We start from the raw sequence: 52,732 nt of genomic DNA, 5'->3' as shown, positions 1-52,732 counted from the left end.
GGGTAGAAGGGGCATGGAACAGCCTGCCTGCAACAGTACTAGACTCGCTGGCATTAAGGGCATTTAAATGGGCATTGGACATAGATATGGATAATAATGGAACGGTTAGATGGGCATCAGATTATTTTCACAGGTCGGCGCAACATCGAGGGCCGAAAAGCCTGTACTGTTTCTATGTCCTATTCAGTACTTAAAAAAAAGACAGCAAGGTTACACTTAAAAACCATGCACTTATCTGCTGTCTCTCACACAGGTTCCTCCAAGGTCAGCTGTGAATTTCACTGTTTGTTAATTTTTCTTAGATGCACTCCGAAGTCTAGAAATACTATCTGTGGTCAAAACTACCCTGCACACACATACCCTTGCACAATGTGTATAGCTTCTCACCCACTGTTCAAATAAAGTAATACCTGCAGATAAATCATCTTCAGGCTGCAAATAACCTCTTTCAGTCTCTTGGTTTAAAGCAGTATCTTTCACCACATTTTTAATCCACAATCCGAAAAAAATTGGTCTTTACAATGTACAGCAACTTATATTTCATATTGAAATTTATTTTCTAAAATATTAGGACATTTTAAATTTCAATTAGCAATGAAGCATTTGCACAAACATTAAAAGTTTATGGAAGTGTTTACATGCTTAGGTTTGAACAATTAAGTATCCCTAAAACACTTGATTTTTTAAATGATAAATTTCTGCAATGATGGAGAGAAAACAACAAAAAAGGAATTAAAATGGACATTTTTAAGGCAATCACCAATATAATGACAAAACAAAGCTATGCATTAGCTTATCAGTAACATACATGACAAAATTGTTTTGTTGCTTCCTCATTGTCACGTTCCTATAATGTTAACTGTATACTTTTGAACAGGATATTTTGCATTGTTCTTAATTGCAACACATTCATCAACTATTGCAACTTGGGAAATTATTAGTTAATGCATAAAGTATTCCCAGTTGGATCCATAAGTACGCAATTAGATTGCGTTATTAAACATTTTTAATAATCAGTTCTCTGTTATAATTAAGTATCAAATAGATCTAGGTAACAAAAATATTCCACAATTGAAACAATTTAAGTTCATTATAAAGAATATATTTACAGTATGAAACAGTTATCATGAAATAAAGCGTAGTTATTCACATATTATCATCAAATGTCTAATAAATCATATTTAGAAAGCAAATCATTTTACAGAAAGGATATGGCGCCAAAGCTAATAATATATAGTGAAGTGAAATATCCACGCTTCATTCACCCCAGTTGAGAATGAAATAAACTAAATTGTAATCTATTCCTATTTTTCATATCATTAGCATCTAGAATATTGTTCTACAGTTATATAGTAAAATAATGAGATCAGAAGGAAAATTATTTCAATCTTCAAGTGGGTCCATTCACAGTAAAAATGGAATTTATTATTTATGTAATATTAGTAAAAGTTTCATGACTTGCTTATGATGAATCACAGAATTCATAAGAACACAACAAGTTAGACAGAGCTGCTAGTGATTAACAGTCCCTGAGGGATAGTCCTGGGATGTGACACTGGTTTCTGGCTCTAGCAGGGTTCCCAGACAAGGAGTGATGTCCCACAGATGTTGAAGTCCCACAGATGTTGAAGTCCCACAGATGTTGAAGTCCCACAGATGTTCTAGAAATGCTGAACAGAATCCTCAATGTAAATGGGGATGCAGACAGTGAGGGGGTGCAAGGGTTTTGATGGGCCAAAGCCCCAAACAGTATTTTGGATCAGGAACCAGCATCATCCAACGTTTTCACCCAGAGGGTGGTGCATGCATGGAACAAGCTGTCAGAGGAAATGGTGGAGGCTGGTACGCTTACAACATTTAAAAGGCATCTGGATGGGTACAAGAATAGGAAGGGTTTAGAGGGATATGGGCCAAATGCTGGCAAATGGAACTAGATTAATTTAGGATATCTGGTTGGTGTGGCCGCGTTGGACTGAAGGGCCTGTTTCCATTGTTATACATCTCTATGACTCTATGATTCTATTATCTGTCTGACTAACAAATTTGATGCTGTTAAGTGAGAAATTAAAATAATCAAGGAGGCAGTTAACAGAGTATCTCACCCAGCGTTCTGGCTTTCTGGGTTATGTAGAAATCAGGATCAACTAAGTGAGAGCACAGTGTGAAGTTGTTGAGCAAAGGAAAATGATATACTGTAAAATCTTTGGAAAGGTGTAATTGAAAAACGTGTGGCTAAATCTCTGAGAAAGACTTTATGTGTCAACAGGATTTGTTCAGAGAGCCTCACTAATTTGAGGGTCATTCCCAATTTTTTGGAAATGTTTTCATTTACTTTGGAGTTTACAGAGGGGCAGAGTCTAAAACCTATGTTGGGGGGAGATGAATGCTCAGGGAATGGGACCCAAATTATCACTAAGTCCCTTTGAACCACCCCTCCCAACTTACTATGTGTTCCAATAGAACAAAAAACAGTATGGCATAGGAACAGGCCCGTCAAAGCAAGACTGTGCCACACATGATGCCTTTCTACACTAAAAGCCTTTTGCCTCTACGTGTTCCATATCCGTCTATTCCCTACTTATTTACGTAACTCACAAGATGCCTCTTCAATGTTGTTGTTGTATCAGCCTCCACTACTTCCTCTGGAATCACAGTCCAGGCCCATGTGTGAAAAAACTTTCCTCTCACATCGTCCTCAAATTTACTCCCTTTTACCGTAAATCTATATCCCTTAGAAACTGACATTTCTATCCTTGAGAAAGGACTCTGACTATCCATTATATCCATGCCTGTCATCATTTTTTTAAACCTCCATCAGGTCACACACCTCAGCCTTCGATGTTTGCGTGAAAACAAACCAAGTTTGTCCAATCTCTCCTGATAGCTAATACCCTCCAAACTAGGCAACATCCTGGTAAACCATTTCTGTATCCTCTCCAAAGGCGCTACATCATTTCTGGTAATGTGGCGATCAAAACTGTGCACAATATTCCATATGTGGCCTAACTAAAGTTCTATACAGTTACAACATGACCTGCCAATGTTTATACTTTATGCCTTGACCAATGAAGGCAAACATGCCACATGCCTTCTTGACTACCTTATCCACTTATGCTACCACTTTGAGGGAACTATGGACCTATACGCCTAGATCCCTCTGTATGTTGCAGTTATTGAGGGTTTTGTCATTTACTGTACACTTCCTTCCTGCATTAGATCTTTCAAGATCCATCACCTCGCATTTGCCTGAATTAATGTCCATTTGCCATTTGTCTGCCCAAGTCTCCAGCTATCTATATCCTGCTGTATCCTCTGGCAATCCTCCTCACCATCCGCAGCTCCCCCTATCTTTCTATCAACAACCTTACTAATCAGGAGGAGACAGTGAGGACTGCAGATGCTGGAGATCAGAGTCGAGAGTGTGGTGCTAGAAAAGCACAGCAGGTCAGGCAGCATCTGAGGAGCAGGAGAATCGATGTTTCGGGCATAAGCCCTTCATCAGCCCCGGTGAAAGGCTTATGCCCGAAAGCACCTGCTGTGCTTTTCCATTACCACACTCTTGAAACTTACTAATCACGCAAGCCATATTCTATGCAAAGTCGTTTATATATAATACAAACAACATGGGTCCCAGCACTGATCCCTGTATAACACCACTGGTCACAGATCTCAAGTCTGAAAAACACCCTTCCACTGCTACTCTCTGGTTTCTGTGATTAAGCCAGTTCTATATCCATCTCACTGCAGATCCCACATGACACCACCTTTTGTATCAGCCTGCCATGGGGGATCTTGTCAAAGGTCTTGCTAAAAGACAAAAAAAAATTACAGACACTGGAATTCAAGGTAGACAAACAGGAGGCTGGAAGAACACAGCAAGCCAGGCAGCATCAGGAGGTGGAGAAGTCAATGTTTTGGGTGTAACCCTTCTTCAGGACTGGGGGTGGGGGTAAGGGGAGCTGCAGATAAAAGGGTTGGAGGGGGCAGGATGGCGAGGTGGGATAGGTGAAGACAGATTAAGGGTACACCTGGTTGGTCAATGGGAGGGATGAATCCGGTAGGTGGCTGTGAGGAATGGAAGGCGGGGAGGGACTGGGCAGGGAGTTGGGAATGGGAAGGGAGGGTATTTGAAATGAGAGAACTCAATGTTGAGTCCTCCGGGCTGTAGGCTACCTAGGTGGAAGATGAGGTGTTGTTCCTCCAATTTGCGGTTTGATTCATTGCGGCAATGCAGGAGGCCAAGGATGGTCATATTGAAAAAGGAGTGGGAAGGGGAATTAAAGTGGGCGGTGACTGGGAGGTCCAGTCCTGAAGAAGGCTTACACCCAAAGCTTTGACTTTTCCACCTCCCGATGCTGCCTGGCTTGCTGTTGTTCTCCCAGCCGCCTGCTTGTTGACCAAAGGCCTTGCTGAAGTCCATGTAGATAACGTAGAGTCATAGTCATAGAGGTGTACAGCATGGAAGCAGACCCTTCAGTCGAACTTGTCCATGCCAACCAGATACCCCAACATGATCTAGTCCTAGTTGCCAGCACTTGGCCCGTAACCCTCCAAACCCTTCCTATTCATATACCCATCCAGGTGCCTTTTAAATGTTGTAATTGTACCAGCTTCCACCACTTCCTCTAGCAGCTCATTCCATAAACGCACCACTCTCTGTGTGAAAACATAGCCCCTTAGGTCCCTTGTATATCATTTCCCCTCTCACCCTAAGTCTATGCCTTCTATTTCTGGACTCCCCCACCCCAGTTAAATGACTTTGTCTATTTATCATATCCATGTCCCCATGAATTTATAAACCTCTATAAGGTCACCCCTCAGCCTTCATGGCTCCAGGGAAAACAGCCCCAGCCTGTTCAGCCTCTCCCTATAGCTCAAATCCTCGAATGCTGGCAACATCCTTGTAAATCTTTTCTGAACTCTTTTAAGTTTCACAACATCTTTCCAATAGGAAAATCGGAATTGCGCGCAATATTCCAAAAGTAGCCTAATCAATGTCCTCTACAGCCGCAACATGACCTCCCAACTCCAAACACTTTCTTCACTATCCTATCTACCTGCGACTCCACTTTCAAGGAATTATGAACCGACACTCCAAGGTCTCTTTGTTCAGCAGAACCCCCTAGGACCTTACCATTAAGTTTTATTGCCCTGTCCTCATGAATCATCTTTGTTACTTCCTCAAAAAACTCAATGAAGTTTGTGAGACACGACCTTCCCTGCACAAAGCCATGCTGCCTATCACTAAGAAGTCCATCAGGTCCTTCACTATATTAATGCTTTTCAAAACACCAACACCACCGTTTTTACATTGGTATACCCCAGAACGTCAACATACCCCTCCCAAGACTCACCAACCATCGCGTCCTTCTCTGTTGATGTATAGGATTTGTTAATGACTCCATCCACTTCCTCCAGCTCCATGCATACATTCCCCCTTTGTCCTTGAATGGACCTATCCTTTCCTGAGCTACTCTCTTGCTCCTGATATGTGCATAAAAAGCTTTGGGACAATCCTTAATCCTGTTTGTGAAAAACTATTGCCCCCCAATCTACATTCCTCAGTTCCTGTCCAATATTGCGATAATTAGCCTTGCTCCAATTCAGTACTTGCACCTGAGGACTAACCTTATCCTTATCCATAAATAGCTTTAAACTTAAAGAATTATGGTCACTGTTCCCGAAACAGTCCCCCTCTGATACTTTGATCACCTGGCCAAGCTCATTCCCCAATACCAGGTCTCGTAAGGCCCCTTCCCTAGTTAGACTATTTACATACTGTTTCAAAGAACCACTCTGGACACACCCATCAAATTCTCCCCCATTTAAGTCCCTGGTACTGAATGAATCATAGTCAATACAGGGGAAGTTAAAATTAGTTACCAGAACAATCCTTTTGTTTTCACATTTTTCCATAATCTGTCTACACATCTGTTCTTCCACCACCCATTGGCTGTTGGGAGGCCTGAAGAACAATCCTGATGAAGGGCTTTTGCCTGAAACGTCGATTATCCTGCTCTTCGGATGCTGCCTGACCTGCTGTGCTTTTCCAGCACCACTCTAAACTTGACTCTAATCTCCAGCATCTGCCCTGAAGTATAATCCTATCAAAGTGATTTCACCCTCCCTATTCCTGAGCTCTACCCATATGGCCTCACTGAATGAACCCTCAAATGTGTCTTCCCTCAATACAGCTGTGATATTCTCCCTGGTCAGCAATGAAATTCCTCCACCTCTTTTACATCCCTCTCTATCTCACCTGCAACAATTAAATCCTGGAATGTTAAGCTGCCAGTCTTGTCCCTCTTTCAACCAAGTCTCTGTAATAGCTACAACATCATAGCTATATGTATTAATCAAAACTCTAAGTTCATCTGCCATACCTGTCATACTCCTCGTATAACAAATGCACTTCTGACCACCCATCTTGCTGTGTTAAATAACGTCCCCCATCTGTTCTTCCTCTTAACTTTGTTGACCTTAGTCTCTAACCCTTCCTTGGTCATTTTACTTGCTGATCTACTGCTCTGGTTACTGCTTCCTGAACCATATTAGTTCAAAATCTCCTGAGTGACACGAGCAAATCTCCCTGCCAGGATATTGGTGCCCCTCCAGTTCAGGTACAACCTGTCCTTCTTGTAGAGGTCCCACCTCCCCAGAGGACATCTCAATGATCCACTTATCTGAAGCCCTTCCTTCTACACCAGCTCTTTAGCCATGTATTTAACTGCACTATCTATTCAAGTCTTCTTGACATGTAATACAGGAAGTAATCCCAAGATTACAACTCCTGAGGTCTTGCTTTTCAACTTGCTACCTAACTTCCTGAACTCCCTTTGCATGACCTCATCTCTCTTTCTGCCTGTGTTGTCAATACCAATACCTCAAGCTGATCCCCCTCCCTCTTCAGACTATTCGGTGCTCACTCAGAGACATGAATAGTACCTTCACTACAATCTAGTCCCATTGTTAAACACAGACTAGCCAATGTGATTTCCATAGGACGTAAATGTTAGCATTTTCTGTTGCCTAGATTTAAGGGATGGAAAATCTTGGGCTCAAAATGGTCAAAATTCATAATTTATGCAGTTTTAAGCTGTAAATAAGAAAAACAATATTGTTGAGAAGAGATTTATTAGTTCAATATATGCAGCCAAAAACAATGATTGACTAAAAAGTTTGCCATCTATCCTCATTCTCTTATTATCAATAAAAAACTTAACATTAATATCTATTATTATTTCTAACTACTTGTTTTGGGAGTTAATAACAGCACAATTGTAATATATTTATATGCATTAATTGTATGTTTGAAATAAAAGTTTTGGGAATTCAATAGAAAAAACAAATTTCTGAAATCTTTGTGGGGTGAGGGGCATAATCTATGCAGTTGACGTATGGCTCAAATTTAACAGTTAGAAAATTAAACTCTATGAAACTGAACAAGCAGAAAGTTGTGGGAAAGTATGTGACATTGTTTATTTTACATTATAGCATGAAAACAGGTTGGACTGATAGAATTAAAGCACTGTTTATAATTGGTGATTTGTATGTTCACTGTACTACAAAATAAAGCAGCAAGTTGTTTTGTGAGGTTTGTGGGGTACTGTTGTTGCATTCTTGCCTTGAGCTTGAAGATGCAGGTCCAATGCCCACCCCAGGACTTGATAGTCAGGGAAGATGTGTTCATAATTCAGTTAAGTTGGTTGAGAATCAATCTGCAAATCTTTCCATGATTCGCCCAAAGCAGGCAGTAAGGGTAGAAGAGATTCCTGGTCAGCCATGAAATGGAAAGAAATTTGGAGCTTCCACCATCGCTGTGGGTAGTTTCGGACTAGAATAGGCATGGAAAAGTGCATGACAACATGGCACCTCAGACTTCTTGGGAGCCAATTGGCTGGACGGCCACTATGGATCAGACTGGTGCCAATAGTGTAGAATTCGATCCCCCTTCTGACTGGAGTAGACTTGGCACCTACCTCCTTGCCCTTTCCATGATGGAAGTTACAGCACTGTGATTGATCCTGCCTTTGGACAGAGAAAAGAAATGAAATGATTCATGTCCAGTCGTATTTCCCTAAATGTTTGCTTAATCTGCAAGTAGAAAGATAAAATATACAAATATTTGGTTAAGGAACCACTAATTACTATTAATACCAAGTTGTATTTTGTGCAGATTTGGGGTAGTTTATTCCTTCTCAAGATAGTAAGAAATTCAGACAATTCTCGGGAGTGACTAACATGTAACAAGCCCCTGGGAGGCCATGACCATAGACTGGGTCCATATGGAAGGAACCCAGCATCTTGAAATCCAATGGTGACAAAGTGAAGAAGGAAAGCAAGAGCAGTGAAAATAATAAGCAATGACCCCAGCTAATTATCCACAACCTGACAAGAAATGCCCTATCTGCCATAGAGCCTACAGATCCCAAATCAGCCTCACCAGTTATCTTCAGACTCACGGAAGACAATCATCCTAGCCTGCACTGAGTAGGAGGGCTAATGCCACCGAACCCAATCAGTAATAGGGATTTCAAAATAGTATTTTATTAACATTAGCAAAACCTTAACTGATATATGTGTCACTTACAAGTGGGTTTTGCTCCCAGGAAATCACATCACATGCACTGAAAAGAAGAAAAAAAGATGTTATTTCTAAAAGTCAATGATATGTGTCAGCCTACTTTCTTAATTCAGCGTTTGTTATGATGTTCTTAAAAATCAGAGCATTTTGAAGTTTTAAAAATCTGTCTTTAAAACTGGGTCTATGAATTTTAAAAAGAAGTATTTTCTTTTAATACAGATTTTTTTAAAAATCAGAAGGTACATGCCCTCATAATTTAATCCTTTAGCCCCAGTCTATGATGTTCTGCGATGTTTCTGTGATGTTCCCACTCTAAGATCAATACCCCACTTCCTGATTTCTAATTAACATCACTTGCATTTCTGTTTAAAGGGTGGCTTACAGTAAACAACTGTCTTTATCTTATTACATCTGAAAGAATTCAGGAATGTTAGAAATGGGGAAAAGTGTTGTTTTTACAGATATAGAAAAAGCAAACAGAAAAGGGGTACAGCAAGAGAACTATTAACTCTGCAGGTATTTAGGGAAGAGTATCTCTACTTTTCAGTGCATAATTATGGATAATTAAGTACTAACTTTAATGTAGATTTATTAAAGAAAATAATTCCTTTTACCATAATGTTTAAAACAACAGTTTCAGCAAAAAGCTAAGATTACTGAAACATATAAGCGAAGCATGAAAAAGATACGTTGTTAAGATGTATGTACAAGAATGGAATGTAGCTATGGACAATGAAAGAAGTTACAAAGGGAACATCGAGATAAGAGTTTAGCCTTATGACAGCACGTGCAAGGGGGAAAATTGCCAACTTGGAAAGAAGGGGGCAATGGGCGTGGAGCATATATGGGCAGAGGCGAAATAGTAAGAAAGATTGGGTAATGTAGGGATCGAAAATGTGTTGCTGGAAAAGCGCAGCAGGTCAGGCAGCATCCAGGGAACAGGAGAATCAACGTTTCGGGCATAAGCCCTGATCTCCAGCATCTGCAGACCTCACTTTCTCCTTACTGATCTCCAGCATCTGCAGACCTCACTTTCTCCTAATGTAGGGATCGGAAGAGGTGACCTCACGTAGCTCAAAAGTATAACTGTGTAATAGTTTGAATAATCATCGCTTCAATTGCTTTCTGCAGTTGGGGTCCTTTCTTGCAAGATCGTAGAATAAATTGTCTTGTTTCCAGCTTTGGTGGTCTCGTCTAAATTTTATTGAATTTTGTTTCTAACAGGAATAGCAGACATTCCTTATTTTGTTATTTCCTTGGTATTAATTTTCTACTTTAAAACAGTTACACAAACATTAACAGTGTCAGTGGAATGTTATGGAGAAGTGTTCAGCCTCTTTATGCTGATAAACAGGCAACAACATATTTTTAGCCTAAAATTTATGTAATAAATTTATTTTAATTTACCTCTAATCTGTGAATAGAATTATCATGATGGTAATGTGTAAGAAGAAAAATTTAGATGTTGGCAGACCAAAGGAAATAAAATTTTCCTTTTAGTTTTTGAACATTATGTGTCTGAAGAATTCTAAACAGTTCACATTCTATACACATTTTAAATAATGACTAGAAGCTAACAACCCAACGTCTCTGGCCAGCCAAGTTCCAAATGAACGCTCTTAATAATGTCTGAACTCACTGGAAAAATGTTGAAAGGTGTGGGTGAACAATAGATCCTGGATTTCGAACGCTTGATTTCTTAAAGTGTGAATACAGGCCAACAAATCCAATATAAAAAAACTCTTAAGTTTCATGAATTGAGGGGGGGGGGGTAGTTTCCTCATTGTTTCTGAATCTTTCACTGTGCTAGAGTGACATGAGAATTTTCTTATGCAAGGAAAATCAAATGTGTATTTCTGTCCAACATCCTCATCGAAACGTTTTTCAATTCTCATTCATGTAGTGGTGCTGCAGCTCATCCATAATCTGCCTGGCAAGTTATCATTGGTCATATTGAAATATTGAGTGACAGCCAGTGACAAGAGTATCCACATTTCCTGATGCAGTCAGGGGAGGATTGGATAGAGTTCAGTGAGATTCAGCTGCTTTCAGGATACACTTTTCTCAGCAAAACTGGAAAGCCCTTCCAAACGAATCTCTCCGAACTTTTGAAATTCTGCTTTGTGCAGATAATAAACAATCTTTGAGACAGTATTGCTTTTTCTATTCTCCCTACAGACATCTGTGCTCGTTTTGAAGTGCATTTCACTGAATTGGGCATCTCAAAGAGTTTTTTTGCCCTGCCTTCATCGATGTCCAAGAAGGCATCTGAATTACTGATGCTTGTATTTTTCTCCACAGGCTTGTTGGTGCTTGATTTGATGCGATTGTATGCAAGTGTTACAAATATCACCAAGACATGTAATGGTGATATCAGAGTTGTAGTATAATTAGAATATAAATATTAATGACATGATGTAACATTGACATCAGCAGTCACGTGCTAACAAGACTCTGAGAAAAGAGTAACTTATACTGGATAACTGTTTTGCAGAAATCAGTATTGTTCATTATAGTGTGCAAATAAGAGATTGATGGAACTTCTGAGAGTCAGACAACAGCCAGGTAAGGCAGAGTCTTAGATGCAGCACACTAATAGTGAAGACAATACAAATTAGCAGTCTGCCAGCAGTGCAGGACAGAACGCCCAGTCCCAAACTGCAAGGCAGCATAACCCATGAGAACTGATCAACTTGTATCAGTAAAACTGCATAAATCAAGTGTGAAAGCCAAAACATCAGCACTGATCCTCTTTCACCCCTATTTTTCCATGATTCCTGTTGGTTTTATACAAGTTTGATACCAAAAATTAAAATGCAAATAAGCAGATGGAGAAAACTTGTATCAAACAGTTGGTACAGTTGTTTTAAAGGGTGCAGCAGCATTACAAAATGTTCTCAAAGTTCCACACCAATGAATACAAGGGTGAAGACATAATGATGATTTTTTATAATCCATTGGTTAGAAGACAATGTATGACCATTAAAGTTGTTTTTCAAAGCAACTGCAGCCAGGAAGGGGAGCGTGCACAGTGACATGAGTATAGCTGTAAAGGTTCTGACGGGGTAAGGAACAGGCATGGACGGTTGGCTGTAGACACAAGAACGTTTGGTGCTTTTCTGGATGTACAACATGGTTGCCACTGATCACATGATGCTAGTTGACCACAATTTCTGAATGTTCTGATCAGCAGTAACCAGGGGATGGAAGCTTCACAAATGTCACACTCCTTGCATTGGGGAAGAATAAACCAGCATATTAACGAAATGGTGAGAGATTGCAGAGTTCTGAGAAGCAGAGGACCCTGTGTATGGTAGTTCATGAATAACAATATTTGCAATTGATTGGTGTGCAGGTATAGCAAGTAATCAGGAATGCTAATAACATGTAATCTTTTATTATGTGGTGAATTTTATACAAAAATATGGAAGTTATGCTTCTGTTACATGAGGTGATGGTGAGACTGCATCTAATTACTGTGAACAAACAGTATTGGTCACCTTATTTAAGGACTGATGTAAATCTATTGGAGGCAGTTCAGAGAAAGTTTACTGGATTGACAACTGGATTAAATGGATTGTCTTTCAAGGAAAAGTTCGACACACTAGGCTATATCGCTAGAGTTTAGGTATGAATAAAGTCATGGAGTGATACAGCATGGAATCAAATCCTTCGGTCCAACCAATCCATGCCAATCATAATCCCAAATTAAACTAGTCCCATCTGCCAGTGCTTGGCCCATATCCCTCCAAACAATTCTTATTCAGGTCTTTTAAATGTTGTAACTGTACTCGCATCCATCACTATCTCTGGAAGTTTATTCTGCACATGGACCACTCCCTGTGTAAAAACATTGCCCTACATATCTTTTTAAAATTTTTCACCTCTCACCTTAAAATCCCTCACCCTAGGGAAAAGGCTTTTGCTATTCACCTTATCTATGCCCCTCATGATTTTATAAACCTCTATAAGGTCACCCCTCAACCTCCTATGCTGACAGAAGTCTCAGCCTATCCAGCCTCTCCTTATAATTCAAACCCTTCATTCCTGGCAATATACTGGTAAATCTTTTCTGAACCCTCTCCAGCTTAACAATATCCTTCCAATAATGGAAGACCAGAGTGGACACAGTCTAGAAGAGGCCTCACCAACATCCTGTACAACCTCAACAACGACATGCCAACCCATATATTCAATGGTCTGAGCAATGAAAGCAAACGTGCTAAATGCCCTCTTAACTACCCTGTCTACCTACAATACAAATTTCAAAGAATTATGAACCTGAACCTCTAGGTCTGGCTGTGACTTGGTTTAAACATATAAAATCCATAGGGGCCGTGAGAGGACGTTTTGTCTTGTGGAAGAATCTAGAAAAAGGGCCACTGTTTAAAAATCAGGGATCATCTGTTTTAAACAGAGATTAGACAAAATTATTTCTCTCTGGTAGTAATGAGTCTTCCTGAGAATATGGTGAAAGCAGAGTCCTTTAGTATTTGTAAGGCAGAGGTAGATAAGTTCTTTCGAAGCAAAGGAGGAAAGGTTATCAGGAATGAGTGGGAATCTGGATTGATGCGACAATCAGATCAGCCAAGATCTTATTGGATGGTGAAGCAGACTCAAGAGGTTGAATGATCTCCTTCATATCTCCTCAGTTACACTTTCCTAGACTATTTCCATATCTCGTTATCTTCTTAAGAATCTAAAAAGTCTCTTGATCTTTATCATATACTTAGCAGCTGAATTTCTGTCTCTCGGAGAGGTGACAGAATTCCAGGGATTTATTACCTTTTATATGAAGACATTTCTCCTCATCCCAGGTGAGCTGCATTGGTTGGAGTTCAAACAAGCACCTCGTCCAACATGTGAAGGCATTGTACACACTGTGCTTCACTGAGGCTGAGATTCTCCCCCCCACCCCAGACCCTGGAGGATGTGGCTTTCTGATGGGAGCCCTCCTCCCATGCCTCATCCTCCGTGTCCCATCTGCTCATCCCTGTCATGGTATAGGTCCAGGGAGATAGAAACCACTGCAGTAGGAACAAGTAGTCTGAGCAGAATCCTTGAAGTCAGAACCAAGCCCTTCCTTACGTGCCTCACACACCCTATCTATTTCAGCAATATTAAACTGTACAAACCACCAAACCTTTCTATTGTCTCGGCAGCAGCCTTTGAATTCATATTTTTTTTAAGATTAGATTAGATTACTTACAGTGTGGAAACAGGCCCTTCGGCCCAACAAGTCCACACCGACCCGCCACCCACCCAGACCCATTCCCCTACATTTATCCCTGCACCTACTACTACGGGCAATTTAGCATGGCCAATTCATCTGACCTGCATATTTTTGGACTATGGGAGGAAACCAGAGCACCCGGAGGAAACCCACGCAGACACGGGGAGAACGTGCAAACTCCACACAGTCAGTTGCCTGAGGCGGGAATTGGACCCAGGGTCTCTGGCGCTGTGAGGCAGCAATGCTAACCACTGTGCCACCGTGCCGCCCCCAGCCTTTGAATTCAATCAGCATCTCACCTGAAAGTGATTGGTGATTCTTTTAAGAGCATCCACAGGAGGCCTCTTGTGGTGCAGTGGTGGAATCACTATCCCTGGACCTGGAAGCCCGGATTCAAGTCCCAACTGCTCCAGAGATGTGTTATAACATCCCAAACAGGTTGATTAGAAAATATCTACAACGGAGCTTCTAGCCTGGCTATAGAATCCTGGCCGGTGAATTGGTAGGAACTGAAGGCCAAAGTCTCGGCTTGCTTAGGCCACTGGACAGGCCACTGGACAGGCCAATTCTGAGTGCTGTCTTACAGGAGCTGAGGTCTAGTTATAAACCAACTGGTGGCCTCCATTCTATTGTACCAGCTAGTCCCCATGACCCCTCCTCTTGGCTTTGTCACAAAAATCCAGAGAACATTGGTTCACTTCTTAGGAGACAAAGCAATGTACTGGGTCACGGCAGAGATTCTGAGTCTGAGCAGGACCGTCAGTCGCTGGTGTGCCTTCACACGCGAGTGGTGTCTTCCCGCCTTCAGGCCCTGCAGCGATACCTTTACATTGACCCTCCTTCCAACGGGTACGTGACCTCAGTTATGACACGCAGCCCCTGTTCATCCTCAGGACACTTGTGTAACCAATCATGCTGGCTTGCTTTATCTTTCTAAACTAATCAATGTCTGCCACACTGGTTCCCTACATTATACTTAACCCTATCACATTACAGCACCATCATCTTCAGCATTAACTCATCTAGCAGTGATTCAGCTAACCTATCACAATGCACTACCATTATCTGTTACTGGGGCCCTGTAATATGATCCTGGGCATGCATTACAACACTAAGCTGCCAAAGTAACTTCCATATCAGGATCTGATCAATGTCTGGAACATGGTTGACTCGTGCTGGGCCTACCCTCCGTCACGGGTAGCGGCTATTGTCAGATAGCAGTTGGTCAGGAATCCACACCTCCACAATCGTGGGTTCGAGTGACTGATGGAAGGGAGGGCAGTGGCCGGTCGTGTGACTAGAGTCAGGGACACGCGGAGTGGTGATGTTCTGGGCACTGAGTGACGGAGTTCTGGGCATTGAGCGACGGAGGTCTGGGCACAGATTGACGGAGGCCTGGGCACTGAGTGACGGAGGTCTGGGCACTGAGTGATGGAGGTCAGAGCACTGAGTGACGGAGGTCTGGGCACTGATTGACGGATGTCTGGGCACTGAGTGACAGAGTACTGGGCACTGAGTGACGGAGGTCTGGGCACTGAGTGGTGGGGTTCTGGGGACTGAGTGGTGGAGGTCTGGGCCCTGAGTGACAGAGGTCTGGGCACTGAGTGACAGAGGTCAGAGCACTGAGTGACGGAGGTCTGGGAACTGAGTGGTGGAGTTCTGGGCACTGAGTGGTGGAGTTCTGGGCACTGAGTGGTGGTGGTCTGGGCACTGAGTGGTGGAGGTCTGGGCACTGAGTGGTGGAGTTCTGGGCACTGAGTGGTGGTGTTCGGGGCACTGAGTGATAGAGGTCTGGGCACTGAGTGACGGAGGTCTGGGCACTGAGTGGCAGAGGTCTGGGCACTGAGTGGTGGGGTTCTGGGCACTGAGTGGTGGTGTTCTGAGCACTGAGTGACGGAGGTCTGGGCACTGAGTGACGGAGGTCTGGGCACTGAGTGGTGGAGGTCTGGGCACTGAGTGACGGAGGTCTGGGCACTGAGTGGTGGAGGTCTGGGCATTGAGTGGTGGAGTTCTGGGCACTGAGTGATAGAGGTCTGGGCACTAAGTGGTGGAGGTCTGGGCACTGAGTGACGTAGGTCTGGGCACTGAGTGGTGGAGTTCTGGGCACTGAGTGACGTAGGTCTGGGCACTGAGTGGTGGAGTTCTGGCGACTGAGTGGCAGAGGTCTGGGCACTAAGTGACGTAGGTCTGGGCACTGAGTGGTGGAGTTCTGGGCACTGAGTGACGGAGGTCTGGGCACTGAGTGACGGAGTTCTGGGCACTGAGTGGTGGAGGTCTGGGCACTGAGTGACGGAGTTCTGGGCACTGAGTGGTGGAGGTCTGGGCACTGAGTGACGGAGGTCTGGGCACTGAGTGGTGGAGGTCTGGGCACTGAGTGACGTAGGTCTGGGCACTGAGTGGTGGAGTTCTGGGCACTGAGTGACGTAGGTCTGGGCACTGAGTGGTGGAGTTCTGGCGACTGAGTGGCAGAGGTCTGGGCACTGAGTGACGTAGGTCTGGGCACTGAGTGGTGGAGTTCTGGGCACTGAGTGACGTAGGTCTGGGCACTGAGTGACGTAGGTCTGGGCACTGAGTGGCGGAGGTCTGGGCACTGAGTGACGGAAGTCTGGGCACTGAGTGGTGGAGTTCTGGGCACTGAGTGGTGGAGGTCTGGGCACTGATTGACGGAGGTCTGGGCACTGAGTGGTGGAGTTCTGGGCACTGAGTGATGGAGTTCTGGGCACTGAGTGACGGAGGTCTGGACACTGGTGGTGGAGTTCTGGGCACTGAGTGGTGGAAATCTGGGCAGTGAGTGATGGAGTTCTGGGCACTGAGTGACGGAGTTCTGGGCACTGAGTGGTGGAGGTCTGGGCACTGAGTGGTGGAGTTCTGGGCACTGAGTGGTGGAGGTCTGGGCACTGAGTGACGTAGGTCTGGGCACTGAGTGGTGGAGTTCTGGGCCCTGAGTGGTGGAGGTCTGGGCACTGAGTGACGTAGGTCTAGGCACTGAGTGGTGGAGTTCTGGGCACTGAGTGACGGAGGTCTGGGCACTGAGTGTTGGTGGTCTGGGCACTGAGTGGTGGAGTTCTGGGCACTGAGTGGTGGAGTTCTGGGCACTGAGTGACGGAGGTCTGGGCACTGAGTGGTGGAGTTCTGGGCACTGAGTGACGGAGGTCTGGGCACTGAGTGGTAGAGTTCTGGGCACTGAGTGGCGGAGGTCTGGGCACTGAGTGTTGGTGGTCTGGGCACTGAGTATTGGTGGTCTGGGCACTGAGTGGTGGAGTTCTGGGCACTGAGTGGCGGAGGTCTGGGCACTGAGTGGTGGTGTTCTGGGCACTGAGTGGTGGAGTTCTGGGCACTGAGTGACGGAGGTCTGGGCACTGAGTGACGGAGGTCTGGACACTGAATGGTGGTGGTCTGGGCACTGAGTGGTGGAGTTCTGAGCACTGAGTGGCGGAGGTCTGGGCACTGAGTGGCGGAGGTCTGGGCACTGAGTGATGGAGTTCTGAACACTGAGTGGCGGAGGTCTGGGCACTGAGTGGCGGAGGTCTGGGCACTGAGTGGTGGAGTTCTGGGCACTGAGTGGCGGAGGTCTGGGCACTGAGTGATGGAGTTCTGAACACTGAGTGGCGGAGGTCTGGGCACTGAGTGATGGAGTTCTGGGCTGGGCGTTGCTGTGGCAATGGACATTTAGCTCGCAGTCGATGCCATCCAACACCTGAAAATGGCAGTGCTCAGACTCGACGTTGCGCATCATTTGGAGGATGAGCCAGTGCATGATGGGATCCTATCTGCTTGTACCCCTGCTGGGAAGGAATTTCCCATTGGCCCCAAAGTCCCAAATGTCCCTCAGAAGCCTTCACCCTGAGCTGCCTCCTGAATATGTGTTGTGTGTCTCTCAGGAAGGAAAAATAGTGGTTCCTGTATAGATTGCTGCTGCACACCATCCACCTCGACTCTTCTGTCCATTGCCTGGACATGCCTTGGCATGCCTACTTACTGCCAGGCTGTCTACACAGGAGGCCTCCCCCTTTCCCTCAGGGCCCTGGGGTGGAGGGTGTTCTGCATAGTAGTAACCTATAACCGCAGATTGCGGTGGTTCACTGACTCCTAGTCCAACTGTTTACTTTGCAACACTATGGAGTCAATGGACCTTGTAAATGATCAGTTGTAAGCATTTCCGCTCCCTTTTTAGTTATTTAGAAAAATCTTCTGTCGTGTTTTTGGTTGCACTTCAGCCCCAAGCACCTGATCTTTTGGCCCCCGGTGCGGAGGGGTTTGGGCTGATTGGAGGCCCTCCTTGTGGATGTGTTCCTGGGCCTGGCCAGGCTAGCAAGAAACTCAAAACGTCAATTCTCCTGCTCCTCAGATGCTGCCTGACCTGTTGTGCTTTTCCAGCAACACACTCTCAACTCTGATCTCTAGTATCTGCAGTCCTCACTTGCTATTGGCTATAAACTGGTCCAGGCAGTGGGCTGTGCAGATGGTCGTCTGTGCTGACTGCCCACCCATCTTCCGCCGTTAGATTTGAACCTGGGTGTCATTGAAGATGGGTCACACAGCATCCACCAATGTTTTAACACCTTTAGGAAGAGGTGGGCACCATGGGGGAATGGAGTATTTTATTTCCAACTCCATTTTGATTGAGTTCCCTCCCTAAAGCCCAGTTCACACTGTAATGGCAGCATTACCCTTAACAGGATTTGCTTGTGAATGTTCAATTGGCCACATAGATGTTTTCCTGGTGGTGGAGAAATGAATAATAAAGTACATACACAATGGTGTCTTTTTATGGTGTCACTGTGAATAAAAATATTATAAACAGCCATGGGTGATTCATGGTAGCGTAAAGGGTTAAATATAAGCATTACTGTTGGGCCCTCTTGGGTGCAATGGTAGGGCAAGGGGTTAAAAAAAGTGAAAAGAAAGACCTTGGCTGGGGTCCTCTTGTGGCACAGCGGTTGCATCCTTATCTAACCTAGGTCCCTCACGCTGTGAGGCTGCAGTGCTAACCACTGTGCCACCCTATGTCACTACTGACAACTCATCATATGCTCAGTGATGTGACAATTTTCCTACTAGGCATTCCCAACTCTTGAGCAGCCTCTCCAACTGTGGCCCATATGCACTCTGCTCTGAAAAGGCAGCTACACTGCTCCAAAATACTACTACACAGCTGACTTTGTGACACAAAAGTTAGACCTTGCTTTTTATTTTAATCCGTACCCGAGCTGCCATCTGCCTTTGTATAAGTTAGAGAATCACAATTACGACTAATTCTGGATGTTTGAGAAAGTCGGCCGAGAAGGTTTGAGCAATAAACAAAAGAGGCATTCTTGATTTCAAATTCATGGGGATGGGCAACTAACTGGGTGCTCCCAACAATGAGAAAGCTCATCAGATCAAGCACCAATTTGGCTTCAAATACTGGCCACACCCTCCTTGAGGCTGTTAGCCAATGAGCAATAAAGGCTTGAAAGAACAATTCGCTTAATTATTTGCCCCTCCTTGCCACTTCCAGGGCAGGAATGTGGAAGGCTAAGTTGCGACTTGAGTCCCAATGGTCCAATCCTTGGAAAAGTCCTTTCCTCAGCTTATAACCACAGAGTGATTGCTAAGAGCATAATTCAGGGTGGAGATGATAAGACAATACCTTAGACGGTTGTAGAAATTGAAAAAAAACCCTGCAGATGCTGTAAATCAGAAACAAAAACAGAAATTGCTTGGAAGAGCTCAGCAGGTCTGGCAGGATCTGTGGAGAGAAGTCAGAGTTAACATTTCGGGTCGAGTGACTCTTCTTCAGAGATTGTAGTATAACTCATTGCCCCTTCTCTTCTACCTTGAAGAAGTTCTGCTCCTCTTATCACATAATCTGTTACTACAACACAGCCCATTGCTAGTCACTAACAGCCCCCATTGATAGCAATTCACCCTCTAGTCAGATTGTTATCCACCCCTTTGTCGTCCAACTGTTCTTGTCTCTCACTTTGGGATCTATCCCCACTTTGTGGAGTTTGCACATTGTCCCGTGTCTGCATGGGTTTCCTCCGGATGCTCCGGTTTCCTCCCACAGTCCAAAGATGTGTAGGTCAGGTGAATTGGCCATGCTAAATTGCCCGTAATGTTAGGTGAAGGGGTTAATGTAGGGGTATGGGTGTGTTGCTCTTCGGCAGGTCGGTGTGGACTTGTTGGGCCGAAGGGCCTGTTTCCACACTGTAAGTTATCTAATCTAATCAGTTACTCCTCTTCACGCCCTATCCTCTGCATAGAAACCAACATTTTCTGAGCTGCCTTCTGAGGAAGGTCATTCCACCTGAAATATTAACTTGGATTTCTCTCCGCAGCTGCTGTAAGACCTGCTGAGCTTTTTCAGCAATCTCTATTTTCATTTCTTACAGGGTTGTGTTTGGCAGGGTTACAGAGCCATCTATATTTCATCTCTAACCAAATTAATGTTTGTGTCATAAGAATTTCAGGTTTGGTGTATTGGGAGGTTGCTCGAACCCATTAAAAACGTGGAAAGGAAACATTTTCTTCAGTCTGGCATTGAATATACGGCTCAGTGGTTAGCACTGCAGCCTCACAGTACCAGGGACCTGGGTTCAATTTCTGCCTCGGGTGATTGTGTGGAGTTTGCACATTCTCCATATATCTGTGTGGGTTTGCTTTGGTTTCCTCCCACAATCCAAAAATGCGCAGGTCAGGTTGATTGGCCACACTAAATTGTCCATAGTATTAGGTGCATTAGTCAGAGGGAGATGGGTCTGGGTGGGTTGCTCTCCGGAGGGTCGGTGTGGACTGTTTCCACACTGTAGGGAATCTTATCAGTGTACCTGTTGAAATTCAGGTATCGGAGTTTGTGTCTCCCTATTATCAGAAACCCTGATCAAACAGTGAACAGATTATTATTTTGTGACTTCTGAACAGCTGACGTCCTTTACAAAAAAGAATGACAGATTAATGTTCTTCTAAAAAGATCTCCTGAATCCTAATTTTACAGGGATAAGAGGTTCTGCCATTTTGTCTTAGTTTCACAGAATGGCTTTTATTTGTGTTCGTTCACTGCTGATACCAGGCTTAGAATAACATGAAGATTGCTGTCATCAACTCTGAAATTAAAGCAGTAACTTTGAATGAAATTAACTGTGCTTCATCTAATACGTCGGAGAATATTGGCATTAAGGTTGGTGACATAGAGCTCCCCATGTCAAAAGAAAGACAAATAAAAATACGCAACAAGCACAGTCAATGTCAACGCAGGAAGGATAATATGATAAGTTGAAGTTATGTTAACAGTGCTATTTATGTGTGATTGAACGATTATGTCAAAATGGGTGGAAAATGTAAATAGAGATTACTTTTCTCTCATGAAGCCTTGCGACAACACAATCACTTGTGTTTACTGAGTCTATTTATCTGACAAAACATCTGAAGGTGGCTCGTGCGAATATTCTTGAACAAAATGTGACACCAAACTATTACGTCTGGATATTAGCACTCGTAAACAAAATTTTGAAAGGTAAGCTCATTTTGGGAACTATATTTAAGGAAAAGAAAGGTAGTGACAATGGGGACTAGGGAAGGAGTTTCAGAACTTAAGGCCTAGGCAGCTGAAGAAAAGACATTGTGATAGGGCATCTAGAATTGTGGGTGTGCAAAAGGCCAGAATTCAAGGAGCACAAAGAACTTGGGGTGGGTCAGGTCAGGTTAGGTTGGGGTGGGGGAGCTGGAATATATTAGAGATAGAGAGGTAAGGTCATGTAAGGATTTGAAACTAGAATAAGTATTTTAGAATGAGTTCCTAGACTGAGAACCTTTATAAATCTGTGAACAGGACTGATGGTTAGATAGGATTTGTTACAAATTAGGATATGGGCAGCAAATAATCACACAACACCAGGTTATAGTCATCAGGAGCGGTGCTCTGAAAGCTAATGCTTCCAATTAAACCTGCTGGACTATAACCTGGTGTTGTGGTGATTTTTAACTTTGTACATCCAACACTGACAACTCCAAATCATAGTAAAGGAAGTGGTAGAGCAATAACTCTTGCTAAGAAGTGGTGTAGCAGCAGAGATACAGTGGGTGTGAGGTAGCAGAGAGAAGGGTGTGAACTTATCCTGGTGAGTAAAGACCTTTGACCTTGCTGTTGCACTGCCAGCCACTCCTCTGGACCATGGAGTCCACTCTGACATGGATGGTGAAATCAGACCAGACTGCAGAGGTCTGATGGTGTGGTCTTCTCTTCTGGTTCTCTGAGAATGAGCTAAAAGTTTGTGGATCCAGTATACTGGGAAAATGATGGGGAGAGTATTGGAGTGCAGTGATGATGTGGCAGATGTGCCATTGCACAGTTGGAGATGGACAATATTTTGAAGGTAGTGATGGGATTGTTGGAGATTTCAACTCATGTCCCGAGAAGTGGGCTGGGTCTCTGCATTAATAAATCAGTGAGACTGCCACAAAACCATCATCTCCCTGTAAATAATTTAAAATTAGCATCCCCTTTGTGTCGTTGCTAATAATGCATTTACTACTACAGTTAATAATGGACTGTTGTGAAGTTTCACCAGCAGTTTGTCTTTCAAGAATTAGAAATGTTCATAATTATTTTGACTGCAAATTTAACTTAATATTTACTTAAACTGAGGCACATAATGAGCCATTTAGAGCTAACACTATATATTTGTAAGGTACAATGAGGTTTAATTGCTTTCAAAAGTTGCCAGTTATTGTGATAATTAAAATTGGCTCATAACTCAAAGCCGGTCAATATGCCACCAGGAAAGCAGAGAGAGCAAACGAGATCCAAGTAAATCCAATCCATTGGATGAAAAGCAATAAAATGGTCATCAGACGCTTAAATAAACAGAGAAAAAAAATTCAAAATCTGTTGAAAACAAAATAGCTATAGGTTTGAGTTACCATGGCACACCAATGGTAGGCAGCCTGTAACTACACCATAACACGCTGATTAAAATGTTGAAATGCATTCAATTTTTCTCACAGCAATGATTTTACATCATAAATGTATTATCAAAAACATCACTACTTTTATTGTTCTCTATTTTGGTTTGGAACTGGAAGCTGAAGTTGAGGATTGAACTTTAAGCAGTAGTTTGTGTTTAAAAACGGGAGGGAATTAAAGACAAATGTTTCTTGTTAGGAACTGGCCTGGAAAGATAATGCAGTGTCTAGATTAGAGAGTTGCTGAGAAAACACAGTAGGTCAGGCAGTATCCGAGGAGAAGGAAAATCGACGTTTCGGGCAAAAGCCCTTCATCAGGAATGAAACATTCAATTTTCCTGCTCCTCGGATGCTGCCTGATCTGCTGTGTTTTTCCAGCACCACTCTAATCTAAACTCTGATCTCCTGCATCTTCTGTCCTCACCTTTGCCCTGGAAAGATAATGCAGGTTAATTACTGCTCCAAGGACAGTGCAGATAAATTGGCACTGAGCTCAGGACTGGCAGTTGGCTGGATGATGAATTGTTAATCAAGGGAGGTTGGGGCTGGCTAGTCAACCACAGAGAATGGTGAAAAAGTAAGCAAAGCTTGTTAAGGAAGCTTCTGGATTGCTTTTTTTTTGGTTTTGCTCTCTTTGACTTACCTCTAATTGTTAACATGTATGTTCAAAGGAAAGAACTTTAGTCGATAACAAATAAGTCAAAGTTTCCAGAGGACTACTGTAGGTGTTTGCATTACTGATTATTTCCAAATTCAAGCAAGATATTCAACTCTATTCAGCTGTAATACTACCTGTCATCTAAAGATTTCACGAAGGCCTGATACTTATCATTGAAATGGTTATCGAACTAGCAAATGGCAACTCCTTCATTTTTAAAAAGGTATCCCTTAACTGTTGCTGCATGAGAGGTTTATGATCAAAGAAGATTGGGCTCACATCGTAGATATTAATTAGATTGCCTTGTTGTTTATCTGTGTTGTCTGAAAGTTACATTATTTACAATAAATGGTTAATTTTTGTTTAAATTCTTAACTTATGTGCAAGATCTTATAGAGTCTTATTAGGAACAATTGGGCAATTTTGAGGGGTGTTGAATATCTTAATTGCATTGTGTTTCAAATCCAGTGTTAATGAGGCTAATTTGGTTTGGCTTGCCATCCCTGAGTCGTAACAGTATGCAATTCTGATAGAAATGTTGACAGTAAAAGTCTTGCGACAACTAGGAATAATATTTCTGAAAAGAGTGCACACCCAACACAGGACTACAGGGGAACATCGATTATCCAAACGAGATGGGCAGGCACTATTTCATTCGGATAATTGATTATTCAGTTAATCAATTCAATACCTTTCCTCTGGGTGTTGGAGTTTTCTATTACGTCTGCTCCCTGTTCAGATTAGGCCGCAGCACACCGCGCGTGAGCCTCCACCCGCCCCCCCCAGCCCTGTCCAACACAACCCCCCAACCCCGTACAACACCCCCCCAGCCCACCCACCCAGCCGATCCCCCCCAACCCCGTACAACAACCCCAAGCCTACCCCTCAAGCCCCCCAACCCCATCCAACACCACCTCAGCCCACCCCCCAACCCCGTCCAACAGCCCACTACAGCCCACACCCCCAACCTCGTCCAACACCCCCCCAGCCCACCCAACCCTGTCCAACACCCCACTCCAGCCCAACCCCCCCAACCCCGTCCAACACTCCCCCCAGCCCACCCCCAAACCCGTCCAATACCCCCCCAGCACAAACCCCTAATCCTGTCCAACACCCCCCCAGCCCACCCCCAACTCTGTCCAACAACCCCCAGCCCACACCCCCAATCCCATCCAACACTCCCCAGCCCATCCCCAACCATGTCTAACATCCCCAGCCCACCCCCCAACCCCATCTAACACCCCCCAGCTCACCCCCCCAACACCGTTCAACACCGCCCCCAGCCTGCCCAGCCCCCTGCCCAAACACTGCCCCCCAACTCTGTCCAACACCACCCCCAGCCCGCCCCCAACACCACCCCCAGCCCGCCCCCAACACCACACCAATCCCATCCAACACCACTCCCCAAACACCATCCAACACTGCCTCTTGCGTGCTCCCCGGCCGCACCCCGCCCACCCACACCCCACCCCACCGCACGACCCCCATCCTCCCTCTGGGGCAGCCGGACTGGACACCAACAACAAGACTTCTGCTGCTGCTCTTGCCTTTTGGAGGGGGGGGGGGGGTGAATCTCCAATTAGTGCGTGCGCACACACAACACACACACACACACACACACACAAACATACACACAGCCTTTTACTGCAACGTTTTGATGGTTCCACCTCTGCCCTGTATAGGACAATACTGGACAGATTATCTGGGGAAGGGGGGCTTAGGGTACACTCCTGTGCAGAACTTCAGGGAAAATGTGGGGGTGGGTGGGAGATCAGTCATTTAGAGACGGTGCCTATGCTCCCATCTGTCCAGGACTGTTCTCGGCAGCACTTTTAATGACTGTAAACAAAAAAAACGTGATCAGCGTTGGACACACTTCTTTGATGTAATGCTTCTGTACCTTGAGATCTTTGGATAATCCAATTTTCGGATAATTGAGGTTCCTCTGTATACATGTGTGTGTCTATATCTAATATATATGTTTATATGTAGTTGGATGACACATTTTATGATAAACTGCCACTGTTTTAATTTTTAGCTTAAATAAAAGCTCTAAGTTAAAATGTAATATTTCTTCAATTAAATCAAAGTTGATGTGCTATCATTATAAGCTGCTGTTTATCTCCAGTAAATCGCTATCAACACAAGAAGATTTTCACACTTAACTGTTCCCTCTGAAGCTGTATTAAATGCAAATGATTAGATGGGTTTCCATCACCATTATCCGTGAAATTACTTTGAATAGCAAACGCAAATACTTTTAGCTGCAGCCAAGTACCACTTTGAAAAACAATGATAGTCTTCTGAACATTCCTGGAGCCATTGCAATACGTGTCAGCTAGGTTTCATTTGTTCCAGGGAGATGAACTCCTGGTGAATTATTGTTCCTCTTTTGCCAGGTCACTGCTATCAGAACAACAGGCAACAATATTTTCATTCACCTATCTTCAAGCTCTATTATTGATTCAAGCCTGGGAAATCAGGTCATGAATTTTGGATTTATATTGTAAAAGTTCAGTAAATTTGTGTAAGTGGTTTTGTGAAGATTTGCCTTTAATTCTTATTTATTAACAGAAGGCAATTCGATAATATGAATATAGCAAAATTATTTTGCCATGTGCAGCACACTTTGCAAGGATTAATTTCTTTTTTTGAGTCATTGACAAAATGGTGATGGAAGTTCTGCATATTTGCATAAAGCAATGAAACTTGATTTGCTGCTTTTTTATTACAGCTGAATCATACCTCTGATCCCTGAAGCATCTTAAGACAGTAATTGAACTCTTCATCTGGAGTTATAAAAACAAGTGCTTGTAGTCAATGGGATAGATGGTAACACTGCTGGAGGGCTAGTCTGTTATTTAATCTCCTTGCACAACAAAGGAAAAAGCTTGATTGAGCAGGCATTTATTGTTAAATCCATTTTAAAGCCCAGAAACAGGGGGCCGAATCTTACTACATTTTTTGGCCAAGGTTCAGTTTCATGAGTTTCTCTCTATGAGGCCTCACATGATCACTTGACATGTCTTACCAAACTTGACTGATTAATGACCTACCCCACTCCTATGGTACTCCTCCCACCTCTAGCCCCATTCTACCACCCACTGTTCTTGAAACAACTCTCCACTTACTACAGAAATCTACCAGCATCCCGGGTGCTTTGAAAAGCAGCTATGCGCTCAGATGAGGGCTGGCATTCCAAAGATTCCCTGCTCACCAATCATGTGTCTGGGAAGGGGAAAATGGTGCCACATTTCTGTGAAAGGGTCTTGGAGATGTCAATGAACAGAGTGATGTACATCTTCTCAGAGAACCAGCAGAGGAAACCATGCCATCAAACCTCTGCAGTCTGGTCTGATTTCACCATCCACGTTAGTGTGGCCTCCATGGTCCAGAGGAGTGGCTGGCAGTGCAACAGCAAGGTCAAAGGTCTTTACTCACCAGGATAAGTGTCACACCCTTCTCTCTGCTACCCCACACCCACTGTATATCTGCTGCTACACCACTTCTTAGCAAGAGTTATAGCTCTACCACTTCCTTTACTATGATTTGGAGTTGCCGGTGATGGGCTGGGGTGTACAAAGTTAAAAATCACACAACACCAGGTTATAGTCCAACAGGTTTAATTGGAAGCACTAGCTTTCAGAGCGCTGCTCCTTATGATTATAACCTGGTGTGTGTGATTTTTAACTTTCTTTACTGCCATGCAACATCTTCCCTCACTCAGTCTCGTTCCCATTCAGCTTCCCACACCACTAACCCTGCAATGTCTTTGTGCTCTCTACTCACTCATCCAGGATACCTTCCCATGTTTTCAATAGAACAGAATTTAATTTATTGTCAAGTGTAAATTTCCAAACATATACGGTGAAAAGATTTTTATAAGGTTTATAAAATCATGAGGGGCATGGCTTGGGTAAATAGACAAAGTCTTTCCCTGCTGAAAATGTGTTGCTGGTAAAGCACAGCAGGTCAGGCAGCATCCAAGGAACAGGAGAATCGACGTTTCGGGCATAAGCCCTTCATCAGGAGCTTATGCCCGAAATGTCGATTCTCCTGTTCCTTGGATGCTGCCTGACCTGCTGTGCTTTACCAGCAACACATTTTTAGCTCTGATCTCCAGCATCTGCAGACCTCACTTTCTCCTCAAAGTCTTTCCCTGGTATAGGGAATTCAGAACTAGAGGGCATAGGTTTAGGGTGAGAGGGGAAAGATTTAAAAGGGACCAGAGGGGCAACTTTTTCATGCAGAGGGTGATGCGTGTATGGAATGAGCTGTGAGAGGAAGTGGTGGAGGCTGGTACAATTACAACATTTAAAAGGAATCTGGATGGATATATGAATAGGAAGGGTTTGGAGGGATATGGACCAAGTGCTGGCAAATGGGACTAGATTTATTTAGGATATCTGGTTGGCATTAACAGGTTGGACCTAAGGGTGTGTTTCCTTGCTGTACATCTCTATGACTCTACATCACCATACCATGGCACCTAAATTAATGACAGAAATCATAAATAAGAAGAGAAAGAAGTAAAAATTCATCACAGGTCAATTAACGACTCCAGGGAAATTGGGAAATTGGGAAATTGGGCCAAATCCGCCATGCAGGGCCAGGCTAAGGCCTCCATGCCGGGACTAGACCTCCATGCTGGGACTGGACCTACATGCCGGGACTAGACCTCCATGCTGGGACTGGACCTCCATGCCGGGACTAGAGCACTATGCCGGGACTAGACCTCCATGCCGGGACTAGACCTCCATGCTGGGACTCGACCTCCATGCCAGCAGTGGACCTTCATGCCGGGACTAGACCTCCATGCTGGGACTAGACCTCCATGCTGGGACTGGACCTCCATGCTGGGACTGGACCTCCATGCTGGGACTAGACCTCCATGCTGGGACTGGACCTCCATGCTGGGACTAGACCTCCATGCTGGGACTGGACCTCCATGCCGGGACTAGACCTCCATGCCGGGACTCGACCTCCATGCCGGCAGTGGACCTCCATGCCGGGACTAGACCTCCATGCTGGGACTAAACCTCCATGCTGGTACTGGATCTCCATGCTGGTACTGGACCTCCATGCTGGGACTAGACCTCCATGCTGGGACTAGACCTCCATGCAGGGACTAGACCTCCAAGCTGGGACTGGACCTCCATGCCGGGATTAGACCTCCATGCCGGGACTAGACCTCCATGCTGGGACTAGACCTCTATGCTGGGACTAGACCTCCATGCTGGGACTAGACCTCCATGCCGGCAGTGGACCTCCATGCCGGGACTAGACCTCCATGCTGGGACTAGACCTCCATGCTGGGACTAGACCTCCACGCCGGGATTAGACCTCCACGCCGGGATTAGACCTCCATGCCGGGACTAGACCTCCATGCCGGGACTAGACCTCCATGCTGGGACTGGACCTCCATGCCGGGACTGAACCTCCATGCCGGGACTGGACCTCCATGCCGGGACTAGACCTCCATGCTGGGACTAGACCTCCATGCTAGGACTAGACCTCCATGCTGGGACCAGACCTCCACACAACAAGTAGACCTCCACGCTGGGCTGCTGGAATATCCAGAAGCCACCTTCTTTTAATGACTTGGTGGAAGGAGTCTTCTTCCTGTCCAGGCCTAGTGACGGGGTGGCTTCCAATGATTCAGAATGGCAATGTAGGCCTGGTATGACCTCCCGGTGTGGTGGTCTTGTCCAGGAGGGGCAGTCTCGGCCTAGTGGAGCATTCTTGTCCTATCACGGGAGTTCCAGTCCCATCCCCTGCCTGAAGCAGACATTCAGCCCATCAAGTCCACACCAGCCCTCCAAAGAGTATCCAACCCAGACCTACCCCTTTACCCTATCCCTGTAACTCAGCATTTGCCATAGCTAATCCATGCAGCCTTCATATCGTGGGACACTACAGGGAAATTTAGCATGGCCAATCCACTTAACCTGCACATGTTTGGTCTGTGAGAGGAAACCACGACACCCGGAGGAAATTCATGCAGACACGGGGAGAAATTGCAAACTGCATACAGCCACCCAAGGTTGGAACCAAACCTGACATCCTGCTGCTGTGAGGAAGCTGTGCTAACTGCTGAGCCATCATGCCTCCCAGAAATGGAGTTAATGCATTGTCATCAATGAGGGATGTATCCTGTACAGTTTATACTCGACATGCAATGGTTTTGCCTTCTAACGGACCTGACATGAGTAGGCTGTGCAGCCCTCTCCCACATAGGTCAAGGCACTTACCCTGCTCACTCCAGGGCTGGTCACAGCTATTTTCTTTCACGTTGTATGGTTTCGATTTCCAGCATAATGGAAGGTGACAGCGAATGCTCTTAAGAGTGGATTCAAGCCTCCACCTCTATGTGCAAATGAGGTGTCAAACATCCAGATCCCTCTCTAGTTTGCTCTACTCATGAGCCCCATCTGCTTCATACCTCTACATATCCACACCAAACTGCTTTCACAAGCTTATCTGCCTTTTAGAATTATAGAATCCCTACAGTGTGGAAACAGGCTCTTCGGCCCAACAAGTCCACACCGACCCTCCGAAGAGTAACTCACCCAAACCCCGTTTCCCTCTGACTAATGCACTTTACACGATGGGCAATTTAGCATGGCCAATTCACCTAACCTGCACATCTTTGGACTGTGGGAGGAAACCGGAGCACCCGGACGAAATCCACGCAGACACGGGGAGAACGTGCAAATTCCACACAGACAGTTGCCCGAGGTCCCTGGCGCTTTGAGTCAACAGTGTTAATCACTGAGCAACCATGCTACCCCTGCATATAAGGTAGGTATGGTGGCCCACCTTTACAACTATCACCCATGCCCCACCCCCCATCCAAGCCTGCAGGCCCAAATCCCCACACTAGTTCCCATTAACCACAGGACTGACCACCTCCCAGACGACAGAGTCTCACTGCTGGACCACCTGACTGGATGGCTGAGCATGGCCAATCCCCTGGACTGATATTGGAGACTGACCTGACTTACGGCACGGTGGCACAGTGGTTAGCACTGCTGCCTCACAGCACCAGAACCCGGGTTGAATTCCCACCTCAGGTGACTGACTGTGTGGAGTTTGCACATTCTCCCCGTGTCTGCATGGGTTTCCTCCGGGTGCTCCGGGTTTCCTCCCACAGTCTAAAGATGTGCAGGGTAGGTGAATTGCCCATAGTGTTAGGTGAAGGGATAAATGTAGGGATATGGGTGGGTTGCGCTTCGGCGGGTCGGTGTGGACTCGTTGGGCCGAAGGGCCTGTTTCCATACTGTAAGTAATCTAATCTAATCTACTGTGCAGGACCCCCTGACTGATGAGTGCCTCGTGGATGTCAGTGGTAAAGGATCCCCTTGTACTATGAAATATGGCACCGACCTGCTGTACATGCAGTGTGATTGTCACCTAAGCTGCTGGCACATGGTGCAGGTATGACATAGATATAGTACACTGCCATACAGAAAACTAGATGCATCCTTGAGTAAAGAGTGCTGCCTGGCAAGGCAAGCTGCCTAGCTGTGTGACAGTGTGGCAGAGCTAGGCAAGGCAGTGATGCAATGTGTATCCAGATATGTACCTAGAGAGCAAGTGAACAGCCTTTTTCAGACTATGAGCTGGATGCCTATCCCTGCATGCAAAGTAACCTTGCAGTAACCTTCCAGCACTGGTCAAACTCTAGAGCCCAGCGTGGCAGAGATTGACCTCTCATGGGAAAGCCCAGCGTGGAGTCACTGCAGGCCCATAGTTAAAGAAAGACTTATTTGGCTGTTAACTTTATTTCTTATTCACTACTTTATACTGAGAAGAATTGTAATGTTAAACTTTTAACTTATTTCTTCATTTTTCTATTTTTTAACCTAAGATTTTATACCTAGGCATGTTGTAACTAAGATGGCACCGTAAATGGTGGGCATTGTAAACTTTTCACTGTACTCCTGTAACCCTGTACTTGAGTACAATAGAACCTAATGCTAATCATAAACAAGAACAGAAATTGCTAGAAAAGCTCAGCAGGTCTGGCAGCATCTGTGGAGAGAAATCAGAGTTAACGTTTCGGGTCGAGTGACCTTTCCTCAGAACTTCAGTTTTTGTTTCTGACTTGCAATATCCGCAATTCTTTCAGTTTCTAATTTTATTTCTCGTTGCCAGTGTACTCTGTAATGGGAGGTCTCAACTTCCTAAGCATCCTGCAAGTGGATCAGAGAGCTGCTATGAGGATTTTCAACGGTTGGCAATTATAGGATGCCAATGTCCAGGGAAGAGAATTGCAGAAGGTAGCGCCAAGGGATTTTGCCCTGTGATGCTGTGGTGTAGTAACCAACATGGAGGGTCTTTGCAGCCATTGCAGAGCTGAAGTTGTCAGAGACCTGTTCTGACTTCCCCATCAAAGATTCTCGGCATCACCTTTGGTCGATTGATGCTGCCTGACCTGCTGTGCTTTTCCAGCACCACGGGGAGAAAGTGAGGTTCCTGAAGAAGGGCCTGTGCCCGAAACGTCGAATCTCCTGTTCCCTGGATGCTGCCTGACCTGCTGTGCTGTTCCAGCAATAAAGTTTCAACTTTTCCAGCACCACGCTAATCTAAACTCTGGTTTCCAGCATCTGCAGTCCTCACTTTTGCCCTATCACATTTGGTCGGGCTTTTATCAGTCTGACAGAATGCTACATATTAACAAACAAACCAAGGTCATTAACAACCATCCTCCTTAATGTACAACTGATTACTGCCTAGCAAGAATCACACCTCAACATGCCTTTTATGGATGGCACAGTGGCTCAGTGATTCGCACTGGAGCCTCACAGTATCAGGGACCAGGGTTCAATTCCAGCCTTGGGTGACTGTCTATGTGGAATTTATACATTCTTCCCGTGTCTGCCTGGATTTCCTCCCACAATCCAAAGATGTGCTGATCAGTTGAATTGGCCATGCTAAATTGCCCATAGTGTTAGATGCATTAGTAAATATAGGGGAGGGAAATGGGTCTGGGTGGGTTAGTCTTCGGAGGACTTGCTGGGCCGAATGGCCTGTTTCCATACTATAGGGAATCTAATCTAAACAACCTGAACCTAGGTAAAATAGTTGTCCTCAATGTTGTGATAGATCTTGCTGGAAGTTTTACACAATTCTGTCACATTTCCTATTAAAGTCACATCATTCAATCTCTGAATAAGATGCCACCCATGGTCCCAAATTTACTTGCAGCTGGTCCCACCTTTCTAGTGAAAACCATGATGGTACCTTATTTATACCAAAACAATCCAACTTATACACAAAAAAGATTTCCAACATCTTTTATCATCTGGTTTGATGGTATACATGATGATTAGTGGGTGACACGGTGGCACAGTGGTTAGCACTGCTGCCTCACAGCGCCAGAGACCCGGGTTCAATTCCTGCCTGAGGCGACTGACTGTGTGGAGTTTGCACATTCTCCCCGTGTCCGCGTGGGTTTCCTCCGGGTGCTCCGGTTTCCTCCCACAATCCAAAAAGATGTGCAGGTCAGGTGAATTGGTCATGCTAAATTGCCCGTAGTGTTAGGTAAGGGGTAAAATGTAGGGGTATGGGTGGGTTGCACTTCGGCGGGTCGGTGTGGACTTGTTGGGCCGAAGGGCCTGTTTCCACACTGTAAGTAATCTAATCTAATCTAATTTTGTGTTTAAGAAGCATTGGACAAGGAGAAGGCAAAGTCAAGAACATCAGACCTAGGAGCAGGAGGTTTCAGCTACTCAGGACTGCTTCACCATCCTATAAAATCATGGCTGATCTGTCCTTGGCCTTAATTCCTCTTTCGTGCCAACTCCTCATAGCCCTCAACTCCTTGATATATCAAAAATGTATCTTTCTGTCTTATTTTACATTTCTTATCAATGTACTTCTTAATCAATTTTGTTCTTTTTTTTGTTAGAGCTTTATTCATCCACTGGCGGTTCCTATAATAATCCTAATCCTCTGGCCTACCACTAGTTTTTGCTACTTTGTATGCCATAGTTTTTGATTTGACACTCTCCTTGACCATCTTTGTTAACCACAAAGAGATATCCCTTCTCATTAAGTGCTTCTTTTTGACCAGAATAAGTATTTGCTGAGCATTGTGAAATATCTGCTCAAATGCCTGCCATTGCTCACCTGCTGACTTTCCCGTAAGTCCACTTTTCCAGCTTACTTAACAGCGCTTTCTTAACATCTCTGTAATTTCCCTTATTTAAGTTGAGGGCATTGGTTTAAAAGCTCTCTCTCAAATGGAATTTCTAACATGTTGTGAACGTGCTCCCACCTACCTGCAATAACTTGCCTGTCCAGCCATCCCTATTTTATTTAATCAATCTAGATGTTACGTATTTTGATATTGAGTTTCCTAATTACTCTCTTCCACTGCAATATTATTCCTGAATTATACCATTTGGCCAATCAAAAGAGACACAGATGAAATACCCATAGATCACCTATTTCTGTGAGGTAGCATTTTGGCTTTAGCTGGTAGAGACAGGTAGAAGGTACTCTCTTGCTGCTGGATTTTACCTTCTACTGCTGTTGTCTTTCTCACACATGTCTGCTTTCAGTGTCACTGACTTGCTTACATTCCTCCCAGTCCTTGAAGACTATCTTCAGGATTAAATTTCGAAGTAACACTATTAATTATACATTAAATCTAAACAGTTCTATACACATACAAGCTTGTATCTTATAGTTATACAGGTAAGGTCAGAAGTCAGACAACATCAGGTGATAATCCAACAGGTTTATTTGAAATAATAAGCTTTCTGAGTGTTGCCCCTTCATCAGGTGAAGTCACAGTGATGTTACACTGTTATCTCCGAGACAAGCACAGATGCTGAAGGACCTTTTTCTGCACCACATCTTTGTGACCATGACTCATCACGAGGTTGCCCCAGGATCTCGAAGCCCTTGCACAACACACTATGCATCCCGTGGTGCACTGGGAGAAATTCAGAGGGATTCTGAGCCATTCCTATATCCCCATACCTGTTATGCCCATTTTTCAATGAACAACAGACCCTGCTGTGGGCTGCTTGAAATCAATTATTGCAGTTTTCATGAGAAAACCTATTGTCCATAATCACTTACAAACTCTTAAAATACAAAAAAATCCTGCTGTCATGTCAAAATTCCACAGTAAAACACACAATGCTTATGTATCCATGTTATTAATAATTAGAACATTTTTGTCGTTACATGGAGATTGTTGAGTGAATCATAACCAGAGCATTATTTGTTGCATGCAAGAGCAGAACTGCTTAGATTTTCTGTAGGGGTATCAATTGTTAGTTCTTTCTGTTGTGACTCTCACCTGTTTTCATTACCATCTGACACCATCAGTTTGACACAGTATTTTAGGTTTTCAGTGAGAAGGAGGGGCCATATACCATAACAAACATTAGATACATTCAATATGGTGTATATTCACAAAGTTTATATCAATGTACTCAATTTGACTTACTACTACAGATGAAATTATTCCAAATGACTTCCAGACTTTCTTTAATGTATTTTACTCTTCCAAACAAGGAAGCAAATTACCACTTTGTTTTTATGCTTCTCAATCTCCAATTATTTCTTTCCTGAGAGCAATGAGTCCTGTCCGGGCTGAGTATGACAGTATGGATACACACATACTTGCACATACACAAAAACACAGACGCACACACACCGTAATAATGCAGATTATAACAATGGTAGTGAAAATGGACTGTCAATATTCAAAGAACAAAGAACAGTATAGCACAGGACCAGGTCCTCCAACCCACCAAGCCTGCGCTGACATATAATGCCTTTCTAAACTACAAACCTTTCGCCTCTATGCGGTATGTATCCCTCTATTCCCTGCCTATTTATGTCTCTGTCAAGATGCATCTTAAACGTTGATATTGTATCTGCTTCTACCACCTCCCTTGGCAGTGCATTCCAGGCATTTACCACCCTCTGGAAAACAAATAAACTTGTCTCTCATATTTCCTTTTAAACACCCCCCCCCCCCTTTTACCTTAAACCTACGTCCCCTAATAATTGACATTTCTACTCTTGGAAAAAGGCTCTGACTATCCATTCTATCTATGTCTCTCATAATTTTGTAAACTTCTATCAGATCGCGCCCCCCCCCAAGCCTCTCACATGAAAACAAATCAGGTTTGTCCAATCTCTCCTCATAGCTAATTCTCTAAACTAGGCAACAATGTGGTAAACTATTTCTGTACCTTTTCCAAAGCCTCCACATACCTTTCTAGTAGTGTGGTGGCCAGAACTATACCCAATATTCCAAATGTGGCCTCATTAAAGTTCCATGCAGTTGCTACATGACATGCCAACTTTTATCTTCAATGTCCTAACTGATGAAGGCAAGCATACTATATGCCTTCTTCGTCAGCTATCCACGTGTGTTGCTACTTTCAGGGAACTGTGGACCTGTAAGCCTAGATCCCTCAGTATGTTGATGTTTCTAAGGGTTCGGTCATTTACAGTAAGCTTTCCTCCTGCATTAAACCTTCCAAAATACATCACCTCACATTTTTCCGATTAAATTCCATCTCCTATTTCTCCACTCAAGTCAGCAACCCATCCATATCTTACTGTATTCTCTGGCAATCCTCCTCACTGTCTACAGTTCCCCACTTTTTGTGTTGCCTGAGAACATACTAATCAGACCACTTACATTCTCCTCCAAATCATTTCCATATATTTCAAACACCAGGGGTCCCAGCACTTGATCCCTGTGGAACACATTGTCACAGATCTCTGGTCAGAAAAACATCCTTCCACCACATCATCATTAATTTCAGCTTTTACTTTAAAACCAGATATTTTTGTGGACTAACATAGTTTTTAAAAAGATAGTATTGACCTAAATGACTGCTGTGAGCATCTAACAAACCCAGATGACCCACATGCATGAAGCTGGCTGCTTCAGATATACTATTTTAATCAAGAGACACTGAAACTCAGTGCGGTATGAAGAAACGTATACCTCTTGTTCTACTCAAACTTGTATGATAACTGCACATACTCAGAGGTGGAAGCCTGAAATGAAATAATGACACCGATGTCACAATCCACAAAGGGGACAGCAGCCTTTGGGCAAAATGAGAGAGAAAGCAATACGGATTGATAACAGCAAGGATATTGCAAACTGCTATCTCTCTCTTTCTTCTCTTTCTGTCTAACTCTTAATAAGTGGGATCGAGTTGGCATGGAGAGGGGGGCATGAATACTAGTTGTGGGGCACATGGAAGACTCATTAAACATACCTTTAATAAGATCCCCGAATTCAGACTATGGTTCACAACTCCTCTGAGGGGCCACAATACATGAGGGCATGGTTCTACCTCATGGAAATTATGAAGAGCCAGGAGATATCAAGCCCACCAATGAAATTGGCCAGGTTGGAAGTGCTGGGTGCCCTATCTTGTGCCAGCAAAAATGCTGGTGCCACAAACAGGGGCAGGAATCCTGGAATCAGGTCCTGCCTGCCATTTTAAAATGGCTCTGGAGTCATCCTGACTCCCCAGAAACCTGGCCCAATATCTCCTCATGTGGCCCAGTATTGTACTTTGTTCCATATAGTTTCTGGAAAGCAACACGGGAAGTTTTACTACATTAATGATTCTACATTATTAAAAGTTTAGGTTAGATTTCTTACAGTGTGGAAACAGGCCCTTTGGCCCAACAAGTCCACACCGACTCTCCGAAGAGCAACCCACTCCCCTACATTTACCTCTTCACCTAACACTACGGGCAATTTAGCGTGGCCAATTCACCTGACCTGCACATTTTTGGACTGTGGGAGGAAACCGGAGCACCCGGAGGAAACCCACGCAGACACTGGGAGAATGTGCAAACTCCACACAGAGAGTTGTCTGAGGCGGGAATTGAACCCGGGTCTCTGGCTCTGTGAGGCAGCAGTGCTCACCACTGTGCCACCATGCCGTGATATAGATGCTGCTGTAAACACGGTTTCCATCATATTTCTGGAGTAGCTGTCTGGAAATTTCAGTGCAACTAGTTGCTGAATAGTTATTTGGTCATACAGATCTTGGAGTATTGCTGAAAAAGTCAAGCTTCAACAACATGTGTCTTTTTTAACCATGTTGCTAAATACCAGTTACAGAGGAACCTCAATTATCTGAACGACACAGGTGGGGAGTATTTTGTTTGGATAATTGAATGCCAGATAATGCAGTTTAGCCAAGCATCGGGACCTTGTGATCTTGTTCTGATAATCCGAAATTCGGATTATCGAATACTGGATAATCGAGGTTCCTCTGTATATCACATATTTACATGCAATATGGATATCAGAATATCTTATAACAAATAAATAAAATCTAGAAAATCTATTTTCAATGCACTATGGCTACACTTGATGACAATCCAAGTCTTAAATGTCCTTTTGCTTCCAACTAAATAATTGCTAAAATGATGAACTAGTTGATTGTTTTTTGGGTAACATGATCACAGTGTCTGCGTCACAACCGAAGGATTGCTAGAAGAATAAAAGAAATGTGTTCTTTAGTTATGTTTTAGCTTCATGACATTTTGATGACTTTTGTTAGATCAGGGCTCATAATTTTATGTGTAGTATTGTGTCACTTTTCATTCTCTTTGTAGTACTGTTTTCAATACCCATGGCAGCAGTATAGTCTAAGATTTAAAACACAACGATCTTGTGAACAATTCTTACTGTTCTTCAGCTTCTTTAAATTTAAACCATTAAAATTATATACAGGCTCCCATCAGAGACAGAAAGATCTAATGCATGCAATGTTTTCATCACTTTAATAATCTGCTGGTGACTTGCTGTCAGAATTAAGTAAATTTACCTTCTGCAGTGTTCACACACGTGTAATACAATATTATTGTAAGAACCTGATGTACAGCCATTCTGTATAACACAGTGACTCTGGAGAACATAGAAAAAATAAATTTGTTTATCATTCACATTACCTGTCACTGCTGGAAAACCTGTGGATAACGGTGGTAGATAATTCAGCTTGTTTCTAGACAGCCTGCTCTCTGTTTGCACTCCAGGGTTCTCTAACAGACCGATTAGGCTGCCACACAACAGCTGCTACTGAATTCTTCAGCTGCTTGATGACCACAAAAAGAAATAAAGCCAGCAAAAGCAACAAAAAGAAGAAGAGAGCCAGGTATATTACTAGGTTGTATCCCCAATCCTTACTGTCTTCTTTTGCTGGTGTGAGTGGAGACTTCAAAGAGACGGTGCTGAATGTGCCATGAGAGGACTTGTAATCTGAAGTATAATCCTTCAATAGATAAATCATTTCTGTTGTTATCGATACATTAATTTCTACTCCATTACTCATCTTGGCATCCAGACGTGTGAAGATTGTAATATGAAATTCACATTCCTGGATTTCTGTTGACTTCTTTGATCATAACATGATGGAAAGTTGAATGTACAAATACTAATAGGGTTTGTTTAGCTATAACATAGTTTGCAGTCAGATGCTTAACTGGTTTCACATTCTCAACCAGTGAAAGGGGTCTTCTTTATCTGGTCCTGTATCATTTAATTTCCCTTCATCTCTCTTCACTATTCTTAGAAATCTCCTATAAATATATTATTCATCAAGAACAGCCCCTTCAATTGGATTGGCTGACGATCACAAGTGCTTACTTCCACACTGCCAACATCTAAAACATGACACATTGTGAAAGCTAGAATCCACACTATATTTATAACTAAACAAAAGAAAGCAACTTTCCACACTATTATTTCACACCATACTTCTTTACAATTAATTAATTGTATTTTACATGTATTTATGGCCTTTCTACAAAAACCTTTATCATTTTATACAAAATTGTGAATTAGTATAGTTGAAGTGATGAATGTCTGTAATAGTTACTTCCAAGTGAATGTGATGCAATCATCTATTTGCACTTTTCTACAATGAAATGTCCACAAAGGCATCTTTTTGCCCTTTGAGCATCAATATTAATGCACTCTCAGATTATTTCACACAATTGAAGATGTAATGCACAATCCAACTGACGGCAAAATTTAATTTCTGTTGCAGAAATGTAACATAAAATTGCACAATGCGAATATGTTAACCTCAAACACAAACTCTCCACAATTATTTAACATGAATTCAGTCTTAAAATGTTTTCATTTAATTTGTATCTTGAATCGAAAAATGTAAGCTCATTTTCCAGATGATGTCTGATTTTACCAGTTGTATTTGGATGTTAGATGCATCTCCAAATGTCAGATTCTATTCATGAAATATGGATGTTTTTAAAATTTGCAATATAAGTGTGTGCAACAAAAATGTGTGAGAATTATTTCAAACTATTTTAGAAAATTATGTATTGATCTTATAGAAACTTTGTCCAGTTTCTGTGCCCTGAATTTGTCAAAAGTTTAATTGGGAATAGAACTAAACAGTTTTACAGTGGTCCAGAAATTACAGACAATTCATGGTTAGAGTCAAGAATTTCTTTCTATGTTTCTTTGAAATTTCAATTAATTTTTATGCTTGTGTTTGCTTCGAAGTACAAGGTGATAACCCTGCGGCATGGTCAATAAGGCACCTAGCATCTTGGTAAATGATGGGACCAATAGTCTTTCTCCTCAACCTATTAAATTTAAACTAAAGAATCACATTGAATGGTGGGTAGGTAATTGTATGAACCGGGAGTACAAAGAAAAGCACAGATAAAGGGAAAATGACCTGAATTAATTTCCTTTTGATATAAAATTTAAAAATTAACATTGATAAAAATCTAGGAACAATTTAACAAATTGCCTTCCTTGAGAAGAACTTTTTTGCAGAATTTGTAAATATTTTAAAGGCACAAGTAGATAGATTCTTGATCACCAAGGGAAGAAAGATTTTTGGAATATGCAGCAATGCAGAATTGAGATTAAAATCAGATCAATCACAATCTTCTTTAGTGGTGGAGCAGATTTGAAGGGCTGAATGGCCTATCCTTATTCTTTGTTCAAATGTTTCTATTACCTGCAGGAATGATTCATAATTTTATTGGACTGCTTCTGGTATCCATGTTTCATATCATTAACAAGCTAACGTGAATTGCCGGTCTTATGTGCCTACAGTAGGATTACAATGCTTTTAAACTATAAATCCCACAATTTTACGATACACAATAGAAAAATCTAAAGCAAGATGGTAATTGTTCAGTGGAGCAGTTCAAATTTGTCATGAATCATATCTCTTCCTCATTACAATTTGCTAGACTTTCAGGCATTAATATTGACAGGAGTTGCCATAACTTTGTCAACAAATTCTGGAGCATTGGTGCCATCTTAAAATATTCCACATTTACTATCAAGGTCAGCTAGTTGTTCACTCTTCCACCAATCACATCCTTCTGTTTCGGCAAATTCTAATATGAGGGTTGGTTATCATGCTTACCTACTGTCAGTAACATGATGGTACTAAGTGAAACTCTTGACTCTAACTGTGAATTGTCTGCAATTTCTTGACCACTGTAAAACTGTTTAGTTCTATTCCCAGTTAAAATTTTGACAAATTCAGGGCACAGAAACTGGACAAAGTTTCTCTATGATCCAATAGATAATTTTCTAAAATAGTTTGAACTAATTTTCACACATTTTTGTTGCACGCATTTAAACATGCAACATGCAAATAAAGTATATTTTTAACATACAAATAAAAGTATGTTTCCATTTTGCATGATGGTAACATGCAAATAAACGTATATAAAAAACAGAAATGTTTGACATTTCTTCCATTTCACATATTCTTCCTCATCAACTGTCAACTTTTGCTATCAAAATGAGTCGAATAAATCCAAAAAAGACTTCAAGAGAAACTACTTTATCCAAAGCATGGCAAGAATGTTGAACCTGCCCATGTGCATTAGTAGAGCTGAATGACTGAGTGAGTGAAATCCCTGCTGCAGAGGGCTGTGGGAGGCTCAGTCATTGAGTTTAAGATTAAGATTGATAATTTCTACATATTTCAAAACATCAAGAGATACGAGCATAGTGCAGAAAGATGGTGTTGAAGTGAAAGATCACCTGGTTCTCTTTGAACAACAGAGTGATTCAAAGGACTGGATGGTCTACTCCTGCTCCTATTTCCTGTGTTCTTACAGTCTCACAGCATAAATGCACTTAAACATGTGAAACAAACAAGGAATGGAAGGGAAGGCTGTTAGATGTAATGAAGCAAGGTGGGTTAGAAACGTGACCATGGGACAGTTCTTAATCTGCTTCTACACTGTACATTCTATCCAAATACGGCACGTATTCCCTTAAATGCGTCAAACTCTTGTGACAAGTTTTTTCTTTCTTCCTCCTCATTTGCAACTCCATCATGGATATTGCAGGTGGAGTGCGAGCGCCTGGAACAAACCCCAAAGGCTGGCTCCCTAGCCAACCAAAAGCTGTAAAAATTACAGCAGATGCTGGAATCTGTACGGAAAGCAACAAATGCTGGAGATCACAGCATCCGTGGAGAGCAAGTTAACATTCCTAGTCTAGATGACTCTTCATCAGAGCTGAAGTGAAGTGTGGAGGGGGTCAGCATTTATGCTACAGTTTGGGGGATGGGGTGCGGGTGTAGGGTACAGGTGGAGATAAGATGTTGAATGTTCAGGTTATGTGATTGGAATTTGAGAATGGCAGAACAATGGTGTGTCTCCTGCCAGACTTGAAAGGACAGACAGTCCCACTGAGATGGGGAGAGGGGTGAGAGGATATGATAACAGGATGTAACAAACTAAAAGAAAGGGAAAAATAGGGGACTTGGTTCACAATTTAAGACCATAAGACATAGGAGCGGAAGTAAGGCCATTCGGCCCATCGAGCCCACTCCGCCATTCAATCATGGCTGATGGGCATTTCAACTCCACTTACCCGCATTCTCCCCGTAGCCCTTAATTCCTTGTGACATCAAGAATTTATCAATTTCTGCCTTGAAGACATTTAGCGTCCCAGCCTCCACTGCACTCTGTGACAATGAATTCCACAGGCCCACCACTCTCTGGCTGAAGAAATGTCTCCGAATTTCTGTTCTGAATTTACCCCCTCTAATTCTAAGGCTGTGTCCACGGGTCCATCGCCTAACGGAAACAATTTCCTAGCGTCCACCCTCTCCAAGCCATGTATTATCTTGTAGGTTTCTATGAGATCTCCCCTTAATCTTCTAAACTCCAATGAATACAATCCCAGGATCCTTAGCCGTTCCTCATATGTTAGACCTACCATTCCAGGGATCATCCGTGTGAATCTCCGCTGGACACACTCCAGTGCCAGTATGTCCTTCCTGAGGTGTGGGGACCAAAACTGGACACAGTACTCCAAATGGGGCCTAACCAGAGCTTCATAAAGTCTCAGTAGCACAACGGTGCTTTTATATTCCAACCCTCTTGAGATAAATGACAACATTGCATTCGCTTTCTTAATCACTGACTCAACTTGCATGTTTACCTTTAGAGAATCCTCAACTAGCACTCCCAGATCCCTCTGTACTTTGGCTTTACGAATTTTCTCACCGTTTAGAAAGTAGTCCATGCTTGTATTCTTTTTTCCAAAGTGCAAAATCTCGCATTTGCTCACATTAAATTCCATCAGCCATTTCCTGGACCACTCTCCCAAACTGTCTAGATCCTTCTGCAGCCTCCCCACTTCTTCAGTACTACCTGCCTGTCCACCTAACTTTGTATCATCGGCAAACTTCGCTAGAATGCCCCAGTCCCTTCATCCAGATCATTAATATATAATGTGAACAGCTGCGGCCCCAACACTGAACCCTGCGGGACATCGCTTGTCACCGGCTGCCATTCAGAAAAAGAACCTTTTATCCCAACTCTCCGCCTTCTGTCAGACAGCCAATCCTCAATCCATACTAGTAGCTCACCTTGAACACCATGGGGCCTCACCTTGCTCAGCAGCTTCCCGTGTGGCACCTTATCAAAGGCCTTTTGGAAGTCTAGGTAGACCACATCCACTGGGTTTCCCCGGTCTAACCTACTTGTCACCTCTTCTAAGAACTCCAACAGGTTTGTCAGGCACGACCTCCCCTTACTAAATCCATGTTGACTTGTTCTAATCCGACCCTGCTCTTCCAAGAATTTAGAAACCTCATCCTTAATGATGGATTCTAGAATTTTACCAACAACCGAGGTTAGGCTAATTGGCCTATAATTTTCCACCTTTTGTCTTGGTGTTGAACCCAATATTATGTCTGGAAGGCTGTTAACTGCCTAGTCTGAAGATGAATGTTAAAATGTCCAGCTACAGGAAGGTCGGGGTCATGCTTTTGTACAGACCGGAGGTGTTCTGCAAACAGTCACCCAGGCTGCGGTTGGTTTCTCCAATGTAGAGTAGGCACATTAGGTGCCGCCAATACAATACAAAAGTTTGGAGGAGGCAGAGGTGAAATGTTTCATCTGGAAAGACTGTTGAGGCCCTTGGATGGTGAGCAGGGAGGAGGTGATGGGTCAGGTGTTACACCTTCTATGGTTACACGGGAAGGTGCCGTGGAGAGGGAGGATGATGTTAGTGATTGTGGAATGGACTAGGGCGTCCCAGAGGGAACAATCCCTGTGAAATGCAGATGGGGGAGTGAGGGGAAAATGTGTTTTGGTGGTGGTGTTCTGCTGGCGTTGTCTGAAATGGCAGAGACTGATCCTTTGAATGCAGAGGCTGATGGGATAAAACATGAGGAGAAGGGGAATCTAATCATGTTGTTGTGAGTAATGGGAAGGGCAAGGCAGAAGCACAGGCGGGCCCTGTCAAATACAATGGGTGGGAAACCACAGACATGGAAGACACAAGCCATGTCAGCAGCTCTGTTTTGGAAGGTGGCATCATCCAAGCAGATATGAAATAGGTGAAGGAACTGGGAGAATGGGATGGAATCCTTGCAGCTTCTGGGGTGTGATGAGCTGTAATGAAGGTGGCTATGGGAGTCAGTAGCTTTGTCGTGGCAGTGGACAGTTTATTCCCCAAAATAGAGACAAAGAGGTCAAGGAAAGGAAGGGAAATGTCAGAAACGGATAGTGTTAAAGTTATGGGGGGTGGAATTTGGAGGCAAAGTGAACAAATTTTCAAAGGTCCTGGTGGGAGCATGAAGAGGCACTGAAGCTGCCGTCGATGTACTGAGAAAAAGAGTTGTGGGAGAAGGCCAGTGTAAGACTGGAACAAGGATCATTCCACATAAAGAGGCAGGCATAACTGGGACCCAGGTGGGTGTCGATAGTGATTCTATACCTTAGGGAACCCCCATTCCCACTTATCTGTCAGCCCCCTTGGGCACCCCCAAATTCCTAATGAAGAGCTTATGCCCAAAACGTCAATTCTCCTGCTCCTTGGATGCTGCCTGATCAGTTGTGCTTTTCCAGTGTCACACTTTTTGACTCTGATCTGCAGTCCTCACTTTCACCAGAGTACAGTTGCCTTTCTATTCTCCTGACCAATATAACATTAGACTTATCCCACTCAACTCCATCTGCTAGGGTTCAGATGTGCTCTACATTATCTCCTAGTGAACAATGTACGTGAATAATCTTATGTTCAAACAAAGACATATTATTGTTTCACAACCCTTGTGGGTTATTATTGTTTACATCAAAGGCAAATAATGTAACATAACCGATACTTCCCATAACTTTGTCTCTTCTCCCTTTTCAGAGTAAAACCTAAATATGGTCCTGATATTTTATGGTAGGTGATGAAGAAATGGAAATACTTCTGCCAATTAAAGCCGGCCTTACTGAAGGTACACCATCACCTTCGTAATCACGAGCTAGAGAAGAACATTTGAACAAAGAAGTGGGTAATGATCTGGCCAGCGGAGAGAACACTGTTAATGGAGACTGTTAGTGGCTGTGTGTAATAGCAGACAATGTGATCACAAGGCTTAGTGTTTGGGGCTGGGGCCGAGGACACAGGAAAGTTCAAGCCCTAAAGTTCCTGAACTCGATATTGAGTCCTGAAAGTTGCAGGGTCTCCAAGCAGAAAATGAGGCACTGTCCTTCCAGCCTGCACTGAGCTTTGCTGGGGCACTGCAGCAAGCCTGAGACAGAGATATTGGTCAGGGAACAGGGCGGTGTGTTAAAGTGGCAGGCGACTGGAAGCTCAGGGTCTTTTTTACAGGCAGAGCATAGGTGTTCTGCGAAGCAGTCAACCAGTCTATGCTTCATTTTCCCAATGTAGAGGAGACCACATAGTGAGCAGCAAATGCAGTAGACTACATTGTGAGAAGTGCAGGTAAAGTGCTGCTTCACCTGGAAGGTATGTTTGGGCTTTTAGATACTGAGGAGGGAGGTAACTGGGCAGGTGTTACACCTTCAGTGGTTGTTTGGGAAGGTGCCATGGGGCTGTGGGGGAGGGGGGGTGGAGTGGTGTTGGGAATGAAGGAAGAGTGGACCAGGGTGTCCCAAGGGAACGGTCCCTGTGGAAGGCAGACAAGGGAGGGGAGGGGGATGTAGGTCCGATGGTACATACTACTTCTGAATCTCGGTGGTGAAGGAAGTCAATGTTTGGGATGTATTGCCAATCAAGTGGACTGTTGTGTCCTGAACTGAGTCAAATTACAGGTATTGTTGGAACTGCACTCATCCAGGCAAGTGGGCATTATTCCACCACTCCCAATTTACACCTTGTGGAAAATGGATATGCTTTGGGGACTCAGGAGGAGAGTTACCCACTTCAGGATTCCTAGCCTCTAATTTTCTCTGATAGCTACCGTAGTTATATAGCCAGTCCAGTTTAGTTTCAAGTTAATGAGAACCCCAGAATGTTGATACTGGGGAATTCAGCGGTAGTAATTCAATTGAATGATTAGTTTCTCTCTTGTTGGAGATGGTCATTGCCTGACATATGTGTGGCGTATATGTTGCTAGCCACTTGTCAGCCCAGACATGGATCTGTCCTTGGTCATAGCATTCCCTCTTATTACACAGACAAATATAAAGTCTCGAAAAAATAATTATTAATATAGTTATGTTATGAAACATTTATTATTGGAAACTTGTGTTCTGAAAATGGACAGAACCACATATAGCTTTACTTTGGCTTGTTTCTCTATATGCGTGGGTGTTAAGGGTAGATTTTAATTTCATTTTTGAGTTCCAAGTGTGTTGACAGTATTTGGAAATGAGTTTACGTCCATTTAAATCAGGCAAAAAATAGCTTGAATGTGAATAGTTCTGTGCTTTTGCAAAACAAGGAGAGAAGAGGACAAGAATAGACCAGCAAGGTGCATTATGACATAAGGAGACAAAGACAGTTTCCTTTTAAGAAAGACAGAACCAACTAGAAGGTTAGGGAAGGCGCAAACCTCTATCAGAGAGAACAGCAGAGGTAATGTTCGCTTAGCAGTCCAAAGCAATTTGGTCTGATAAAAAAGTCCCATGTGGTTTAATGTCAAGAAGAGAAAGTTTCAGAAGCAAAATGCTGTGGAAGAGGAGTTTAAGGAACCCGTGTTATGAAATTTGTGAGCTGCATCAGTGTTAAGAGTCTCAGGAAGAGACTTTGACTGAAAAGGATAGCATCTTGTGAATACAGAAATTTGCCACAAAGAAACCAAGTACAGCCTTGCCAACCAAACAAGAAACTTTAAAAGTAGAAATTAGGTCATTACTCACTGAGGCTTTAATATCTGTAAGGTAAACCATCATATCATTATCCAATTATACCTGCCATCATGTACAGCAGCAAATGGTATTCGCAAAACATGTTCACTATAACCAACTGGGATAGAGACAGGAGCCTACAAGTCATGCATTAGGGTTGCACATCTGTAATTCACAATTATTTTTGTTAATATTAGATACAGTTGAAAATGAATTGTTTAGTAAATTTGTCTTTTTGATTTGGATTTTATGGTGGTCTTTAAATTTGTATTAAAATGGGGAATACAACCATAAGACCTGAAAAGTACCATGCAGATGGTGATAGTAAGGACACTATGCCAAGAGTCATAAAATTGTTGTTCTCGAGGGATGAAAATAACAATTTAAAATGTCTCGGAAGTTCAGTATTGTTTATGAGAATGTTTGAAAAGGACTTTAAAGAGTTTGCATCAATTGTGAAGGGATCAACTATAATTTACTGGCAGTATTTGGACAATACCAAACACTGATCCACGTCACCTGGCAACTATTGACCTAGAAGCAGTATAAATAACAAAGTTAAGATATAGATTTAATTTATAAAATAGAGTCAGAAAGAGGAACACCGAGAAGACTTGTGAAGAGAAGAAGCAGATCAGTCTTAGGTCAGTCTTACTGTTTGGCAAAGAGTACTTGGATCCACTATTTGAACTGAATAAAAATGTCAAATACTTAGAAAGCTCTGTGAAAAGTTCAGATACATCAGTGGGCTGGATGTTTTCCCAAAGTGGTCAAAATGTAAACTGGGGTGTAATTTGAGAACTTCTGTGGAAAGCTACACCATCAGGACAGTTATGGATAAGGGATAAAGATCTTGAGAAATGTACCTTGCTGAAAATAATTATGCCAATGAAATTCATGAAAATTGGACAGAGCTCCTAAGCTATTGAGTAAATGAAGAACAGCATATTGCAGAAACGTGTAGCTACATAATGCCATACATGCTGAAGAGGAATGTTTCTGATTGTATAAGGTTATTTTTGTTATATGGACTAATTAAAGTGAAATTTATGTCTATCTGAACTATCACTTGCCTGTTAATTCATGTTTAATTTGAGTTGGCTCTGATTCATATTAAAAGTTATAAAAAGCGAAACGTTGTTCTTCACTGGGGATCATTCAGTAAATTTCACTATCTTGGCTTATGATTTCCCATTGGGACTGTAACTTTCACATTGATAACACCTCTTTCCTCTTCTTTCTCTTTATACTGCTTAAGTTTTGTCATTTTCCATTGTCCAGGTTATATTGAGAGCTAGATTCCCACCACCTTGTTTTAGTTGGGCTTGAATCAGCAGAATTCCCTCTCTGAAGCTCTCCATCTTACCTTCTTAATGGCCTTTCTTTGTACCTACCTCTTTGACCAATCAGCTGGTCACATTTCCTGACGTCCCTTTCTTTGATTCTGTGCCACTTTTTGGTGAGGAGATCTTGTCACGCAGCAATTAGCAACCCTGCCTCTGAGCCATAGCTCCAGATTGAGGCTCCACCCCAGAACTAGTTGGCCATGGAAGGAGTATCCATGACATGGATCAACATTCATAATTAGACTGCTAATTCTTCGACATTTTCCCATTATTTCCCAAAAGAAAGAAAGCCTTCACGCAAATATGGAAAAACCAGTCTTTGTCTGTTTACTCTTGTGAAATCATTAGGCTGTTTACCCACACTAAAGATACCATGTAACTACAAGTTGCTGTTATGTACAGAATTCCACTGTCAAGCAGCTTTGTTGTTCTGCTTGTAAATTTGCTAACTGCTTCCTTTTCTCCACCTGTCTTGTGAATGTTCCATACTGAATAAACACTGATACTTCATATTTACAATGAAACAATGATATATCAGTTTACTCAGTTGCTAGCACTTCTGTTCCACAAAAATATGAACAGATAGTTTACAGCAGCATTGTGCCACCTGTTAAGACACAGAGTAAACCCTCCTGCTTAATTTAAAACCAGCAACACAGCAAAGATTTATCCCATGCAGTAATCTGTAAAAATTGGAGTGGTCAAGAACTATTTAAAGTAAAAATTAACAACTTTATTCCTTAAATAATAACAGAGAATAATTAACTAACAACTATTTACAATTCCTTCTTCTAAACTATCTTTTATCTTCCCTTCTATAATACTAGTCTGATAATACTCACAATTAAGATTTACAGAAAATTCAAATTTTAAAACCGGTCAGCGGTTGATCCTTCTCTATCTTCGTCGGTAGATTGCCCCCTCCCTGTCCCCCCCCAACCCCAGGTCAGTGTTGAAGCTTCTCTCTGTGTAAACTTCTTCTCGAATCAGGTACTTCTCAGAGAGTTCTGACCAGCAGTCTACAGTTGTTGGACTTGTGGCAATTCTCCTCCCAACTGTTCAATTTTCCGCGGTCTTAAATCCCAAAGCCTCGGATTGAGTCATTTGCTTTTAAGATTGTCAATATACTCAATTCAAACTTGATTGGAATTTGGTATTTTTCAGGGTATATAGGGGCAGCATGGTGGCACAGTGGTTAGCACTGCTGCCTCACAGCGCCAGAGACCCAGGTTCAACTCCTGCCTCAGGCAACTGTCTGTGTGGAGTTTGCATATTTTCCCCATGTCTACGTGGGTTTCCGCCGGGTGCTCTGGTTTCCTCCCACAGTCCAAAAATGTGCAGGTTAGGTGAATTGGCCATGCTAAATTGCCCGTAGTGTTAGGTGAAGGGGTAAATGTAGGGGAATGGGTCTAGGGGGTTGCTCTTCAGAGGGTCAGTGTGGAATTGTTGGGCCGTAGGATCTGTTTCCACACTGTAATCTAATTTAAACTGATCAGCCTAATTCAAATCTGTTTTGCCATTTCTAGGCAACTAGCTGCCCCAGTAGCTAGAGCACGTTAGATTGTGTCTTATTGAGAACAGTTGGTGCTGCCACTGCTAGCTTTTACTCTCTTAAAGGTACAGTACACCCACATCTGCATAATACAACCCACCATTAAACTCACACACACACACACACACTCCCAGACATATACTGACAGAGACACAGGCACACACACGTAGATTGTGAATATTGGCAAGTGTACGTAAGCAAAGAAGAGACATCACAATTCTATGTGATGCTGTCACCATCCAAAATGGGATATCGTCGGTAAATTAGCATATTTACAAACTGAAGTAGCCTGATAGTAGGCAGGACTACTCAACAAAAAATGTGTTTCCTGGTCACCAGTCTAAAAATTATTTTCATATGCTGAGTGGCTGTGTGAGATTCTTGTTTACAAAAGCCAATGGTGAAGATCAATGCTAAATTAGCTCAGCCAATGTGCTGTTGTATAGCAGAACAGTACTGCTGTATTATTGGAGGCACCATTCTCCGAAGAGACATGAAGTGGGCGTCCTGCCCAGCTGGTCATGTGAACAATATAATTGATATAGGTCAAGCTGAGGTCTTTCATTTTCCCTCTATCCCAATTAGTGATTTAGCAAACTTTGTTTTAACTAGTACTTTATGAACCAGCACTCTCAAAAAACTGGCAAAAATTATATACCTCAATACCACAAACATTACTGTATTATTCTATCCAGTTACTACAGCTTTTTAAGTTATTTACCTCAATGTAAATATATTTGCTGTTCAATCAATTGGCTACATGAAATATCAACAGTTGATTCAATTTCAAATCAATTTCTCTTCAAATACTGCGATCTACCACGAGGTCCAAGGAGTCCGTTCAGGGTGTGAGTGAGAAGACTCTCCACTAGTAAACTTTATTTAGGACAAGGTTGCATTATTATTTATGTTAATTATTCTGTGAATAAAGTATAACAATGATGCATATACCCCCTGCATTACATTTCAAATACTTAATGTGTGGTTTTACTCTGATTATGTCGACCTCTTGATTATCCAGAACATTTGATCAACCAACACACACTGGTCCCATAAGTGCTGGTTAATAAAACACTTGCTGTAATTATTGATTATTTATTCACTACATTATGATTTCATGTACAGGTATTTTCCAACATAATATATACCACACTGTCAAATAAGTAAGTGTTTTTATATGTTTTAACATGATAAAAGGTTATATGAATCTAATTACCCATTGTTAGATTTATGTAGCATTTTGTTATAGTTCCTTATTGTCGTTGCATCTTGCACAGAGTAAGACTAAAACATGTTCAACTGCTTGTAGTAATATTGTACTGACAGTCCATATACTGCCCAATAGAGAGGGCAATATAACAAAATGCTCAGATCACATTCTTTGGGCCATCATTCATGACATTATTAAATGCTTTACTGTGCACCACATTCTTGTGAGTTTCTTCACCAATTTCCCTTGCAGACACTAACATGTCACTTGTACACGTAAAGTAATTCACAGTTAGCTTGAGTGGCGAGAGTGAATTATCTTCTTGAGAAATCTCAAAAGAACATTTGTATTTTTATGCGTTACTTGTTCTGTTGCAAACGTGTTTCATGTTTAATATTTCCTGAAGGACCTAAGTTTTCAGGATTACGGGAAACTGACTTATTTCACATTTATTAGAGATAGTGGACTGGCTTTATAAAAAAAGAGGTCACTCAAAGGTCACAGTAATTGTTGGAGTTTTTTTTAAACAACGTGTACTAGAATTCATATGACTATTGATAACTGCTTGATATGGTCCAACAGTACAAGTAACAAGATGTGTGTGTGTGTGTGTGTGTGTATACAGTATAACTTTCTAGTTCCCAGAAAGTATACTTTTCAGAGTGAACCCCTGCAGAGAAAAATCCACTTTTTCCCCTTTTCTCCTGAAGTGTGTCTCCAGAGTTATTTAGTTTTAGACATTTCCACTTCCACATTACCAACTGGTATGTCATGCAGTGATTGCATTTTCATTGAATATGTTCTGTTTTGATAATAAACCAATAATTGCAATTATTAAAGAAACCCAATTGATCAACTTTTTTATTTAAAAGCTGATATAGAGAATGTACTTAATTGGCCATCTCAGCAACTCGGAAACATATTCTTATTTCACGCTGTGGTCCATGGCGTGGTGGAACTACATCAACAGGAAGCTTTTCTGGCCGTAGTCATAACAACTGAGAATTAGTTAATATCTATATAACTTATGGCTAATTGTATCACTTGGCTCTTTTTCCACATTGGCTGAGGTTACCATGAAGGACTCTCCTTCTCAACTGCTCCTTTCATCTATGGCAACTTTGCCTTTGCCTCTTGCTCAAGGACCACCTTATTCACTTACAGAGTCATAGAGACGTACAGCATGGAAACAGACCCTTCGGTCCAACCCGTCTATGCTGAGCAGATATCCCAACCCAATCTAGTCCCACCTGCCAGCACCTGGCCCATTTCCCTCCAAACCCTTCCTATTCACATAGGATAGTCAACATGGCTTTGTGCGTGGGAAATCATATCTCACAAACTTGATTGAGTTTTTTGAAGAAGTAACAAAGAAGATTGATGAGGGCAGAGCAGTAGATGTGATCTATATGGACTTCAGTAAGGCGCTTGACAAGGTTTCCCATGGGAGACTGATTAGGTTAGATCTCACGGAATACAGGGAGAACTAGTCATTTGGATACAGAACTGGCTCAAAGGTAGAAGACAGAGGGTGGTGGTGGAGGGTTGTTTTTCAGACTGGAGGCCTGTGACTGGTGGAGTGCCACA

General features: G+C 43.0%; 1 protein-coding gene across 2 annotated transcripts; it reads right to left on the bottom strand.

The window, feature by feature from the left end:
* Positions 1-6,209: 6,209 nt before the first annotated feature.
* On the bottom strand, positions 6,210-38,787 carry LOC122539275 (small integral membrane protein 43-like). 2 transcript variants are annotated; one of them, XM_087979817.1, is made up of 3 exons: positions 38,386-38,787; positions 8,591-8,627; positions 6,210-8,028 (listed from the first exon to the last, which is right to left on the bottom strand). In XM_087979817.1, exon 1 carries the CDS (start codon positions 38,763-38,765, stop codon positions 38,439-38,441), a length of 327 nt encoding a protein of 108 aa, XP_087835943.1. In that variant the 5' UTR covers positions 38,766-38,787; the 3' UTR covers positions 6,210-8,028; positions 8,591-8,627; positions 38,386-38,438. The 2 variants fall into 2 exon arrangements, with proteins under 2 accessions (XP_087835943.1, XP_043529911.1); XM_043673976.2 differs by lacking the exon at positions 8,591-8,627.
* Positions 38,788-52,732: the final 13,945 nt, after the last annotated feature.

This window comes from Chiloscyllium plagiosum, unplaced genomic scaffold (assembly GCF_037043375.1).
Source record: "Chiloscyllium plagiosum isolate Xiang-an unplaced genomic scaffold, Cpla_swu_hap1 HiC_scaffold_36, whole genome shotgun sequence".
Classification (NCBI taxonomy): domain Eukaryota; kingdom Metazoa; phylum Chordata; class Chondrichthyes; order Orectolobiformes; family Hemiscylliidae; genus Chiloscyllium; species Chiloscyllium plagiosum.
The sequence above is the reverse complement of the archived record's forward strand: the minus strand, read 5'-3'. Positions and strand labels throughout refer to the sequence as shown.

Bases quoted from the DNA above. Each gene is read 5' to 3' on its own strand.
- LOC122539275 (XM_087979817.1), bottom strand. From the start codon at position 38,765: ATGAGTAATGGAGTAGAAATTAATGTATCGATAACAACAGAAATGATT.